General features: G+C 45.9%; 2 protein-coding genes and 4 long non-coding RNA genes across 11 annotated transcripts in view; 4 read left to right on the top strand and 2 right to left on the bottom strand.

Annotated features, from left to right (window-relative positions):
• The window catches only part of LOC148663104 (uncharacterized), a 5838-nt gene extending 3686 nt beyond the window's left edge, over window positions 1–2152 (bottom strand). The window contains exon 1 of the long non-coding RNA XR_015936412.1: window positions 1841–2152. This is a non-coding gene — a long non-coding RNA (uncharacterized LOC148663104). The remainder of the gene's footprint in view (window positions 1–1840) is intronic.
• The window catches only part of LOC148663103 (uncharacterized), a 14379-nt gene extending 6593 nt beyond the window's left edge, over window positions 1–7786 (top strand). Inside the window, exons 3-4 of the long non-coding RNA XR_015936415.1 lie at window positions 5547–5608; window positions 7202–7786. This is a non-coding gene — a long non-coding RNA (uncharacterized LOC148663103). The remainder of the gene's footprint in view (window positions 1–5546; window positions 5609–7201) is intronic.
• A 9526-nt stretch (window positions 7787–17312) lies between these two features.
• LOC148663105 (uncharacterized) lies at window positions 17313–24438 on the top strand. 2 transcript variants are annotated; one of them, XR_015936411.1, is made up of 6 exons: window positions 17313–17509; window positions 18171–18276; window positions 21002–21376; window positions 22051–22218; window positions 22652–22936; window positions 23663–24438. XR_015936411.1 is itself a non-coding variant. In XM_088631353.1 (5 exons), exons 2-5 carry the CDS (start codon window positions 18234–18236, stop codon window positions 22672–22674), a joined length of 609 nt encoding a protein of 202 aa, XP_088487479.1. In that variant the 5' UTR covers window positions 17313–17509; window positions 18171–18233; the 3' UTR covers window positions 22675–23244. The 2 variants fall into 2 exon arrangements, 1 of the variants encoding a protein (XP_088487479.1); XM_088631353.1 differs by lacking the exon at window positions 23663–24438 and having other exon boundaries at window positions 22652–23244.
• Window positions 24439–29250: 4812 nt separating this feature from the next.
• On the bottom strand, window positions 29251–33654 carry LOC148663106 (uncharacterized). 2 transcript variants are annotated; one of them, XR_015936418.1, is made up of 4 exons: window positions 33455–33654; window positions 31736–31797; window positions 30364–30500; window positions 29251–29832 (listed from the first exon to the last, which is right to left on the bottom strand). It is a non-coding gene; the product is annotated as an uncharacterized LOC148663106 (long non-coding RNA). The 2 variants fall into 2 exon arrangements; XR_015936417.1 differs by lacking the exon at window positions 30364–30500.
• A 2182-nt stretch (window positions 33655–35836) lies between these two features.
• On the top strand, window positions 35837–41775 carry LOC148663107 (uncharacterized). The gene is made up of 3 exons (XR_015936416.1): window positions 35837–36206; window positions 40480–40764; window positions 41082–41775. It is a non-coding gene; the product is annotated as an uncharacterized LOC148663107 (long non-coding RNA).
• Window positions 41776–45559: 3784 nt separating this feature from the next.
• On the top strand, window positions 45560–50704 carry LOC148663108 (uncharacterized). 4 transcript variants are annotated; one of them, XM_088631355.1, is made up of 7 exons: window positions 45560–46010; window positions 46768–46986; window positions 47248–47386; window positions 48662–48988; window positions 49203–49481; window positions 49572–49859; window positions 50055–50704. In XM_088631355.1, exons 3-7 carry the CDS (start codon window positions 47335–47337, stop codon window positions 50375–50377), a joined length of 1269 nt encoding a protein of 422 aa, XP_088487481.1. In that variant the 5' UTR covers window positions 45560–46010; window positions 46768–46986; window positions 47248–47334; the 3' UTR covers window positions 50378–50704. The 4 variants fall into 4 exon arrangements, with proteins under 4 accessions (XP_088487481.1, XP_088487484.1, XP_088487483.1 ...); XM_088631358.1 differs by having other exon boundaries at window positions 48776–48988; XM_088631357.1 differs by having other exon boundaries at window positions 46768–46910.
• Window positions 50705–59320: the final 8616 nt, after the last annotated feature.

The raw sequence follows: 59320 nt of genomic DNA on the forward strand, positions 1-59320 counted from the left end.
CATCTTTTCACAGACCCCAGCTTGCTCTCCATGAGACACACAGACAGGGAGAGAGAACCTGGGGGTCAGAGCCCAGGGTCAGCTATTTATACAGCGTCCCTGGAGCCGTTGGGGTTCAGGGCCTTGCTCAGGGGCCCAAAGGAGTAGGATTCCTCTGCCAGCCGCGGGATTTGAACCAGCAACCTTCTACCCGCAGATCCTGAGCCACAGAGCCTCCGCACCGCCCTATTATTCGCTAAGGACCTCACATTTCCCATAATGATCGAAGGAAGACAGGACTTAAATCTCCTTCTCTTCGCGTCGCACCGGGCCCTGCAGCCTCGGCGTTTCCTCCTCAGCTCCTCTGGGACTGATGGCTTCTCCCCGGTTAGTAGAGCCGGACTGTGTTGGGGATGAGCCTTGACCCCATGGAGGTGGTGGCTGAGAGGAGAATGCTGACCAAGCTCACAGCCATCATGAACAACACCTCTCATCCGCTTCATGGGACTGTTACTGGGCAGCGGAGCACATTTAGCAATAGACTGCTCCAGCAACGGTGTTCAAGGGAACGTTTCCACAGGTCTTTCCTCCCGGCGGCTGTCAGGGTGTATGACGCTGCCCTAGGCTAGGACTGTTAGTCCTTCATTTGCTCCTCTATGGACAGCATGTTTACTCCATTGTACTTTTTGGACAATCAGTCTGTGTAAACCTATGCACATTTTGCACAGATTTTATTGTTTTTACAGTAACTATGATCAGCACATTTTCCACACACACCTATGTATTTATTTTTAATTATTTTGTTTATCTTTTGTTTTATAACTATTCTGATGTCTGTTTTGCTTGTCTTGGGCTGGACTGCTGTAACACATCAATTTCCCTACGGGATTAATAAAGTATTATCTATCTGTTCCTGCAGCCACATCTCAGTTAAACACACGATACTCCATGCTCTACACTCCCTCCGCCTCCTCACCAGTGCTCCCAGCGCGTCACGTGTGTAAACACTTACTCTGCAGCTATCTGCATTACAACCGGAAGCAAACAGTGGTCCGAGTAACAGCCAAAAAGTAGTATCTCGACTCCCTAGTATCCATCTTGTTGTGTGATCGAAAATCGACCCGCCGGCAAAGAAAAGAAAGAAAAACCAACCGAAAGAAAAGAAAAGACGACAAACAAGACACAGAGGTGCTGTAACAGGCAGGATGCCACCAGCACGCCTCCATCTCGAAAGAAATAAAAAAAATACTCTTCGGATTATGGTCATCTTCCTTAGATAAAAGGACCGTTAACCTGCTGCTTGTCACTTCATGTGAGCTGCTTGCAACAATCGTTGTCCGTCTTGTTAATAAAACCATTCTACCATCTTGTGCGTCTTGGGCTGGATAGTAACACGCCACACACACCCAGGGATCATAAAATCGGCGATCGGCCTCACAAAACGTCGATCGCTCTATAATGCTCCGAGCTCTTACATCTATTATTAAGTGACCTTATTTTTTTAACTTTAATTTTGTGACTTGATCACATAATTTACTTCATTACGTCTGGCGGTTAAATGTTTGTTTTTTTTCCTCTTGTACCCGTTTCTGATCCTCTGGTTGTATTTGTAAATTATTTATAATTTAATTGTTTAATATTTAAAAATAAAGGATACAAGCACCACCTTACAAGTAAACGTTGCTCTGTTCGTCATAAAATCATGCCGTCGACCTGGACTCCCGTGTTATACGCAAGAACAACGGAAGAGATATCTCGGAAGCCACTGCAGCGTTCATCCCTCTTTTTGCAACATTTCGGAGTGCAAGTGCCTGGGGCCTACGCACCCTGACCAAATCCAAGAAAAGGAAAGGTGACCTACCTGCCCCGAGGGGACGGAGTTTCTCCAATGTTAAAACATCACAAGATGTGTAAAGGCCGTTATGAAGGGCCCCAGAAACACTCAGACGAGTGAGAGACACCATGGCAGGCTGATTTGTGCAGCTCCCGAACTCTTTGCATCTCTGCGGCTTGGCATCTGTTCCTGAGCCCCGTCGATCGTTTCCCTTTCTTCATATTCTCTCTTTTTTTCCACTCACTCCGCTGTGAAGCAGTTCCTTCTTGGGTGTTTTCTAGAAACCCAGTGAGGAGTCGGGGAACCTCCCCCGTCTCCACTGCGCAGGCGCTGCAGCCCCACTGCATGCCAACAGGGCGAGTCCGCTCTTCTATTTTTACAATATGTTTCTATACGCTAGAGCAGAGGTTCCCAGCCTATTACAGCCATAAAAACTTACGCGGCCAACACAAGGACCAGCCCGTCCTCACCGTTTTGAAACGGGCTAGCTCTATACCTCACCAGTAACCTAGAGAGAAAAGCTGCAAGCAGAGGTCTGGCTCAACATTAAGCTACTGTATTCGGTCTTTAGTGCCACCAGCGCAGAAACTCAAGTTTCACAAAGATATGTTGTCGGAAACGGCATCAAAAATGTCACTGCTTTGTCTGAAAGACCAGGATACTCCGAAGTAACATGAAGCCAAAACTTGGTTAAGCATTTCTTTGAAAAAATCAATTTTAAAGCACTGTCACAGGATAGACTGTCTTCCTTTGTGCTCAAACTTGCGAGGGGCACTTCGCATAAACTCACAAAAGGATTTTCAATCCAGCTAAACCGAACATCTGGAGCCGGGAAGTAGTCGCGCAGTTGGGTCCTCAAACTTTGCAGGTGCTCTGTAAATAACTCTGTGATAGAGGCTGGTAGCTGCATTTGTTCTTTTGTAAGAAAATCTGACACATTTTCACACGAGTCGTAGTTTGACCGGTCGACACGTTTGGCCCGCATTTCCAGTTTCTTTATTGTGGCTTCTATTTTACTTCGGACGTGACAAATCGTCACTGCTTTACCTTGAAGACCAAGGATGAGTCCATTTAAGTGACTGAAAATCTCCGCAAGATAAGCCAATTTAGCGAGCCGCTCGAAATCATTGAAACGATTTGAGAGCTCAAATTCTGAGTCGGATAAAAGAAATTCTTACTTCATCACGCAACTCAAAAAGCCGAGTAAGCACCTTGCCCCGAGAAAGCCATCGAACCTCGGTGTGCAAAAGAAGCTGAACATGATCACTACCCATTTCTTCACATAGCACTCGAAGTAAGTGTGACTGTACAGGCCTGCTCTTTATGAAGTTGACTATTTTAACTGCCTCATCCAAAACACTCTTAAGATCTGCTGACATTATTTTGGCAGCCAACGCTTCTAGTGACTGGAGACAAAAAAAGGAGACAGAATTTTAAAATAGAAATAGACACTTGACAGCCAGAAGAATTCCCAATTGTAAAAGCTAAAACATGATACTTTTTACGTACATATTTCCATCATATGTCTCCCCTTTTGATTCTTTAAATTTCTAATAGAATTTAAATTAAAAAAAGGAATTCAACTTTAAAAGCATGAATAGAGGGGGCAGTATTAGACCATTGACCTCTGTGGAAAATACCATTTTGCAAATCTATCCCAAACAGTTTTGTTTATCTGCAGTTAAGAAAGAAAGGTAACAAAGATTCATTCTCATTATTACAAAATACAGATAACACACAATTGGGCCACTAGCCAGATTTTGTTATCATACCAAATCGGAATAAATATGCTTTTATTTTGATACCCTCTATCTTTATGATTCCAAATACAATATGTATATGGTGAAAAGTTATGCTTATATATTAAAACCAAATACAATAGAACTTGTTTAAGAAAGTTAGATAATTTAAGAGGAATTCTACTAATGTCAAAGTGACATTTTAACAAAAATTCCATATCACGTTTATATGGAAAAACCAACTTGGGAGGGAAATTCCATATACTCATTTTTTTTTTCTAGTACAATTTCTAATCTCCGTGAGCAGAGAGAGAGAGCGAGTTCAAGGTTACTAAATGTTCGTGTTGGGGCTTGTCTGGATTCATCCAATCACAACGGCGGAGGTGTAGGGCTTCTCTGTATTTATCCAATCACAATGCGGCGGAGGTCGAAGTCCTGCCCACAGACTGTAGCTAGTGCGCGTAGTTAGCTTCTTCAAACCTGCCGCGAGCTTTGCTTCTCTCTGTCGGGGACTGATCCACCGGCACCTCGCTGCTGTCAGACAACATGATAGAAACTAGCGTGGAAGTTGAGTGCATCTTGGAGGAGTTGGATGTCTGACCAAAAACTTCCTTTAGTTTGGGTTGTGGGCTTCAGACAGGATGAATAGTTACTTTCTTCCTTGCGGCTTCAGGCAGCCCGTGCACGGAGGTTTAAAACTGGTGAAAAGTAGCGCGGTGACATTTAAAGCAACAGAGCAGAAGTAATGAGTAAGATAGAGCCGGTGTTGAGCGCTGGAGACCTGCAGCCGGGCGGGGAGGTGAGGCAAAGCGACACCTGTCGTTCTGTAGTTTATACTGACACGGAAAAGTGGACCAGTGGAGTCATTTGCCAGATTTGTCAATGACAGAGTGTAGATATTTTACCAACCAGTCTCCTTACTTTGACAAATACGACGGTCTCTGTTTTAGACTCCAGTTTGTGGCGTCTGAATTCAACGTTCTGCTGTTAAAATACGATAAACTCGTTGCATTCTTAGGGAGAGATGAGAATTCATTAAAGGCGTCGCTCCTGGAAATCTCACAACATGGTGGTCACAGAACGGTTTTACATCGCGACGTGTTTGATAAAATAAGCTTTAAGAATGAAATAATGCATAGATTCCTTCATAACCGAATCTCCAGGTGTGTTGCAGCAGAGCACAGATTTACAGAGAATTCAGACGGGATGGCTGTGTGGTCAGGCTCTGAGTGGGGATCTCTTATTTTCTGAGAAATCAAGAATATGCATTTGGAGGGTCTCCAGGGGGTTTCTTGGAATGGCACAGGACCTGAGTACTGCATCTGGTAGCGGGGGACACCTGTGTTACACCTAGATTACCAGGCTACATTAAAGAGGAACTGCAGTCCCAGGTTCTCAGACCGGTTATTAAATCTCTGACAAAATAAATTAATTGTAGGTATAGAAACATTGTACAAATTTCAAAATACGGCACAGAATCGTGAATTTTGTGAAAGTACTGTAGGTCGCTATGTTCTGGCAAACCCCTGGTCTCGCCATGGGCACGACTGAGAATCCCAACAAATTGTGATGCGGCCCTTCCTGCTCACTAGTCCCTGTGATGACAGATGTACGGATGTACGAGCGAATACGTCCAGGTTGTGCAGCAGACGTTTCACATAGAATTGTTCCAGCATGATCTGCAGGCTGAATTAAGAATGAAACATATTGGTGGGCAAATCCATTTGGAAGTCAAGAGCAGGATTTCTACTGGATTAAAAGAGACAGATCCACAAGCCTGAGTGGACAGTGTCACAGGGCCGCTCCACCTCACTGGCAGTTGTGTTTCCCTCGATTCATTCTGAATCACAGAACACTGCGGCGATTCAGTGTAAGTCAGGAAATTAGAGGTTTTATATGTTCCTGTTTTACATCAGCAAACAGTATCTTTCTAACCCTGATATATAAAAAAACATGGTAGTTCCCTCTTTAAGGTCCCTTGTCTCTTTCCCCAGGGTGAATCTTACGATGCGACTTCCTGTGTTGGTTTTCTTTCTTTTGCTTGCACTGACAGAGGGTGAGTATCAATTTCCATTCACAAATTTATATTTCCTGTTGATTTTCACTCTCAACAATTCACAAATCCCCTCTTGGCACACCTGACCTGTACTGACCAGAGGAGCCCCAGATCACAGAATCTCACACTGGACACCTCTGATCTCTCCCTCTCACACTGTCCCTGCACGCTGACCAAACCTCTGATCTCTCCCTCTCACACTGTCCCTGCACGCTGGACACACCTCCGATCTCTCCCTCTCACACTGTCCCTGCACGCTGGACACAACTCCGATCTCTCCCTCTCACACTGTCCCTGCACGCTGGACACAACTCCGATCTCTCCCTCTCACATTGTCCCTGCACGCTGGACACACCTCTGATCTCTCCCTCTCACACTGTCCCTGCACGCTGGACATGCCTCTGATCTCTCCCTCTCACACTGTCCCTGCACGATGGACACACCTCTGATCTCTCACTCAGACTGGGCACTCTTTATTTTCCATAATCTCTTACAAAATAAGAATTGAACCTGTGAAAATATACATTTAATATTTAATAAGGTTTGGGGATAAATTCAGAATAATTTGTGTGTGAGAGGTGTATTTTTCAGCAGTGTATCGGTTTTAAAGTTTTTTTTTCTAAAAAATATTTATCCAGTTGGATTTGTGCTGCAGATAAAAATGTTTAGGGGATATCTGCATGTTTTAAAACCCTAAATGGTGTTGTGTAGAAGTTAATAGGATAGTAAATGAAATCACACATCTCATTTCTCATGATATTAAATAAGTGACCATTAATATGACAATTATTAACTAAGAACTCCTTGAGAATCGGCTAATCAAACTTCACATTTGTTTTTGGTTGGTGAATATAAGTTTTTACAAAGATTTATCAGTATTCTTATTCTTATTGAAATAAATGAAATAATGTTGTTGACTATTGCCAGATACACTGGAGGTGTGTTTGGGTTTGCCTTGATCTACACTGTTTCATCTTCTGAAAGAGACTGAGCAGCAAAAACTGAAAATTGACACAAGTGCCTAGTCCAGCTTATCATAGATGCAACCGCTTCTGATATCCAGGGTTAGAAGAGATGGTAGTTCCCCAACATGGAGCAATATTATTGCACATACAGTACAATGAAATGCACAGTATTAATATAGGAGGTGACATTGGTCACAAATTAACTATTGTGTTTAAACTGAATAACTTTCTCGTATAAATGAGTTAATTTTTTTTCCTCTGTGGCGCCAATAAGCTTCCATAGGAAACAAGACCCTGAATGAATTAATCCTAGTTTCATTCAATAATTTTTCCAGTCGGTTAGAAATGGAGGTGAACAGTGTACCAGTTTCCCCTGATCTGTCTGATCACACTCTTTTAAACTGGAGTAAAAATGTGTTGTCTCACATGTGTCTCACTGTGTAAGCTTTGCCTGGAGTCTCTGGTGTTTAGCATGATCACACCCTTTTAAATTGGAGTCAAAAGGCATAGTTTCTCGTGAATAGTGTACAGGAGTGTCTCGCTGTGTTTCCTATGATCACACTCTTTCAAACTGGATTGAAAGACCTTTGTCTCTCGTTGATGTTGCTCCGTCCTCATTGTCTCCCAGCATCGTCTGCAGATGCGGATGTGTCTGTGAGAGTCGGCGACGAGGTCACTCTCCACTGTGATGGGACCCCTGCATCCGGAATCCCCCCAGAGCAGCTCCTTTTCTTCTGGAAAGCGGATGGGCGCTATGTCAGAGCACAACCTCAATAAATTACATTCAACTGAACTAATTTTTATTTATTAAATGTAAAAAAATATATCTCAGGGCAGATTTCTATCGAAACACAATATGATCGTTTACATTATATTTTTGGAAGAATGGGACTCTTCATAAGCAGCTAGAGATGTTTTTTTTTTTTTGTCCTTCAGAGATCCTGGGAGGCAAGAGCCTACCAACCATGAAGCTCTGAGTAAATGAACACAAGATTGGACTGGAATCGGGGTTAAAAATAAGACTCTTGGATCAATTAGCTACAAACTGCCAAGCGGCCCATATTCCTGATCTAATTTGTATCCATTCTTGTAGCACTAAGAACAATTGTTGATAAGGATCGCGAAAATATCCGGACCTCCGATGTTTTTATGGAACATTATTAGTCAAATGTGCACAATTTGTACTTGAGAGTAAATAATTTCCCTCTTGAAAGTGTCTCATGCTGTATATGCCTTTATCCTGACTTTTTCCATTCCCGACTGTTATTTTTTAATGAATTTGTGTTTTGAAAAAAGTTGTATCTTTCTGGGCTGCACATATAAAAACGTCTTTGCGATAGAAAATGCAGTAATTGGGAAAACTAGTCTGCTTTTGCACCTGTGGCGCGCTCTTGTGGTTTAATGCGAAAGGTTTCCTAGACTGAGCTTGATCTTATTTATTTCGCGAAGAGCGGCTGTGTATTAACACTGTAAACAGTGACTCAGGGCAGAATTCCGGGATAGTGTCATTGGAGTTATTCTCCTAAACCCGCTCGTTCACCTGAGTCAGTCCCGCAAGCCGCTTCGTAACGTCAGTCCGGTCTGAAACCCGCAGAAGCTCATTATCTGAGCCGTCACGGCCGTAATAGGACCCAGTTCGGCACAGGCTGTCTGGAGAGACCGGTTCCGTCTGGGTCTCGGCGGTACCAGTCAGTCGTCACTGGACTGGTAATGGGTTTTGCATGATTCTCTGGGCTCCTCATTGCGTTTTTAACGCCTGATAACTAGGTCTCGATCTAGGTTGGACAGCATATTATCTACATGTGAACATTTGTAGGAGCAGAGCTCAACTCCTCTCTGGCTGCTGGAGAACTGACGTCACAAGAGCAGCGCTCTGAGGGGTGTGTGGCTGCGGGGGGCTGACCGACTCTCCTATTGGTCCATTTCTTTTATTTAAATAGGGGCGGTTACCCGTCCTGTGTGGGTGAAGTGACTGAGCCATCCAATAAGAAAAGCGGGTATAATTAGCCACGCGAGTTCGTCCAATCAGAACGCCTCGTTCGCGAAACCGAGTCCCTCCTCCTGTGCCGCGGGTCAGTGGCCTCTCTCCTGTCAGGTGTCGGAGGACGGCAGTCGCCGGTAGCAAGCGGCGCTGGGCAGCACGGAGAAAACTTCCGACAACAGAAGACACGAGGGTTGTGACCGCAGGAGAGATTTAGGATGAAAACGATAAAGAGGAGCGGGGCGGTGTGAGTTGCACCAAGCTCAAGCAAGACGGCGCTGGACATGGGTCTGTCGTTGCTCAAGGCGAACACACACGTCGATTTGAGTTAGTCTGCCCCCCCGATATTCAGCCACATAACCGCTGCAGAATAAAAGAAGAGATATAAGAGAGATATTTAATACAAGTGACCGCTGACAGTTGGATAGGAGACCAAGAAGACATTGGGGCTCATTGGGAAGAGCTCTTGACTTGTAGCCCGGGAGCTGTGGGTTCCAGTCCTTGGTAATAGAGGAGGTTTATTTTCCATTCTTACTTGACATTCACACATGAGTCAATAAAGGTCGGGTGCTTTGTTTGCTGTCCTATAGAGTAGTGCATAGGGAGGGATCTATACTCTTAGCTGATGCATCAGGGGTTCAAACGCTGGGAGTTATGTGAGCTTTGCTTTCAAGCTCAGGTGTACTACCACGTTGATCAATAAAGCGATAGGTGATCAGGGTGCATGGCCCTATAGAGTAATGCCTAAGGTTCTGGACCTATGGCTGGATTGTTCTGGGTTTGAATCATGGGTGGATTTTGGTTTATGTTTAATGTGTCCTGACATGAACACACTGATAAATAAAAAGAGGGGACTGGGATGCACGTGGCCCTATAGTGTTGTGGTTAAAACTCCATGCTGCTAGCTAAAAGGGTGGAGGTTTGAATACCACGTGTTTCTTTTCACTTTAATTCTCTCAGACATCAACACACTGATAAATAAAATGATTGGGGGTAGTAGCTGTGCAGCCCTTTAAGATAGTGGTTACGGCCCCAAGCTCAGGGAAGGGTGGTTGTGGGTTGAAATCCTGTCTGTGACTCCTGCTTTAGTTCCATTTTAATCATTACTTAAATTTCTTGTGGCTGTGTGACTCTATAGAAGAGTCTCTAGGCTTATGACTTGTGGGTTTGAATCCTATTGGGGCCTTAATGATTCTTTCCAATTCCATTCGAGTGGGTTGATGGTTGTCTGGCCCTGTGGTGTGGTGGTGAAGAGTGTGAGGCTGCTTTCAAGGGTTGTGGGTTCAAGTCCTGCTTTGCACCCCTGGTTTCCTTTTCAGTTATAGTCTCACAGAGAAGGACACATTGATAAGGAAAGAGATTGGGGATGGGACAGTGTGGTGCTATAGAGGGTTGGTAAAGGCTGTGGGTCTGTAACTCTGGGAGTGTGGGTTCAAATCCTGCCTCAAGCCAGGTGTTTATTTTTAATTACATTCTTTATAAGAATAACACACTGATAAGGAAAGAGAGTGGGTCTATGTCTGGGTGCCTTTGTAGAGTAGAGGCTAAGACTGAGCTTATGGCTGATTGGTTGTGGGTTCAAACCCTCTCTGAGACCTGTGGTCTGTTTTCAGTTTAAGTCTTCCTGAAATGTCAACACACTGATAAGTGTGAAGAGAGTGGCGCTGTGAGTGTGTGCCTCCATAGTGTGAAGGTTGAGGCTATGGGCTCACAGTCTGGTGGTTGTGGGTTACAATCTTGCTGAAACAGGTCTGCTTGTAGTTTAGTCCTTCTTGACAGAAAGGTGTTGATAAGTCAGGGGAACTATAAGGGTAGGTGGGGGGATCAATAGAAGAGAAGGTAAAAGACTGTTCTCCCAGGTTCAAGACCAGGCTGGGTGCTGAGCTCAGGAGTGAGCAGTGACAGTGGCAGGGGCAGGTAACTGGGTAAGGAGGAGAGAGAGAGCAGAGTAACTGGATGAGCCCAGGGTGAGGGGTTCTGGGGTTTACCTTCTACTGAAAATTTTCAAAAACTATCAACATATTCAGTAGAATGTGAACCCAAGAGCCCCTCACCCTGGGCTAATCTAGATACTCTGCTCTGTCCCTGCTACCCACTCACTCTCTCCTCCTTACAACCAGTCAGCCACAAGCCCAGACTCCTAACCTCTGGGCCTAAAAGCTCAACCCCTATCTGTTTACTTAGCAATGTGTTACTGTTGCTAAGAATTATACTGACAAACAACATGCAATTATTGCCAGGATTTGAGCCCACACCCACTCAGCCACAAGTCCAGAGTCCTAGCCCCTACTCAACAAAGACATACACTCACAGACCCATTCTCTTTACTTATCAACGTGTTACTCTTATTAAGAGTGTAATTGAAAAGAAACCCCTGGTCCTGAGGCAGGATTTGAACCCACACTCCCAGAGTTACAAGCCCACAGCCTTTACTAACTAAAGGGCCAAACCAGGTCATCTCCAATCTCTTTCCTTATCAATGTGCCCCTCTCTGGGAGACTGTAACTGAAAATGACACTTGGAGGTGTATTTGAACCCACAACCTGACAAACATGAGCGCAAAGCCTTCACCCCTACTCTACAGAAATTGAAAGTCAGAAATTGAAAAGAAAGCTCCCTTTCTAACCAGGATTTGAGCCCACACCTTAACACCTATGAGCACAGAGCATTAAACTCCAAACCACAGCACCATGTTCCCCTGACCTCAGTGTCATTATTTATGAAGGTTCTGATATTTAAGTAAGAATTAAAGTGAAGATCAGGGCTTAAATTGGATTTGAACCCACCACCCACTCCCAAATCTAGGGATGTAACCACTATGCTACAAGCCTGCCCACATACAAGAGATCAATCTCTTTATTTATCAATGTGTTGATGTCAGTAAGAATGAACTTGAAAACAGACAGGCTGCAGCATGCAAGACCAGAACCCCATATCTTAATCTCTCCTCTACAGACCCACCCTGACATAGACCCCCCTTTTGTTTATGTATGAACATGTCTTAACCCCCAACCCTATAGGCCCATATCACCACAGCACTAAACTCTTTACTTATCAATGTGTTACTATTAGTAAGAATTTGCTTGAAATGAAATCACAGGTCTCAGGTAGGATTTGAGGCTGCAACCACACATCTAGGAGATGCACAGTCTAAACCTATACTCTATAAAGGCACACACACAGAAAGTCTAATCTCTTTATTTATCAACCTTTTAATATCAGCAGGACTTGACAACAAACCTGCAGACTCAGGCAGGACTTGAACCCCCCACCAGCTGGGTGCAAGGCTCAAACCTACACCACCCATGCCACAAACCCCATCTCTTCACTTACCAATCCGTTTCTGTCAGTAAGAATAAACCAGAATCTTCCGATGACGTGTCTATCGGCTTAACTTCTACTCTACAGGATCACACATGCACACACACACCTACCATCCCCATCTATCTATCGACGTGGAGATTTCAGTCAGCATTCAATTGAGGAAAAAAATAGATACTGCTATCACTCAGAATCGGAGTCCACAGAGTGAGCACACCTCTGGCTAATGAAGATGAGAGAGAGAGAGAGAGAGAGAGATCAGGCAGGAGCAGCTCAGTATTTAGAGATATGGAGAAGATAGGTGATTAAACCACTCATGTGGCTGCACACTAACTCAGCCCCTCGGTAGTCCAGCGAAGCAAAAAGCAGAGGATGGGACAGCAGAGGACATTGGTGCCCTGCGAAGCTTCTGTCAGAGTCAGGGAGACAGACACACACACAGGTGGGGCTGGACAACACAGGATGTTAAAGCTGCCCGTTCCCCACCCCCGCCAAACTTTGTGTAAAGAAGCGCCTTCTCTGTCCTGTCCTGACTGGAGGATCTTATCCAGCTGTGTCTTGACGGGCACCAGGCGATCCTCTTTAACACCCCGGCTGGGCAGCTTGTTCCCCACCCCCACCACCCTTTGTGTAAAGTAGCGCCACTCGTTCTCCTTTCCAAAACGCACACCCTCTGAGCGTCCACTCCTGCCCCCTGATCCCCGTTTCACTGCTGTTTCTGGAGAACGACTAGCGAATCTCCATCATGGGGCAGTGTACACACACACACAAACCCGTTTCATGTACATGACCAGATCTTAATATTCGTCTAATTTCCCCCCCACGTATTCCTCTGCTGCAGGCGGCGAGGAATGCAACAACCTCGGTCTTTCTATGACGGCAACTTCCTGTTCACAGATGCCCCGGTACAGTGCAGAAATGTGCGTTCATACACAAGGGTACCTGCTGCAAAAAACAAAACCACGCAATGTTCCACTTGCACGCCATAGTCCACACCTTGGTGAGAATGCCACATATGATTTTACTCAAAAAGACATCGCTGCTCTGGGACCACATAGGATACATTTCTGTGCTGAAAAGAAGGGATAAGTAACTGGATCTCTTTATTCTCAAACAGAGGAGAATGGGGGGAATGTGATACAATTTTCTAAATCCTTAAAGGTCACTGGCCACGTCAGTCCAGCTGTATTCTTCAGATTGAATACTGAATCATGGACAAGAGGGCACAAAGGAAGTGCATTTCAGACAGAGAGCAGGTGGTGCTACTTTGCACAAAGGAAGGTGGAGGTGGGGAACAAGCTGCCCAGCCCCGTGGTTGAAGCCGATACCCTGGCTTCTCTCCAGACACAGATGGGACAGGAGGCACATCTTTACACAGAGGGTGGTGGGGGTGTGGAACAAGCTGCCCAGCCCTGTGGTTGAAGCCCATACCCGGGCTTCTCTCAAGACACAGCTGGATGAGCCCCTGGAACAAATCAACCACTCACGACCCAACAAGACAGACAGGAGTGATTTGTTGTTTGAGGTTCAGTCCTATTGTATTTCCGCGTGATAAGCGTGAAAGCAGGGGCGGTTTTGTTTTGGTACACGTCCAAACTACCCGTTTTCATCCACAGATGAACACAGATAAACACGTGCTCCTTTTTCATATGACATCTTGCACCGGCTCAAAAGTAACAAGAGGTAACGATTCTCTGGGGGGGAACTGATTTTTTTTTCCGACGTCAAAAAGTAAGAAACAGGAAGGAGTCCACAACAAGCGAGAACAATTACTGCAGACCCCCCGGAACGGCGCTTTAAAAACCGCAGAGTAGCATCCTGACTGCTTAGACCATGACAAAGCTCTTCTGCAGAGCGAAAGTCACCTACAGGCGGGTATTCTTTTTTGTTTTAAACAGAACTAAAGCCCGTCTTTCCTGCAGCCGAGCCTGTCGCGACATGGGGTGTTTCATTTCACATGGAAGGAACGCGTAGAATCAATAGAAAATGCAGGAATCTTAGTAGTAGCACGTAATTGTGTTAAAAATAATCCCCCCCCTTTCCACCTAGCCCCAGAGCCCAGCGCAATAAACGGCTCGTGTTCAGATCCTTCTTTTTGGTTTTGCATTAAAAAAAGAAAGAAAACAGGTTCGCCGCTAGCGGCCCTCACTCTTACTCTGACATGCTCTCGACTTCCAGTCAGCTCTCTGGTAAAGAAGAGGCATTTCCGGTGGGTGTGTGTGTGTGCAGCGGCGGGCATGAGGGGGGATACCGTGCTGACCTGCAGCTCTGCGGGTTTGTGCAAGGGCGGATTATATTGTAGAGGGTCCGGTGTGCCGTGTTCTGTTGGGGGGTAGTTCAGGTCGTCTCAGGAAAAACAAATATCGACTGCCGAAGCTGGGATTCTCCCTCATGCCTTTTAGGTTTGTCGTCCGCATTTTGCTGAAAAGACACAAACAGAAATAAAATGACTTATTTTTTTGGGTGTGGGGAGATTAAGACCCCCCTTTCACTTCGAGTTAACGTCTCTTTAAGTCTATACACAGAAGCGGGACCAAGCCAAACCACAAGCAGTGTGCCATGCAGCACGTCTTTACACAAAGGCTTGTGGGGGTGGGGAACAGGCTGCTCAGCCATGTTGTTAAAGCCAATACCCTGGCTTCTCTCCAGACACAGGTGGATGAGCTCCTCCAGTCAGGACAGGAGTTGCTTCTGTACACAAAGGGTGGTGGGGGTGTGGAACAAGCTGCTCAGCCATGTTGTTAAAGCCAGTACCCTGGTTTCTCTCAGGGCACAGCTGGGCGAGATCCTCCAGTCAGGACACGAGGCACTTCTGTACAAAAAGGGGGGTGGGAGGGGGGAACAAGCCGCTGAGCCATGTTTTTAAAGCCGATACCCTGGCTTCTCTCCAGACACAGCTGGGCGAGATCCTGACCTTAACAGGGCAGACACAAAATGAAAAAAACGTTGCCTACCCCCTCTGTGGAAGATGTAGAAGACGCAGACCGAGGAGAGGAGGGCAGACAGGATCAGCAGGCAGGGGAGCTGCAAGCCTGCCCTTCGCTCTGCACCGCTGCCTCTGAGCAAGAAAAACAGTAATATATGACCCAGCTTCATCTTCATTAGCCGTCGCAATTCATCTTTTAAATAGCATCATTTTATTAACCCTTTACAATTTCTCGCATTAGGAAATTATCTCTTTAACATACCCCAGCTAGCTCTCCATGATACATAGACACACGGACAGGGAGAGGAGCTTGGGGTCAGAGCACAGGGTCAGCCATTGTACAGTGCCCCTGGAGCAGTTGGGGTTAAGGGTCTTGCTCAGGGGCCCAACAGAGTAGGATTCCTCCACTGGCCATGGGATTTGAACCAGCAACCTTCCAGTCACAGACGCAGATCCTCAGCCACAGAGACACCGCTCAGCCCGAATGAAATGTCTGTCCTCTTTTTTTTTTTAAACGAGCACAGATCCGCATTGGACATCGAAAACCTTCGGTCACTCAAGGTAAAAAGATCAATGACACCAGCGTCTGCGGTGCTAATAGGAAATAAAAAAAACATCGACTGTCGAGCGCAGGCATAGACGGTGGGCCTGTCTTCCCAATCAGAGACATCGACACCAGAGGGCCGCAGTGGAAACTACAGAGAAGAGTGTTGAAAACCGCAAACTCGAGGCTCTCCTTTACACAAAGGGTGGTGGGGGTGTGGAACAAGCTGCTCACACAGTTTGTTAAAGCCAATACCCTGGCTTCTCTCCAGACACAGCTCGGTGAGCTCCTTCTAGTTAGGACAGGAGGCGCTTCTTTACACAGAGGGTTGTAGCCTGGCTCCTCTCCCGATGCGAAACCGCCCCTTGTCTCTGTCGGCGCAGTAGTAGAGGCCCTGGTCTGCCGGGGTGACCCGCTCGATGGTCAGGCTGGCGGCGCGGTCGGCCGAGGCGCTCGGCGCCAGCGCGTACCGCGGGTCCCGCCTCTCGACGTAGTGGAAGCCCTGGCGGTCGGGCCTCCTGCTGGCCGACACGGCCAGGGCCAGCGCGTCGCGCCGCTGGAAGAACCACAGCGTCTCGTAGCGCGGCTCCAGGTCGCAGGGCAGGGCGGCGGCGGCGGCCCCGCCCGTACAGGGGACCCGTGTGGGCACCGCGGGCCCCCCGTCTCCGCCGCCTCTGGCCTCTCGGAACGCGTCGCCTACAGCCGGGAGATGGGAGGAAGAGCTGAGGTCATGATTTTGGCGAAATAACTTCCTCCACAAGAGTCAAGGGTCCCAGCACTGCTCCCTCTGTTCATGCTTTTTAGGTAGGATTCCTTTATTTAAAAAAAATCGACCCTGTTAGAAATGTAAAGGATCAAAAGGCAGGGCCTACGATGTAAGATAGGTGAAAAAAACTTTTTTTTTTCTTTTAAAGAGTCACTAAAGGAGTTTTTAAAAAAAAATTATTGAACTTTTACTGAATATCACCTCACATGAACCTATGAAGCATTCAATTAAATCCGGTGTTAACACCGGTGTCCTGGCCAAATTCCCCCCCCCTGGTCTTTATCCATCATGGCCTCCTAATAACCCCCGTCTCTGAACTGGCTTCATCACTCTGCTCTCCTGAGAGCTGCTGTGTGGGGAGAGGACTGGAGCATCATCCAGGTGGGGCTGCACACTGGTGGGGGTGGAGGGGATCCCCATGACCTGTGAAGAGCTCTGAGTGGAGTGTTCAGAAAATCGCTACAGATGTGTAAGGATTATTGATTATTGATTATTGACTATTCTTGTTGTTATTTCAATACAAAACAAAATAGAAAAAGTATGTCAAAAAGTATAAGCGCACACAGAAAACAACAACACACAACACAATACGCCACCAGAGGTTGTTATTATTATAACAAATCCGAAAACCATAAGTTACAATGCTCTTTTTCGTTTGCCTAATGTTTATTTTTTGATGGGGTTGAAATAATATTGCATTTCTACCCACATGAAAGGACGGAGTAGCGGTGCACTATTTCGTTGTGTGAACGCGACATGTATCCACACGGGAGAAACAAATATAACATATAAATATAAACTACATAAACAAATCCTCTTTCTTTCCCACATTACGAAGTCTGCTCGCGAGTTATAACGTGATATCAAGCTCCTTAAATCGAACACATTCACCTGCTTGAAGGTAAAGGTTTGCAAAACAGCGTTTGTAAATGTTTCTGTTTTCGGTTCCACGGCCGAAAAGCTGTGTCTCTCTACTCTTTTCAATAATAATTGCTTACACTTATATAGCTCTTTCTGGACACTCCACTCAAAGCGCAGGTAATGGGGTCTCTCCTCCACCACCACCAATGTGCAGCCCCACCTGGATGATGCGACGGCAGCCATAGTGCGCTAGAACGCTCCCCACACAGCAGCGATCAGTGGGGAGGAGAGCAGAGTAATGAAGCCAATTCATAGATTAAGCGCACGAACGGTTAACAAGGCAGCTCGGCGACCAACGCACGTCGTTTCCTCTGTCTGGACCGCAGAGGAAACCGCAGTCTTTTTTGTAAAGAGGCGCGACTGAGCGTAAGTCAGGTTACAAAAGAATATCGACGCCTCGGAACACAGTCATTGAACGGCCTGGAGATACGCTTCGTGAAGCTGAAAGCGCTCTGGCGCAGTGAACCCCTCAATACCGTGAGTACTCCCGAATCAAACCGTGACCTACCTCATACGTGCTGGAGGTTCACCATATATGCGAGTCCCATCGGCAAAGAAACGACCCCGGGGACTGGTAAATCGGCCATGTTTAACGATAACGACTGCGAAAGAGCGGTACTGGTGGTGGTGGAGGGGAGTCCCTGTCATTACCTGTAAAGCGCTTTGAGTGGAGTGTCCAGAAAAGCGCTATATAAGTGTAAGCAATTATTATTATTATTATTATTATTATTATTATTATTATTATTATTATTATTATTACTTAAGCAATAACCTGGATGACCAACTGTTCATTCCCTACCAGTGCTTTTAAAAGGGCAGATGGTCGACAAGGTCCAACGCCCGACTGTGGAAGATGAGTTCAGATCTTCCCCTTTCAGAATCTGTCAGAAAGGCGTCTCGAGTTTCTTTTATTTTTTAACTTTTTATTGTAACTGCAGCCCTGAAAGTCCGTCCCGGCTGCGCCCAGCGCTTCATAGGAATGATTTCTTCGCGGGTGTGTATGAATTTGGGTTGACGGACCTCGGATCGTTTTCTTTGCCATTTACTGTTTTTCATCAAAATAAAACAAAACTGCACCCAGCACGGTGATTCTGGGCTTTGAACCGCTGGGTCTAACTCGCTCACTGCGTGTGTTTAGGCCGCTCCGCGCTGGACACACACATCCCGCCGCAAGCCGTGTTCGTGGGACCCCCCAGCAGGGATGGAGGTGCTGAAGACGGGGGTCGCCGTGCTGTGGCTGCTCTGTGAGTTTGACGCCGTCTCCCGTGTCCCCCCTGGCGAGCTCGGACACCCAGTTCCACCGGGGGTCAGAGTTCGAGCTGGCCCGCCTAGCCGCGAGGGAAAAGAAAAGACTAAAATAATCATAATAATAATCGATACCGCTGCGCTGATCAGTCCGCTCCCAGTCGCTCGGGTGGGGAAAGCGAATAAGCCCAACAAAGAGAGAACGAACACGTTTCTGCACTTTGTTTTTTCACACCTTTTTTTTAACAATCGAGAGACTTTCTGTCCGTAAGAATTCCATTGCACCAGTACAGGTACCAGGTTACCTGTGGCCAGAAAGTGCCAGTTCCAGTTCACGAGGCGTGACGAGGAGCTGGGACTCGCTGCACTCCGGAACTCTGGTTGACGACGCGACGGACGGCGCTTGGCCCCGTGGCGAGGCAGGGGGTGGAAATGTGAGGGCACGCAGGGGCGCGGAGCTGCGTGTTGTAACACGCGGTAAGAGCAGCAGGAGAGCGGGTCAGGAAGGGGGTGGGCGCGTCATTTCCAAGAAGCAGATCGGCTTTTCCGTCACCGCTGCCGGAGCCCCTGGCCGCCGAGCGCACCGAGCGCCGCTTGTCGATAGATCACTGCAGGGACTTTTCGTGTTTGAACGTCGGGCTTCAAGTGTTGACACTTTTCAGAAGAGATTTTCCGGAGTGGTCGGCTCGCACCGGCGCGGGAAGATAATGCGCTTACGCGTCGACACGCTTTCATTGGCGGCCCGCCTGGGAGAGCGGGGTCGAGTCGCAGACGGAGACGGTGTGGCGTGTCACCAGGGGGTGTTACGGCCGCCACCCGTTTTCACTTCTCCGAGTGGTCGAGTACTGGGCGGCGATCCTTCTGTGTGGAGTCTGTAGTTGAGTCGAACCTGAAGTAGGCTCCACGGTCGAAACGTTGTGTTTTCTTTCTTCTCTTTTCAGCAGGGAATATAAACCTGTTACGTGATAATAGATAGATACTTTATTGATCCCGTGAGCGAAATTGCACTGCGACAGCAGCACTGTCAACACAGCGACAGTGCAACGAAATGATACAACAATACAACAACACAATCCAATCAGTCTTGTCAGTGAGAAGTGCACTAAGAAGAGTCGCTCACAAGTCCAGAATATACAAAGAACAAACCAGAACAGTACACAAAAAAGTTGTATTGCACGTTATAAATATATTGCACAAGTCCCTGGCATCTGTTGCACAAAAAAACAGTTGTAAACGGGGAAAAAAAAGAAAAGAAAAGAAAAAACAGATGTAAGAATAGAGTTTACTGTTTAATCCAAAAACTAAACCAGGCGGTGCCATAGGCATCATCGTGTATTTTTACCAGCGTGCGAATGTGTTCGCACCAGCGACCTGTTCAACCCTCCGGCCCCGTTAACGAGCTCGACCTCGGGATCCAGCGCCGACCCCTGTCGTCCTTTTCCTCGTTCACGGATTGCATCTCCTCAAACCTGGCCAGCTTTCTGGATGAATGCGTGAGCAAGGTGACGTCTGTGCGCTCTGTTCGGCTGGACAAGAGCACCGGCGCTGTCTGTGTATACTGTATATACATACAAAGTTCAAGCAAGGAGCTGCGTCCGAGGAAGAAGTAGAGGTTGATTCCTGTGCTGAAAAGAGAAGAGACACACAGCTTTTCGGTCGTGGAGCCGAAAACAGAAACATTTACAACGCTGTTTTGCAAACCTTTACCTTCAAGCAGGTAAATGTGTTTGATTTAAGGAGTTTGATATCACGTAATACCTCGCAATACTTCGTAATGTGGGAAAGAAAGAGGATTTGTTTATATAGTTTATATTTATATGTTATATTTGTTTCTCCCGTGTGGATACATGTCGCGTTCACACAACGAAATAGTGCACCGCTACTCCGTCCTTTCATGTGGATGAGGTGGAAATGCAATATTATTTAAACCCCATTAAAAAACAAACATTAGGCAAACGAAAAACAACATTGTAACTTATGGTTTTCGGATTTGTAATAATAATAACAACCTCTGGTGGCGTATTGTGTTGTTGTTTTGTGTGTGCGCTTCTACTTTTTGACATACTTTTTCTGTTTTGTTTTGTATTGAAATGACAACAAGAATAGTCAATAATCCTTACACGTCTGTAGCGCTTTTCTGAACACTCCACTCAGAGCTCTTCACAGGTCATGGGGATCCCCTCCACCCCCACCAGTGTACAGCCCCACCTGGATGATGCTCCAGTCCTCTCCCCACACAGCAGCTCTCAAGAGAGCAAAGTGATGAAGCCAGTTCAGAGACGGGGGTTATTAGGAGGCCATGATGGATAAAGACCGGGGGGGGATTTGGCCAGGACACCGGTGTTAACACCGGATTTAATTGAATGCTTCATAGGTTCATGTGAGGTGATATCCAGTAAAAGTTTTAATTTTTTTTTTAAAAAAAACTCCTTTTGCGACTCTTTAAAAAAAAGTTTTTTTTTATTTTAACACCAGAAATACAAAAAAAAAGGAGACAGTTCGCAACGATAAAAGCTGAAAATCAGTTTTTTTCACCTATCTTACATCGTAGGCCCTGCCTTTTGATCCTTTACATTTCTAAGAGGGTCATTTTTTTTTTAAATAAAGGAATCCTACCTAAAAAGCATGAATAGAGGGAGCAGTGCTGGGACCCTTGACTCTTGTGGAGGAAGTTATTTCGCCAAAATCGTGACCTCAGACCTCCCTCCCATCTCCCGGCTGTAGGCGACGCGTTCCGAGAGGCCAGAGGCGGCGGAGACGGGGGGCCCGCGGTGCCCACACGGGTCCCCTGTACGGGCGGGGCCGCCGCCGCCGCCCTGCCCTGCGACCTGGAGCCGCGCTACGAGACGCTGTGGTTCTTCCAGCGGCGCGACGCGCTGGCCCTGGCCGTGTCGGCCAGCAGGAGGCCCGACCGCCAGGGCTTCCACTACGTCGAGAGGCGGGACCCGCGGTACGCGCTGGCGCCGAGCGCCTCGGCCGACCGCGCCGCCAGCCTGACCATCGAGCGGGTCACCCCGGCAGACCAGGGCCTCTACTACTGCGCCGACAGAGACAAGGGGCGGTTTCGCATCGGGAGAGGAGCCAGGCTCGTCTGCGTGGGTGAGAAAAGCTCTTATTTATCGAAAGGGGGGACAGCGTTGCGTGGTGGAGAGGGTGCTGAGAGCCTGCTGAGGTTTGCTCCATGCTCCTACAATCCTCTGTGTAAAGAAGCGCCTCCTGTCCTAACTAGAAGGAGCTCACCCAGCTGTGTCTGGAGAGAAGCCAGAGTATCGGCTTCAACCGCATGGACTGGGCAACTTGTTCCACACCCCCACCCCCCTCTGTTTAAAGAAGAGCCTCCTGTGCTGACTGGAGGAGCTCATCCAGCTGTGCCTGGAGAGAAGCCGGGGTTTCGGTTTCAACCACATGGACTGGGAAGCTTGTTCCCCACCCCCACCACCCTTCGTGTAAAGGAGAGCCTCGGGTTAGCGGTTTTCAACACTCTTCTCTGTAGTTTCCACTGCAGCCCTCTGGTGTCGATGTCTCTGATTGGGAAGACAGGCCCACCGTCTATGCCTGCGCCCGACAGTCGATGTTTTTTTTTATTTCCTATTAGTACCGCAGACGCTGGCGTCATTGATCTTTTTAGCTTGAGCGACCGAAGGTTTTCGATTTCCAACGCGGATTTGTGCGCGTTTTTTTTTAAAAAGAGGACAGACATTTCATTTAAAAGACGAGTTGAGACGGCTAATGAAGACGAAGCCAGGTCATATTTTACTGTTTTCCTTGCTCAGAGGCAGCGGCGCCGAGCGAAGGGCGAGGAGAAGCCGGCAACGCGACCCGACCCGGCGCCCCGCTTCCCCCGGGCCTGCAGCTTCCCTGCCTGCTGATCCTGCTGACGGCTCCTCCTCTGTCTGCCCTCCTCTCCTCAGTCTGCGTCTTCTGCGTCTTCCTCAGAGGGGGTGGGCAACGTTTTTTTCGTTTTGTGTCTGCCCCATTCAGGTGACGCCCTGCGGATTATCAGCCAATGGGGGGCTTCAGTAGGTCAGGATCTTGCCCAGCTGTGCCCTAAAAACAACATGGCTGAGCAGCTTGTTCCACACCCCCACCACTCTTTATGTACAGACAGGTCTTCTGTCCTGACTGGAAGAGCTCATCCAGCTGTGTCTGGAGAGAAGCCAAGGTGTCGGCTTCAAACACATGGCTGGGCAGCCTGTTCCCCACCCCCACCACCCTTTGTGTAAAGACGTGCTGCATGGCACACTGCTTGTGGTTTGGCTTGGTCCCGCTTCTGTGTATAGACTTAAAGAGACGTTAACTCGAAGTGAAAGGGAGGTCTTAATCTCCCCACACCGAAAAAAATAAGTCATTTTATTTCTGTTTGTGTCTTTTCAGCAAAATGCGGACGACAAACCTAAAAGGCATGAGGGAGAATCCCAGCTTCGGCAGTCGATATTTGTTTTTCCTGAGACGACCCGAACTACCCCCCAACGCCCCCGATCACCGGACAGAACTCGGCACACCGGACCCTCTACGATATAATCCGCCCTGGCACAAACCCCCAGAGCTGCGGGTCAGCATGATATCCCCCCATGCCTGCTGGCTGACTGACACACACACACACACACCCACCGGAAATGCCTCTTCTTTACCAGCGAGCTGACTGGAAGTCGAGAGCATGTAAGAGAAAGGGCTGGCGACTAACCTGTTTTCTTTCTTTTTTTAATGCAAAACCAAAAAGAAGGATCTGAACACGAGCCGTTTATTGCGCTGGCCTCTGCGGCTGGGTGGAAAAGGGTGGGGCGGTGGGGTTATTATTTTTAACACAATTACGTGCTACTTCTAAGATTCCTGTATTTTCTATTGATTCTACGCGCTCCTTCCGTGTGAAATGAAGCACCCCATGTCGCGACAGGCTCGGCTGCAGGAGAGACGGGCTTTAGTTCTGTTTAAAACAAACAAAAAAATAAATACCCGCCTGTAGGTGACTTTCGCTCTGCGGAAGAGCTTTGTCGTGGTCTAAGCAGTCAGGAAGTCAGGATGCTACTCTGCGGTTTTTAAGGCGCTGTTCCAGGGAGTCTGCAGTTATTGTTCTCGCTTGTTGTGGGCTCCTTCCTTTTTCTTACTTTTTGACGTAGGGAAAAAAAAAAACAATTCCCGGTGGCAAGATGTCATATGAAAAAAAGGAGCACGTGTTTATCTGTGTTCATCTGTGGCTGAAAACGGGTAGTTCGGACGTGTACCAAAACAAAACCGCCCCTGCTTTAACGCTTATCACGCGAAAATGCAATAGGACTGAACCTCCAATTAAAACGTGAAAAATAAGCATGACCGATGACTGTAAAAAAAATGGGTTTTCTTGTGCGCAGAAAACAAACAACAAATCACTCCTGTCTGTCTTGTTAGGTCATGAGTGGTTAATTGGGTCCAGGGGCTCTCCCAGCTGTGTCTTGAGAGAGGCTTCAACCACAGGGCTGGGCAGCTTGTTCCACACCCCCACCACCCTCTGTGTAAAGAAGCGCCTCCTGTCCTGACTGGAGGAGCTCATCTTAAGCCAGGGTATGGGCTTCAGCCACAGGGCTGGGCAGCTTGTTCCACACCCCCACCACGCTCTGTGTAAAGATGTGCCCCCTGTCCTGACTGGAGGGTCTCATCCAACTGTGTCTGAAGAGAAGCCAGGGTATCGGCTTCAACCACAGGGCTGGGGAGCTTGTTCCCCACCTCCACCTCCCTTTGTGCAAAGTAGCGTCGCATGCTCTCTGTCTGAAATGCACTTCCTTTGTGCCCTCTTGTCCATGATTCAGTATTCAATCTGAAGAAGCCAGCTGGACTGACGTAGCCAGTGACCTTTAAGGATTTGGAAAATTTGTATCGCATTCCTCCCATTCTCCTCTGTTTGAGAATAAAGAGATCCAGTTACTCATCCCTTCTTTTCAGGACAGAAATGTATCCTATGTGGTCCCAGAGCAGCGATGTCTTTTTGAGTAAAATCATATGTGGCATTCTCACCAAGGTGTGGACTATGGCGGCGTGCAAGTGGAACATTGCGTGGTTTTGTTTCTTGCAGCAGGTACCCTTGTGTATGATCGCACATTTCTGCACTGTACCGGGGCATCTGTGAACAGGAAGTTGCCGTCATAGAAAGACAGAGGTTGCTGCGGTCTTCGCTGCCTGCAGCAGAGGAATACGTGGGGGGGGGGGGGGGGGGGGGAAATTAGACGAATATTAAGATCTGGTCATGTACATGAAACGGGTTTGTGTGTGTGTGTACACTGCCCCATGATGAAGATTCGCTAGTCGTTCTCCAGAAACAGCAGTGAAACGTGAATCAGGAGGCAGAAGTGGACACTCAGAGGGTGTGCGTTTTGGAAAGGAGAACGATTGGCGCTACTTTACACAAAGGGTGGCAGGAGTGGGTAACAAGCTGCCCAGCCAGGGTGTTGAAGAGAATCGCTTGGCGCCTCTCAAGACACAGCTGGATGAGATCCTCCAGTCAGGATGGGGGGGGGGGGCGCTTCTTTACACAAAGGGTGGCGGGGATGGGGAATGTGCAGCTTTGACATACTGTGTTGTCCAGCCCCACCTGTGTGTGTGTCTGTCTCCCTGACTCTGACAGAAGCTTCACAAGGCACTGATGTCCTCTGCTGTCCCCCTGGACTTAGGGGCTGAAAAAGTGTGAGGCCACATGGGTTGGTTTAATCACCTTTCTCCTCCACTTCTCTATATACTGAGCTGCTCCTGCCTGATCTCTCTCTCTCTCTCTCTCTACCTTAGATTCATCAGTTGGAGGTGTGATAGCAGTATCTATTTTTTTTTTCTCAATTGAATGCTAACTGAAATCTCCACATTGATAGATAGATAGATAGATAGATAGAGATGGTAAGTGTGTGTGTGCATGTGTGATCCTGTGGAATAGGAGTCAAGCCGATAGACACATCATCAGAAGATTCTGGTTCTGGAAGAATTAGCTGGTGGGGGGTTCATGTCCTGCCTGTGTCTGCAGGTCCTGCTGATATTAAAAGGTTGATAAATAAAAAGATTAGGCTTTCTGTGTGTGTGCCTTATAGAGTATAGGTTTAGACTGTGCATCTCCTAGATGTGTGGTTGCAGCCTCGAATCCTACCCGAGACCTGTGATTTAATTTCAAGCAAATTCTTACTAATAGTAACACATTAATAAGTAAAGAGTTCAGTGCTGTGGTAATATGGACCTCTAGGGTTGGGGGTTAAGACATGTTCATATATAAACAAAAGGGGGGTCTATGTCAGGGTGGGTCTGTAGAGGAGAGATTAAGATATGGGGTTCTGGTCTTGCATGCTGCAGCCTGTCTGTTTTCAAGTTCATTCTTAACGACATCAAAACATTGATAAATAAAGAGATTGATCCCCTGTGGGCGGGCAGGCTTGTAGCATAGTGGTTACATCCCTAAACTCAGAAGTAGGTGGCTGTGGGTTCAAATCCCATTAAAGCCCTGATCTTCACTTTAACTCTTACTTAAATATCAGAACCTTCATAAATAATGACACTGAGGTCAGGGGAATGTGGTGCTGTGGTTGGGAGTTTAATGCTCTGTACTCATAGGTGTTAAGGTGTGGGCTCAAATCCTGGTTAGGAAGGGAGCTTTCTTTTCAATTTCTGTAGAGTAGGGGTGAAGGCTTTGCGCTCATGTTTGGCAGGTTGTGGGTTCAAATACTCCTTCAGGTGTCATTTTCAGTTACAGTCTCCCAGAGAGGGGCACATTGATAAGGAAAGAGATTGGGAATGAGGTGGTTTGGCCCTATAGAGGGTTAGTAAAGGCTGTGGGCTTGTAATGCGGAGAGTGTGGGTTCAAATCCCACCTTAGACCAGCAGTTTCTTTTCAATTACACTGAATAAGAGTAACATGCTGATAAGTAAAGAGAATGGGTCTGTGAGTGTATGTCTTTGTAGAGTAGGGGCTAGGACTCTGGGCTTGTGATTGCGTGGGTGTGGGCTCAAATCCTGGCAATGATTGCATGTTGTTTGTCAGTATAATTCTTAGCAACAGTAACACACTGCTAAGTGAACAGATAGGGGTTGAGCTTTTAGGCCCAGAGGTTAAGAGTCTGGGCTTGTGGCTGACTGGTTGTAAGGAGGAGAGAGTGAACTAGATGAGCCCAGGGTGAGGGGCTCTGGGGTTTACCTTTTACTGAAAATTTTCAAAAACTATCAAAATTTTCAGTAGAAGGTGAACCCCAGAGCCCCTCACCCTGGGCTCATCAGTTACTCTGCTCTGTCCCTGGTACCTGCTCACTCTCTCCTCCTTACCCAGTTACCTGCCCCTGCCACTGTCACAGTTCACTCCTGAGCTCAGCACCCAGCCTGGTCTTGAACCTGTGAGAACAGTCTTTTACCCTCTCTTCTATTGATCCCCCCACCCACCCTTATAGTTCCCCTGACTTATCAACACCTTTCTGTCAAGAAGGACTAAACTACAAGCACACTTGTCTCAGCAGGATTGGAACCCACAACTACCAGACTGTGAGCCTCAACCTTCACACTATGGAAGCACACACTCACAGCTCCACTCTCTTCACACTTATCAGTGTGTTGACATTTCAGGAAGACTTAAACTGAAAACAGACCACAGGTCTCACAGAGGGTTTGAACCCACAACCAGTCAGCCACAAGCCCAGTCTTAGCCTCTACTCTACAAAGGCACCCAGACATAGACCCACTCTCTTTCCTTATCAATGTGTTATTCTTCTAAAGACTGTAATTGAAATGAAACACCTGGTTTGAAGCAGGATTTGAACCCACACTCCCAGAGTTACAGACCTATAGCCTTTACCAACCCTCTATAGGGCCAAACTGTCTCATCCCCAATCTCTTTCCTTATCAATGTGTCCCTCTCTGTGAGAATATAACTGAAAAGGAAACCAGGGGTGCAAAGCAGGACTTGAGCCCACAACCCTTGCAAGCAGCCTCACACGCTTCACCACCACACCACAGGGCCAGACAACCATCAACCCACTTGAATGGAATTGGAAAGAATCATTAAGGCCCCCACAGGATTCAAACCCACAAGTCATGAGCCTAGAGACTCTTCTATAGAGTCACACAGCCACAAGAAATTTAAGTAATGATTAAAATGAAACTAAAGCAGGAGACACAGACAGGATTTGAACCCACAACCATCCTTCCCTGATCTTAGGGCCGTAACCACTATCTTAAAGGGCTCCCCAGCTACTACCCCCAATCTCTTTATTTATCAGTGTGTTGATGTCTGAGAGAATTGAAGTGAAAAGGAACACGTGGTATTCAAACCTCCAACCTTTTAGCTAGCAGCATGGAGTTTTAACCACAACTCTATAGGGCCACGTGCATCCCAGTCCCCTCTTTTTATTTATCAGTGTGTTCATGTCAGGACACATTAAACTTAAACCAAAATCCACCGATGATTCGAACCCAGAACAATCCAGCCATAGGTCCAGAACCTTAGGCATTACTCTATAGGGCCATGCACCCTGATCACCTATCGCTTTATTGATCAACGTGTTAGTACACCTGAGCTTGAAAGCAAAGCTCACATAACTCCCAGCCTTTGAACCCCTGATGCATCAGCTAAGAGTGTAGATCCCTCCCTACACACTACTCTATAGGACAGCAAACAAAGCACCCGACCTTTATTGACTCATGTGTGAATGTCAAGTAAGAATGGAAAATAAACCTCCTCTATCACCAAGGACTGGAATCCACAGCTCCCGGGCTACAAGTCAAGAGCTCTTTCCAATAAGCCCCACTGTCTTCTTGGTCTCCTATCCAACTGTCAGCGGTCACTTGTATTAAATATCTCTCTTATATCTCTTCTTTTACTCTGCGGCGGTTATGTGGCTGAATATCGGGGGGTGTAATTCTAACATTAATAAAGGAATCCTTGATGGATCTGTCAGCCATCGACGACAGAATAACTCAAATCGTCGTCTTGCTTGAGCTCGGTGCGACTCACACCGCCCTGCTCCTCTTTATCGTTTTCATCCTAAATCTCTCCTGCGGTCACAACCCTCGTGTCTTCTGTTGTCGGAAGTTTTCTCCGTGCGGCCCGGCGCCGCTTGCTACCGGCGACTGGCGCCCTGCGAGACCTGACAGGAGAGAGGCCACAGACCCGCGGCACAGGAGGAGGGACTCGGTTTCGCGAACGAGGCGTTCTGATTGGACGAACTCGCGTGGCTAATTATACCCGCTGTTCCTATTGGATGGCTTAGTCATTTCACCCCCTCTATTAACCGCCCCTATTTCAATAAAAGAAAAGGACCAATAGGAGAGTCGGTCAGCCCCCCGCAGAGCGCTGCTCTTGTGACGTCAGTTCTCCAGCAGCCAGAGAGGAGTTGAGCTCTGCTCCTACAAATGTTCACATGCAGATAATTTGCTGTCCAACCTCGACGCGCCAGATTTAATAAAAAAAATATCATTCTAGATCGAGACCTAGTGATCAGGCGTTAAAAACGCAAGGAGCCCAGAGAATCATGCAAAACCCAGTACCAGTCCAGTGACGACTGACTGGTACCGCCGAGACCCAGACGGAACCGGTCTCTCCAGACAGCCTGTCCCGAACTGGGTCCTCTTACGGCCGTGACGGCTCAGAAAATGAGCTTCTGCGGGTTTCAGACCGGACTGACGTCACGAAGCGGCTTGCGGGACTGACTCAGGTGAACGAGCGGGTTTAGGAGAATAACTGCAATGACACTATCCCGGAATTCTGCCCTGAGTCACTGTTTACAGTGTTAATACACAGCCGCTCTTCGCGAAATAAATAAGATCTAACTCAGTCTAGGAAACTTTTCGCATTAAACCACAAGAGCGCGCCAAAGGTGCAAAAGCAGACTAGTTTTCCCGATTACTGCATTTTCTATAGCAAAGACGTTTTTATATGTGCAGCCCAGAAAGATACAACTTTTTTCAAAACACAAATTCATTAAAAAATAACAGTCGGGAATGGAAAAAGTCAGGATAAAGGCATATACAGCATGAGACACTTTCAAGAGTGAAATTATTTACTCTCAAGTACAAATTGTGCACATTTGACTAATAACGTTCCATAAAAACATCGGAGGTCCGGATATTTTCGCGATCCTTATCGACAATTGTTCTTAGTGCTACAAGAATGGATACAAATTAGATTAGGAATATGGGCCGCTTGGCAGTTTGTAGCTACTTGATCCAAGAGTCTTATTTTTAACCCCGATTCCAGTCCAATCTTGTGTTCATTTACTCAGAGCTTCATGGTAGGTAGGCTCATGCCTGCCAGGATCTCTGAAGGACAAAAAAAAAACATCTCTAGCTGCTTATGAAGAGTCCCATTCTTCCAAAAATATAATGTAAACGATCATATTGTGTTTCGATAGATATCTGCCCTGAGATATATTTTTTTACGTTTAATAAATAAAAATTAGTTCAATTGAATGTAATTTATTGAGGTTGTGCTCTGACATAGCGCCCATCCGCTTTCCAGATGAAAAGGAGCTGCTCTGGGGGGATTCCGGATGCAGGGGTCCCATCACAGTGGAGAGTGACCTCGTCGCCGACTCTCACCGACACATCCGCATTTGCAGACGATGCTGGGAGACAATCAGGAGGGAGCAACATCAACGAGAGACAAAGGCCCTTCAATCCAGTTTGAAAGAGTGTGATCATATGAAACACAGCGAGACACTCCTGTACACTATTCACAAGAAACTATGTCTTTTGACTCCAATTTAAAAGGGTGTGATCATGCTAAACACCAGAGACTCCAGGCAAAGCTTACACAGTGAGACACACATTTGAGACAACACATTTTTACTCCAGTTTAAAAGAGTGTGATCAGACAGATCAGGGGAAACTGGTACACTGTTCACCTCCATTTCTAACCGACTGGAAAAATTATTGAATGAAACTAGGATTAATTCATTCAGGGTCTTGTTTCCTATGGAAGCTTATTGGCGCCACAGAGGAAAAAAAATTAACTCATTTATACGAGAAAGTTATTCAGTTTAAACACAATAGTTAATTTGTGAACAATGTCACCTCCTATATTAATACTGTGTATTTCATTGTACTGTATGTGCAATAATATTGCTCCATGTTGGGGAACTACCATCTCTTCTTACCCTGGATATCAGAAGCAGTTGCATCTATGATAAGCTGGACTAGGCACTTGTGTCAATTTTCAGTTTTTGCTGCTCAGTCTCTTTCAGAAGATGAAACAGTGTAGATCAAGGCAAACCCAAACACACCTCCAGTGTATCTGGCAATAGTCAACAACATTATTTCATTTATTTCAATAAGAATAAGAATACTCATAAATCTTTGTAAAAACTTATATTCACCAACCAAAAACAAATGTGAAGTTTGATTAGCCGATTCTCAAGGAGTTCTTAGTTAATAATTGTCATATTAATGGTCATTTATTTAATATCATGAGAAATGAGATGTGTGATTTCATTTACTATCCTATTAACTTCTACACAACACCATTTAGGGTTTTAAAACATGCAGATATCCCCTAAACATTTTTATCTGCGGCACAAATCCAACTGGATAAATATTTTTTAGAAAAAAAAACTTTAAAACCGATACACTGCTGAAAAATACACCTCTCGCACACAAATTATTCTGAATTTATCCCCAAACCTTATTTAATATCAAATGTATATTTTCACTGTTTCAGTTCTTATTTTTTAAGAGATTATGGAAAATAAAGAGTGCCCAGTCTGAGTGAGAGATCAGAGGTGTGTCCAGCGTGCAGGGACAGTGTGAGAGGGAGAGATCAGAGGCATGTCCAGCGTGCAGGGACAGTGTGAGAGGGAGAGATCAGAGGTGTGTCCAGCATGCAGGGACAGTGTGAGAGGGAGAGATCAGAGGTGTGTCCAGCATGCAGGGACAGTGTGAGAGGGAGAGATCGGAGTTGTGTCCAGCGTGCAGGGACAGTGTGAGAGGGAGAGATCAGAGGTGTGTCCAGCATGCAGGGACAGTGTGAGTGGGAGAGATCGGAGTTGTGTCCAGCGTGCAGGGACAGTGTGAGAGGGAGAGATCGGAGTTGTGTCCAGCGTGCAGGGACAGTGTGAGAGGGAGAGATCGGAGTTGTTTCCAGCATGCAGGGACAGTGTGAGTGGGAGAGATCGGAGTTGTGTCCAGCGTGCAGGGACAGTGTGAGAGGGAGAGATCAGAGGTATGTCCAGCGTGCAGGGACAGTGTGAGAGGGAGAGATCAGAGGTGTGTCCAGCGTGCAGGGACAGTGTGAGAGGGAGAGATCGGAGGTGTGTCCAGCGTGCAGGGACAGTGTGAGAGGGAGAGATCGGAGGTTTGGTCAACGTGCAGGGACAGTGTGAGAGGGAGAGATCAGAGGTGTCCAGTGTGAGATTATGTGATCTGGGGCTCCTCTGGTCAGTACAGGTCAGGTGTGCCAAGAGGGAATTTGTGAATTGTTGAGAGTGAAAATCAACAGGAAATATAAATTTGTGAATGGAAATTGATACTCACCCTCTGTCAGTGCAAGCAAAAGAAAGAAAACCAACACAGGAAGTCGCATCGTAAGATTCACCCTGGGGAAAGAGACAAGGGACCTTAAAGAGGGAACTACCGTGTTTTTTTATACATCAGGGTTAGAAAGATACCGTTTGCTGATGTAAAACAGGAACATATAAAACCTCTAATTTCCTGACTTACACTGAATCTCCGCAGTGTTCTGTGATTCAGAATGAATCGAGGGAAACACAACTGCCAGTGAGGTGGAGCGGCCCTGTGACACTGTCCACTCAGGCTTGTGGATCTGTCTCTTTTAATCCAGTAGAAATCCTGCTCTTGACTTCCAAATGGATTTGCCCACCAATATGTTTAATTCTTAACTCAGCCTGCAGATCATGCTGGAACAATTCTGTGTGAAACGTCTGCTGCACAACCTGGACGTATTCGCTCGCACATCCGTACATCTGTCATCACAGGGACTAGTGAGCAGGAAGGGCCGCATCACAATTTGTTGGGATTCTCAGTCGTGCCCACGGCGAGACCAGGGGTTTGCCACAACATAGCGACTTACAGTACTTTCACAAAGTTCACGATTCTGTGCCGTATTTTGAAATTTGTACAATGTTTCTAAACCTGCAATTAATTTATTTTGTCAGAGATTTAATAACCGGTCTGAGAACCTGGGACTGCAGTTCCTCTTTAATGTAGCCTGGTAATCTAGGTGTAACACAGGTGTCCCCCGCTACCAGACGCAGTACTCAGGTCCTGTGCCATCCCAAGAAACCCCCTGGAGACCCTCCAAATGCATATTCTTGATTTCTCAGAAAATAAGAGATCCCCACTCGGAGCCTGACCACACAGCCATCCCGTCTGAATTCTCTGTAAATCTGTGCTCTGCTGCAACACACCTGGAGATTCGGTTATGAAGGAATCTATGCATTATTTCATTCTTAAAGCTTATTTTATCAAACACGTCGCGATGTTAAACCGTTCTGTGACCACCATGTTGTGAGATTTCCAGGAGCGACGCCTTTAATTAATTCTCATCTCTCCCTCAGAATGCAACGAGTTTATCGTATTTTAACAGCAGAACGTTGAATTCAGACGCCACAAACTGGAGTCTAAAACAGAGACCGTCGTATTTGTCAAAGTAAGAAGACTGGTTGGTAAAATATCTACACTCTGTCATTGACAAATCTGGCAAATGACTCCACTGGTCCATTTTTCCGTGTCAGTATAAACTACAGAACTACAGGTGTCGCTCTGCCTCACCTCCCCGCCCGGCTGCAGGTCTCCAGCGCTCAACACCGGCTCTATCTTACTAATTACTTCTGCTTTGTTGCTTTAAATGTCACCGCGCTACTTTTCACCAGTTTAAACCTCCGTGCACGGGCTGTCTGAAGCCGCAAGGAGGAAAGTAACTATTCATCCTGTCTGAAGCCCACAACCCAAACTAAAGGAAGTTTTTGGCCGGACATCCGACTCCTCCAAGATACACTCAACTTCCACGCTAGTTTCTATCATGTTGTCGAAGGAAAAAAAAATCACGAACGTAACTACGATGTATTTAAAAATTAAACTGGTAAAAGTTCGTTTTCTTTAAATTAAAAAGTAAAATATATTATTGTAATCGACACTATGTTTTATTTTTCAGTTCAATTCCATCTGATCACGTTCAGTCTCATCCCCTCCAAACCTCCAGTGAAGACGCCGGGACGGATCAATAATACTCACCTGTGTGACGAGAGAAACAGGAACTTTGCAACTGAACGAGTGAAATAGCAACGAGTTTAGACGATAAAGACGATGTATCTCACGCCTGACAGCAGCGAGGCTCGGTGCCGGTGGATCAGTCCCCGACAGAGAGAAGCAAATCTCGCGGCAGGTTTGAAGAAGCTAACTACGCGCACTAGCTACAGTCTGTGGGCAGGACTTCGACCTCCGCCGCATTGTGATCGGATAAATACAGAGAAGCCCTACACCTCCGCCGTATTGTGATTGGATACATCCAGACAAGCCCCAACACGAACATTTAGTAACCTTGAACTCGCTCTCTCTCTCTGCTCACGGAGATTAGAAATTGTACTAGAAAAAAAATGAGTATATGGAATTTCTCTCCCAAGTTGGTTTTTCCATATAAACGTGATATGGAATTTGTGTTAAAATGTCACTTTGACATTAATAGAATTCCTCTTAAATTATCTAACTTTCTTAAACAAGTTCTATTGTGTTTGGATTTAATATATAAGCATAACCTTTCACCATATACATATAGTATTTGGAATCATAAAGATAGAGGGTATCAAAATAAAAGCATATTTCTTACGACTTGGTATGATAACAAAATCTGGCTAGTGGCCCAATTGTGTGTTATCTGTATTTTGTAATAATGAGAAGGAATCTTTGTTACCTTTCTTTCTTAACTGCAGATATACAAAACTGTTTGGGATAGATTTGCAAAATGGTATTTTCCACAGAGGTCAATGGTCTAATACTGCCCCCTCTATTCATGCTTTTAAAGTTGAATTCCTTTTTTTAATTTAAATTCTATTAGAAATTTAAAGAATCAAAAGGGGAGACATATGATGGAAATATGTACGTAAAAAGTATCATGTTTTAGCTTTTACAATTGGGAATTCTTCTGGCTGTCAAGTGTCTATTTCTATTTTAAAATTCTGTCTCCTTTTTTTGTCTCCAGTCACTAGAAGCGTTGGCTGCCAAAATAATGTCAGCAGATCTTAAGAGTGTTTTGGATGAGGCAGTTAAAATAGTCAACTTCATAAAGAGCAGGCCTGTACAGTCACACTTACTTCGAGTGCTATGTGAAGAAATGGGTAGTGATCATGTTCAGCTTCTTTTGCACACCGAGGTTCGATGGCTTTCTCGGGCCAAGGTTCTTACTTGGCTTTTTGAGTTGCGTGATGAAGTAAGAATTTCTTTTATCCGACTCAGAATTTGAGCTCTCAAATCGTTTCAATGATTTCGAGCGGCTCGCTAAATTGGCTTATCTTGCGGAGATTTTCAGTCACTTAAATGGACTCATCCTTGGTCTTCAAGGTAAAGCAGTGACGATTTGTCACGTCCGAAGTAAAATAGAAGCCACAATAAAGAAACTGGAAATGCGGGCCAAACGTGTCGATCGGTCAAACTACGACTCGTGTGAAAATGTGTCAGATTTTCTTACAAAAGAACAAATGCAGCTACCAGCCTCTATCACAGAGTTAAGTACAGAGCACTTGCAAAGTTTGAGGACCCAACTGCGCGACTACTTCCCGGCTCCAGATGTTCGGTTTAGCTGGACTGAAAATCCTTTTGTGAGTTTATGCGAAGTGCCCCTCGCAAGTTTGAGCAAAAAGGAAGACAGTCTATCCTGTGACAGTGCTTTAAAATGGATTTTTTCACAGAAATTCTTAACCAAGTTTTGGCTTCATGTTACTTCGGAGTATCCTGGTCTTTCAGACAAAGCAGTGACATTTTTGATGCCGTTTCCGACAACATATCTTTGTGAAACTGGAGTTTCTGCGCTGGTGGCACTAAAGACCGAATACAGTAGCTTAATGTTGAGCCAGACCTCTGCTTGCAGCTTTTCTCTCTGGCGCCCGACCTCCACCATTTGGTATCTGTCAGAGAGCACCAGCCCCCTCACTGAGCTAGCCAAAAAGAAGGCGCTCTTGAGTAATTGTTCTGATTGTTATGGTGCATATTTTTCTCTCAACGTCGTCATATGTTCATTGGCACAAACCGGCTACCCCGCACTTCTGGAAAAAATGTTGTTTTGTTTTTGACAAGGCTAACGTTTCATCATACCATTATGAGATATCATCAAAAAAGAGCTGTACTGGTGCCTTAGTTTTTAAATATTTTTTAATGTTATTTATTTGTGAGGTGCTGACAGGACTCCTTCTGTAATCAATAAACGGTCTTTGTAAAGCCATGTTTGTAGCTTGTATATGCGTATTTTCTCTGATTACTGGTGTCGATTAGGCTACTGGTGAGGTTTAGAGCTAGCCCGTTTCAAAACGGTGAGGACGGGCTGGTCCTTGTGTTGGCCGCGTAAGTTTTTATGGCTGTAATAGGTTGGGAACCTCTGCTCTAGCGTATAGAAACGTATTGTAAAAATAGAAGAGCGGTCACGCCCTGTTGGCATGCAGTGGGGCTGCGGCGCCTGCGCAGTGGAGACGTGCGCCATTGCTGGTTGAGACGGGGGAGGTTCCCCGACTCCTCACTGGGTTTCTAGAAAACACCCAAGAAGGAACTGCTTCACAGAGGAGTGAGGGGAAAAAAGAGAGAATATGAAGAAAGGGAAACGATCGACGGGGCTCAGGAACAGATGCCAAGCCGCAGAGATGCAAAGAGTTCGGGAGCTGCACAAACCAGCCTGCCGGGGTGTCTCTCACTCGTCTGAGTGCTTCTGGGGCCCTTCATAACGGCCTTTACACATCTTGTGATGTTTTAACATTGGAGAAACTCCGTCCCCTCGGGGCAGGTAGGTCACCTTTCCTTTTCTTGGATTTGGTCAGGGTGCGTAGTCCCCAGGCACTTGCACTCCGAAATGTTGCAAAAAGAGGGATGAACGCTGCAGTGGCTTCCGAGATATCTCTTCCGTTGTTCTTGCGCATAACACGGGAGTCCTGGTCGACGGCATGATTTTATGACGAACAGAGCAACGTTTACTTGTAAGGTGGCGCTCGTATCCTTTTTTTATATTAAACAATTAAATTATAAATAATTTACAAATACAACCAGAGGATCAGAAACGGGTACAAGAGGAAAAAAAAACAAACATTTAACCGCCAGACGTAATGAAGTAAATTATGTGATCAAGTCACAAAATTAAAGTTAAAAAAATAAGGTTACTTAATAATAGATGTAAGAGCTCGGAGCATTATAGGGAGGGACCGATCAACGTTTTGTGAGGCCGATCGCCGATTTTATGATCCCTGGGTGTGTGTGGCGTGTTTCTATCCAGCCCAAGACGCACAAGATGGTAGAATGGTTTTATTAGCAAGACGGACAACGATTGTTGCAAGCAGCTCACATGAAGTGACAAGCAGCAGGTTAACGGTCCTTTTATCTAAGGAAGATGACCATAATCCGAAGAGTATTTTTTTTTATTTCTTTCGAGATGGAGGCGTGCTGGTGGCATCCTGCCTGTTACAGCACCTCTGTGTCTTTTTTGTCGTCTTTTCTTTTCTTTCGGTTGGTGTTAGTGTTTTTCTTTCTTTTCTTTGACGGCGGGTCGATTTGCGATCACACAACAAGATGGATACTAGGGAGTCGAGATACTACTTTTTGGCTGTTACTCGGACCACTGTTTGCTTCCGGTTGTAATGCAGATAGCTGCAGAGTAAGTGTTTACACACGTGACGCGCTGGGAGCACTGGTGAGGAGGCGGAGGGAGTGTAGAGCATGCAGTATCGTGTGTTTAACTGAGATGTGGCTGCAGGAACAGATAGATATATAATACTTTATTAATCCCGTAGGGAAATTGATGTGTTACAGCAGTCCAGCCCAAGACAAGCAAAACAGACATCAGAATAGTTATAAAACAAAAAACAAACAAAATAATTAAAAATAAATAAATACATAGGTGTGTGGAAAATGTGCTGATCATAGTCACTGTAAAAACAATAAAATAGGTGCAAAATGTGCATAGGTTTACACAGACTGATTGTCCAAAAAGTACAATGGAGTAAACATGCTGTCCATAGAGGAGCAAATGAAGGGCTAACAGTCCTAGCCAAGGGCAGCGTTATACACCCTGACAGCCGCCGGGAGGAAAGACCTGTGGAAACGTTCCCTTGAACACCGTTGCTGGAGCAGTCTATTGCTAAATGTGCTCCGCTGCCCAGTAACAGTCCCATGAAGCGGATGAGAGGTGTTGTTCATGATGGCTGTGAGCTTGGTCAGCATTCTCCTCTCAGCCACCACCTCCATGGGGTCAAGGCTCATCCCCAACACAGTCCGGCTCTACTAACCGGGGAGAAGCCATCAGTCCCAGAGGAGCTGAGGAGGAAACGCCGAGGCTGCAGGGCCCGGTGCGACGCGAAGAGAAGGAGATTTAAGTCCTATCTTCCTTCGATCATTATGGGAAATGTGAGGTCCTTAGCGAATAATAGGGCGGTGCGGTGGGTCTGTGGCTCAGGATCTGCGGGTAGAAGGTTGCTGGTTCAAATCCCACGGCTGGCAGAGGAATCCTACTCCTTTGGGCCCCTGAGCAAGGCCCTGAACCCCAACGGCTCCAGGGACGCTGTATAAATAGCTGACCCTGCGCTCTGACCCCCAGCTTCTCTCTCCCTGTCTGTGTGTCTCATGGAGAGCAAGCTGGGGTCTGTGAAAAGATGAATCCCTAATGCAAGAACTTGTATAGGGCTAATAAAGTGATCTTATCTTATAAGATGGACGCACTGGGAGCACTGGTGAGGAGGCGGTGGGAGTATAGGGAATGCAGTATCGTGTGTTTGACTGAGATGTGGCTGCAGGAACATACTGTATTCTGGACTCGAAGGCAGACAGAAACGCCACCGAGAGGAAAGGAGGGGGGTCTCGCGGTGCTTGTTCACAACACATGGTGTAATCCTGGACATATTCCTGTAGCCCGGACATTAAACTGATTTGCCATCGGACTGCATCCATACTATCTTATAATAAAGAATTTTCCCTTTAAAGTGCCCCTTTAAGATGGCAACGCCGGCTGAATGATTAGTACCACTAGAAATCCAAATGTCATCCCCCCATTGACTTTTCCAAAACTGAAAATCAGGCTGATCTTTTGGTGACAAGTAGTTTCTTGTAAAAAAAAATAAAAATAAAAGTCTGCTCTCTTCTTTTTTCAAAATGGAAAAATCGCCTTTCTTTTAACTATATTCCTAATACCTCTGGGGTTAATAGAGAAAATAGAAAAAGACACAAACAATATAGAAAAAACTCTGGGGGGGGGGAAAGCTACTGAACTGCGAGCTTCAAACCCTTAAAAGTGATTACAACACCACCGTGTTCAGCATTAACCGCGTTCATAACCGCTACAGGGAGATCTCTTGGGCTGGACAGTCACTGGCCACGGATCTCTTTCCCACAGCTGGTCCCTGGTGTGCCTGTCCTCGGCAGACAGATCCTCTGCAATCCTCAGGTCTTTGGCCTTCAGAGACTCGTTCTCTCTGGCCGCTCGCCACAGCATGTCCCTCGTCATCCTTCTGATGAATCCTATAATGATGGCTCTGGGCTTTGCAAGTCCACATGTTGGCTCTCCTGACGCGTTGGACTCTGTCAGTAGACGAAATCCTCCTCCTGGACTGGCAGCACTTTAGCAACGATGTCTTCATTTTGTTGCTCTGCACAGCTTTCAGTTACCTCTGTGTCGATGTCTTTTGCAACCTTTGTTATCGTGCCAAGAACGTTTACCTGCACGTCTTCCAGCGACAGGTCGCTTTTCCCCTCTCTTGGCTGCTAGAGTCCTTACAGGTGTGACGGGGGGAGACTCCAGTTCCAGCCCCACAATAATAGACCAGATCCCTAACAGACGCTGTTGAAGAAATGATAGTGGAAAAATCTGGAAAACATTACATTTGTCATTAGCATGTCCTGTGGGAAAATTCTTCATCAGAGGAGTAGGACGCAGTCTTGTGCAGATTCAGTGTTTATTGAGATTAATAAGGAAAGCAACATGTGCTGGGTCTGTCCTGCAGAACGGACACGCTCAATGCAAGGGGTACCGAGTTCTTATATACAGCACACAGAACCAGAAACAAAAGTCATATTTCATACTTTTAACATGTCAAATTGCATTTTGTTACATGTCCATGTAGGGGTGTAACCCTGGTGTCCTGGCCAAATTTCCCATTGGCCCTTACCAATCATGGCCTCCTAATAATTCCCATCTATGAACTGGCTTCATCACTCTGCTCTCCTCCCCACTGAGAGCTGGTGTGTGGTGAGCGGACTGGAGCATCATCCAGGTGTGGCTGCACAGTGGTGGTGGTAGTGGGATTCCCCATTACCTGTAAAGCGCTTTGAGTGGAGTGTCCAGAAAAGCACTATATAAGTGTAGGCAATTATTTTAATTATCATCATCATCATTATTATTATCCCTTTTAACACATGTAGCGGGGCATGTGTTGTTGCAGCCGTTGGTACAAGTCACTTTTGTATGCTCTAACGCATATGTTGAGATAGCCTTTGTTAGCAGATCTTGGGGATCTCACTCGGACTTCTGCAGTATGTTTCGGTAGTGATATTGCAGAGCTGGAAATGTGCAGTGTGAATATTGATCCTGCTTCAGCATGAATGGCAACATTTTGTTTGTAAAGGTTAACACGAAACTGTTTTATCTGTTTATAAACTGTTTTTATTTTGGGAGCTGGAGCCTGTTCTGTCAATCAGTGGGCATAAAGCAGGGTTCACCCTGGACAGAATACACACAGGACACACATACCCTGGACATGTCCATCACACAGGACACACATACCCTGGACAGGTCCATCACACAGGACACATACAGGACACTCACACCAGGGCCAATTTTCCCAGAAGCCAGTTAACCCACCAGCATGTCTTTGGACTGTGGGAGGAAACCCACATGAACATGCAAACCCCACAGAGACAGCACCCCAGGAACTTGCCCAAGGGCCTTAGTGCTGTGAGGCAGCGATGCTAAACACTGTGCCACAGTGCAACCCAATTTTTTTTTGTCATTCTAAAGAAATCTTTCAATCTCATCACCTGTTTCAGAAAGATTGAGTTGGATTGTTTTTTCTTCCCAGCTTACTCAGAAGTCCTCACCCTGCAGCCTGGAGCCTCTCTGTCTGTCCCTCTGTTCACCGGAGAGCCAGTGGAGGTGCTGTTTGACCCTGCAGGAGCTGGAGACTCGACCTGAGTGTGTTCTATCCAGAACAGCACAGCCAGCTGTGTCCCCCAGTACAGAGACAGAGTGTCGGTGTGGGACGGCTCTCTGAAACTGCGCTCCCTCACTCCAGCTGATCAGGGGAGCTACACAGTGAGGGACCTTCAGGGAAACACCATCAGCACTGTGACAGTCACTGTGGGAGGTAAGAGGTTTCCTGACAATTTCAGTTCTCTGTAACATTATAAAGGTGCACTGCTCTTGTCAAAATGGTATGTGTGGTAATGGAAAAATAAACTTGTTTCTGAATATTGCGTGAGTGTGAGTGTCCAGTGTGCAGGGACAGTGTGAGAGGGAGCGATCGGAGTTGTGTCCAACGTGCAGGGACAGTGTGAGAGGGAGAGAACAGAGGTGTGTCCAACATGCGGGGACAGTGTGAGATGGAGAGATCTGGGGCTTCCCCATGACCTTTAGATGATGATTGAAAATGGATAGATTAATACAATCTCTCTATTATTGCAGATCCTGATGGTGGAGGGAATTCTCCAATTCTTTTCCTCCAGCTGATCCCTCCCTTCCTGCTGCTCTTCTTAGCTCTGATCTCTGGGCTCCTGGGCTCCAGGAATCGCTGGTGGAAAGGAAGCACAACCTCTGGTGTCCAGGAACTGAACCGTCCAGTCTGAAGGCAGTGCTGTAGATCAGTATTTTACAGAGCAGTATCAGCTTTGCTGTCTTGCAGAGCTCTCTGTGTGGCTTTAAGAGCTGCAGCTGTTTTTCAAAATGTAGACAGACTTTATAAGCTTGATTTTGTACTACAAATTGAGCTGCTTTGATCTTCTATCCACAGATTCAAAGATTTTTCAAAAACTGGACTGGAATCTGGGTTCAAAATGAGATTGTTGAGTGAATTTGGTATGAAGTGCCAAACGGCCCACATTCCTTATTTGTAAGCGTTCTTGGAGCACAAAAAATACAAATGCTGATATCATGAAAACATGGACTTGGAATCTTTTTCTGGAAGTTTATTATTAGGTGGATGCATGCATGTATTTATTTGTGGTTTAAGTGCAGTTTGTATTCTAGAGCACAATAATTTCAAAGTACTCTTAAATTGTGTAGTTAACATGTTATATGTAGTGTTGTAAGTGCCTTTAATTGTCCCTTTTCTCTGTCTATTCTATAATTTATAAATAAACACTTAATGTAAGTACGAAAATGGTCTTTCTTACTGCAAAGACGTTATTTCTCAATTCGAAGTGCTAAATGGATATCTGGCCTGATTGTGGTCTTTAAACATGTAGCTCTGTCGCCCTCTTGTGGGTAATTTGGTGAACTGACGCTTCCCACGCCAAGTTTCGGCCGCTCTTGATTTGAGATGGCGAAGCTCGGCTGTGCGGTATCAATACTGTTAATAATAATAATAATAATAATAATAATAATAATTGCTTACACTTATATAGCGCTTTTCTGGACACTCCACTCAAAGCGCTTTACAGATCATGGGGACTCCCCTCCACCACCACCAATGTGCAGCATCCACCTGGATGATGCGACGGCAGCCATAGTGCGCCAGAACACTCACCACACATCAGCTCTCAGTGGGGAGGAGAGCAGAGTGATGAAGCCAATTCATATATGGGGATTATTAGGAGACCATGATTGGTAAGGGCCAATGGGAAATTTGGCCAGGACGCCGGGGTTACACCCCTACTCTTTTCGAGAAACGCCCTGGGATTTTTAATGATCACAGAGAGTCAGGACCTCGGTTTTATGTCTCATCCGAAGGACGGCGCTTGTTTACAGTATAGTGTCCCCATCACTATACTGGGGCATTAGGACCCACACGGACTGCAGGGTGAGCACACCCTACTGGCCCCACTAACACCTCTTCCAGCAGCAACTTTAGTTTTTCCGAGGTTTTAGCGGGGGCTGGCAGAAGCCGTTATTCTCCCGGTCGGGTTCCGCTCGCCGCTGCGTGACATCTGAGACCTGCCGAAGCTCATATTCTGAGCCGTACGACAGAGCTCCGTCACATGTGTAATTACCGAGTCGGTGTGTGTGAGGAGAAGGGGGGGGGGGGTCAGTGCGGTTACAAGCCACTGAGGATTATATTGACTCTCCTGGTGTCCGACGGCTGTTTGTTGTTTTTTTGCCGGCGTAAACAAACCCGTCAGCAGGCCCGATTTATTAAGTAAACTAATGAATTGATACAATGACCATATTACCGGAGCTGTGCTACTGTCCCGGGGCCTGCAGGCGTGTGAGGTGGGCCGGTTCGGTTCAGTTCAGATCGGCCCTGCTCAGCTGGGCCTGAGCTCCGGTGCTGTCTGATATGGGGGGGGGCTGTCTGGAGAGACCGGTTCCGTGTGAGTCTCGGCGGGCCAGGTCATCACTGGACTGGAGATGGGTTCGGCATGATTCTCTGGGCTCTTCATTGGGGTTAAAACGAGTGAGAACTGGATTTGGCAGCGATAGCGCGAGTGATGTGTGCCTAGACTTCGGCTCGCTTTCCTCCCTGGGATATTTCTCTCAATAGTCGATCTCAGACATCACCATCGCAGGACTACAGGCCCTGCGTTAATGAGTACCTGTAAGTGTGGTTCTGACGTCACCTTTCTCTCTCATTAGAACACGGGATCCGTGGTGTTGTGGTTCGTTCGCAATTTTAGTTGACTGTTACAATTAGTTGCCCCTTTCGTCCGACATCTTTTTTTTCTGCTAGGTCGTGTAACCAAAATGTCCTACAAATGCTTCGTCCCGAAGGAAATGATCACCGCCGAGCTACACTCCCGCATCAGTTGTACCGTTTTTACAGTCGATATGTACAATGCATTTTTTTATTAAAACGATGTTTCGTACATATTATGTATACAGATTTACTAATAAGCCTATTTTTGTTGCTGTTGTTATTCTGTAAAGCGCTTTGAGAGGCCGCCTTTAAAGGTGCTATATAAAATAAAGTGTTATTACTAATATTATTATATAACGCCAGTCATTTTAAAATGTGAGTTCTATGAGTGTTGTTCATTACCTTGACGCATCTCATTTGGGATCGGGTTATCTCCGGCTGATCGCTCGGTTTTTGCTCGTGTCGGGGTGGAGATGAGCCATCTTCTGCGGCTTCCAACAGGTCTCGGCGATACCGCTGTCCAACAGGTTGCAACCTGCTGGGGGACAGGTGACAGGTGCGTCACGATAGAACTCGGCGTTTCTGTTTTGCTGTGTTGTGTTTTCCTGCCGGCGTTTCGCACATCAGCAAACTGCCGGTTTGACCCCCTTCCGGGGGCCACTCTTTAACGCCTCAGTTCACCCGCTATCCCCCCACTTTTCTCAGCTCCAGAAATCGACCCCGAATCTGTAAAACCCCTCTGTCTCGGAGCTCGTCACTCACCCCCTTCTGCTGCTGCTGCTGATGATGACGATGGCGATGACGGCAGAAGAAGAGTTTCACCCGCTTTGAAGCCGGCCGGTCCGGACCCGCAACGACCCTCGGCTTAAGTTGTTCTCCGATACTCGCTTCGTTCACCTCCAGCTCGCCCCGAGAAAACTCGAACTTGTCCCTCAGCTGCAGTTGTCTGCGTGTTCCCCCGGCCTGACAGAGCAGGTGACGGAGACGCCCACTCTGCTGCCGGATCGCTGGAAGGCGTCTCAGGAGAGAGTTTCTGTTCGTTCTCGGCGCCGCCCTGAAATCTCCAGGATTTGCAATGTTGCTATTTTTAGTTTTTAGCCCTCGTGGGGGCGGTGACACATTTCCCCCCCGCTATTCTTAGTTCAAAGGACTCTGCTTTGGGGGAGTTTCTGTTTTTCTGTTGTTCTTTCGTTTCAAACGCGGTTGAACGTATTGAAACAAAGCGGGGCAGCATTTTTACACACCATGAATCATACCCAGTGTCTTCGGACGGTCGAAGACATTTAATGTCGTTCTCCCCCCTCCCCCTTCATACGAGGTTCAAGAAGTGTTCTCTGCCGGCGCTTGAGCTTGGGGTCGCTGTTTTGCCTCTCGTTTCTTTTTTCCAAGAGCGGACCGGAGAGACCAGTCAGACTCGAGGATGGGGCAGTATTTTAAAAAATGACAGAATGTGCGCCCGACCGGACAACGCGATACCCCGTGTGCCCACTCGCGTTAAACCCACGTCGCAGGTCAGAGGCGACGGCGTGACACGAGAATGACTTCGACACTGCTACTAAACGAGACTTTCAATCCCTTCGCTGACTTTTGCTTTTTGTGTTACTGGGTAGGTTGTTTGTGTCCTAAATGTGCCATTGCAATTAGGAGAAATAACGGACTAGTAGCTGGTTAATAATGTACCCGAGGTTCATAAGCACTGCAATGAACTTGCCCGCAGAAAGTTGTCTCCCAACTCCGCACTAAAAATTGTTCTGAACTTGCGAAGAAACCCCAAGTTTATATCTTCTAGAGGACGCTAAAATATTAGCCGTTGAAATGAGAAAACCCGCCCAAAAGAACTAACGCACTTAGCTCATGCAGGTGCATCAGGCTTACATTTATGTGTATTTATTTAGCTCGTGCACATAAATGCAGCCTGTCTTTAAAAAAACAAAATTAATAAATTACCGATGTATTCTCTTAACGCGTCTGAAGTATCTCCATATGATTTAAGTGTGGTTTGATCAAGGAAAAATACAGCGCCCACACGCAGTTGTCTTAAAAACCCAACATTATCACGTGCATTGGACATTAATAAATGTACATCGATAGTGGCCCGCAGATCAGTGAACCGGTCAGGATAATTCAGAGATTCCGAACCCCTGTTCAGTTTCCTGCTCGGTAGACGAGCGGTTTAATCCTCGGTACCGGATTCCTGCAGCAGGGTCTGCTCGTGGTTTATTAAGCTCACGGGTGGGAGAGACCCCTGGGCAGTAACGTAGGAACTTCAACTCAAGTTTAGCGCAGAACTGCAGGCCAAAACGCAACTTCTTAGCTACTGACAGGGGGGAGACTCGTGTGTTCGTCGTATCCCGCGTGTGGGTATTTCATTTTTCTGCAGATTACCTAACAGGATTCTGCCAGTTTATTTCACTCATTCATTTACGGGATCTGATTATTTTTAAAGCATGGCCTTAAACTATCCTGTAGTCGCTCGTTCTAAGAAAAGTCACGAAGACACTCTGAGGCGACGGCACATTCGCCACCCTGACCCGTGCAAATCAGGTTTCTGATTAGGCCCAAAGCCAACGGATTGCCATATGTATAATTCGTCACGGGTCTGCTATTTAAAAGAGTTTCGCAGGTATCCCCCCGGATATCGGTGTGGCAATGGGCGGAGTTATGGGTAGAAGCTAAAGCCTCGCTGTTCTGATCTTATTCTCACGTAGTAGGCGGTACTTGTATCGCTGTAATGTGCATATAAACTGTCGGAAACTCGGCAGACAAGCCGGGATGGCAGAATAGCTGATACGCGGTACAGAGCCGGCGGACTGGACGCGCAGGTGAGTGTGCGAGGACCTCAGACATCACTGCTGGGGGGCAAATAGCATATCAGCCGGGATGAGTCTGAAATCTCTCGGGCGAGCGTGTTGCTGCAGGACAGAGCTGTGTGCTGATCCCGGCACCTTCCTCAGCGCGGAGGTGCGACTGATCCTCAGGTGGGAAGAGCTCGATTTTAACCGCTGCGAGCTGCATCATTCCAGACAGAAGGGAGTGGATTTAGAAAGGAGGCGAGCAGCTCTCCTTTTTTCGATTGCTGTTAACCAAATGCTCAGTCCCCCTGCTAGTTTTAGATAGAAAATGCACACATGTATTTGGCGACTAGAAAGTGCGTGGTTGTTTTTTTTAGCCGTCTCGTCATTCGCTTAGAATCTTTTTGGACTAGTCCTTTTCTGTTTAAATACGCGTCTCTCTTTGGTTAAAAGTTTAAAACGCGTCGGGTTTTGTAAAGGGAAAGTGCTTCAAGTGGAGTAGAAATGCCGGAGTTTTCGTGTTTTGCGGATCTGCGGATGACCTACTGTACCTCGGCACAAATAAAAGGGTTTTGTTCTTCCTTGTTCTGACAGGAGGGTGTTAAAATAGGTTGATGAAGAGGGCTCGTGAACTCTATCAAGCCTAACGGAGCCCTTCACCTCCGATAGTCTTTTTCTGTCGACGTAACTCCGTTTTAAATCTCCGTTTTAAAGATACACGTGTGAGATTTTGTTTCACCTTCCAGCAGTCGAGGCCGAAGTGTTGTCTCTTTTCTTTTTTTTTCAGCGCGGAATAAACCTTTACCCATTCCCTCTCTTTATGACGTCCATGTAGCCGAGCGCTCGACTGGACCCCAAAACCACCAGGCGTGTGTTTGTGGGCCACCAGGCTCCAGATCCCCGGAAACACTCGGTTGCTGCTGAGAACAGGTTGAAATCCGTGAAGTCGCCCCCCGTCCTACACACGGTGAAACCCACCGCGCTCGTCGGCTCTGCGTGTGTGCCGGTTCGTGCCGTTGCAAGTTGCTCCCGAGCAGTTTCAGGTCGCTTTCCTTTTTTTCAGGAGACCCATGGCTCTGTGGCGTAGCTTCCTGCAAAATACACAAACTCAACTGATTTTTTTTGTCTTCTTTGCGGGTGGAACCAGCGTTGTAGTGTTTCATTGTTTATCTGAGATGTTACCTTCTGCCCAGTCACGATTTTTGTTTTTGCCTTGGGGGGGAATCCAAGCTGTTAATCTGTCTTTCCATTTGTCTCCCCCTTACAGACTAGCGTGGTCTTTGCAGCGACCGTTCAGTGTCGCTTCAGCTGCAGATTGGGAGAGTCGACTCTCGTCCGGGATCCTCCTGGCAGGATGGCGCTCCCGACAATCCCTGCTGCCTTTTTACTGGTGCTCTGGACCACGGGTGGGTGACGCTCCGGGCTTTCGATTCAAGTTCCCTTCAGATTCCAGCTGGAGTTCAGTTTCCTCCACCGTCGCGACACGATCCCGGAGGCGCCGGAACAGTTCTTACATTTAGCCGGCAGGTGTATCACCCTGCAGCTCCCAGCTGGCAGCCCCCACCACACTGAAACTCAGATAGTGTGAGCCTGGCCAGTACCTGGAGGGGAGACTCCTGGGAAAGCTGAGGTTGCTGCTGGGAGAGGTGTTAGTGGGGCCAGCAGGGGGTGCTCACCCTGTGGTCTGTGTGGGTCCTGATGCCCTGGTATAATGACTGGGACACTGGACTGTAAAAAAGTGCTGTCCTTTGGATGAGATGTAAAACCGAGGTCTGACTCTCTGTGGCCATTAACAATCCCAGGGCATTTCTCGGAAAGAGTAGGGGTGTAACCCTGGCGTCCTGGCCAAATTCCCCCCCTGGTCTTTACCCATCATGGCCTCCTAATAAACCCCATCTCTGAACTGGCTTCACCACTCTGCTCTCCTCCCCACTGAGAGCTGGTTTGTGGGGAGAGGACTGGTGCACTATGCCTGCCATTGCATCATCCAGGTGGGGGCTGGATGGGTGAGTGTCCAGTGTTTTGTTGATATGTTATTAAACCACTTAGGGCAGCTTAGTACATGGTTATCAAAGCAAAACATCCTGTTGAATCCAGTTCTCTGTGTACTTTCCATGTTTATTCCATTTGCTTTTAAAACAGTACAGTTTGTTTTTTAATGCGAAGCAGTTTCTTATTCTTTATTCTTTATAAATACGTGGCTCGAAGGCTGGTTTGATGTTTTTAAACATTCTCGAACTGCTTATTCAAACTGAGAATGAGAGACTCCCTTGTCTCTTTATTTGAACTATTTGAAACTTTATTTCAGTTTTCTTAAAAAAAAAGACAACTCACAGCTACCAAGTTTGGACCTGCCAATTAATGCTATTTTAACAGTGCAGTTGTGGTTCCATCGGCAGCTCTTGTGGTTACACTGTGAATAAGGAGACAATTATTTTGACTGGTCACAATAAAAGCCCAGAAATACCGGTATTCAAATGAGATGGCTAATTGAGATGGCTAATCACCGGAAGACACAGAAATTACACCATCCGTTAGTGTAACTCACCGTAAACGCGGGGGGTTTCAGTGTGCGTGTGTAACTTCTTGGAGCTGACAGCAGGTGGGGGGGAGGAGGGAGGTAGCATGTCTCCCCTTGGTGATCCCCAGGCCTGTCTGAAACCACGTCTGTTGTTTCCCAGAGTCCTGTGCTGGCCCTGTCACTGTGAGATTTTTGGACTCGGCTACACTGCCCTGCATCTCCAAGGATCCAGCCCCTGTGGACCAGCCTGCTGTAAAATGGGTGTTGTCTACAGGAAGACCTGTGCTGTATGTCGAAGGTGGAAGACCTCATTCTGGACCCGGGTTCGAGCACAGAGCCCAGATGTCCGGAGACAAGGCCAGACTGGGAAATTACTCCCTGACCATCGCTGCTGTGACGTTCTCCGACACGGGGCTGTATGAGTGCTATCGGGAAGCCGAGCGAGACCACCTGCAGTTCCTGGAGGACACTTATCTCACTGTCACAGGTAACAGCTCACGAGTCTCGGTTTTAACAGCGTCCAGCTGAGCCCACTGTGGGAGGTGTCTGATAATGTTCACATCTGGATAATCTTGTCCCCAGTTCTTACACTGTCCATCTTTATTAGACTCCAAGGCTGTTTTCAATGTTCTTTTCAAAGTCTGCAAACTAAAATAATCCAAACCCAGCTGACATTCTGATGTTCATCTCTCTGCTTTCAGCTCATGAAGAAAATGTCACCCATCAGTCTGGAGCCTCTCTGTCTCTCCCTCTCCATACTACTGGTCCAGTGGAGGTGCTGTTTGATCCTGCAGGATCTACCCAGTCTTCCAGAGTCTTACTTAGAAGCGCAGGGCCCCCTGACCCCGGGTATGAACATAGAGTGTCAGTGCAGAACAGCTCTCTGACACTGCGCTCCCTCACTCTAGCTGATCAGGGGAGCTACACAGTGAGGGACCTTCAGGGAAACACCATCAGCACTGTGACAGTCACTGTGGGAGGTGAGCAGATCTACAGTAGGGTCACTAGAGGGCTCTATATTCTTGATAGAGTGTGTTCTTATATCATCCTTTATCCTGATTGTCTTTCAGCTCAAAGAGTCACTGTCACCCTGCAGCCTGGAGCCTCTCTGTCTGTCCCTCTGCTCACTGGAGAGCCAGTGGAGGTGCTGTTTGATCCTGCAGGAGGTGGAAACTGGACCTCAGTGTGCTCTGTCCAGAACAGCACAGCCAGCTGTTTCCCCCAGTACAGAGACAGAGTGTTGGTAGAGAATCAGGAGTTGAGACTGCAGGACCTGAGGGCGTCTGATGAGGGGATCTATACAGTTTTGCTCTCACACATCCAGAAGGCCGTCAGCACTGTCTCTCTCACTGTGGAGGGTAAGACTAGACTGAGGTGCAGGAGAACTCAAATCTTGTACTTGTATTCTCGAGTGTAAAGAGTTTCTCCAGTTCTTGATCCTGTGGAGAGAGATCAGAGGTCTGCTGGTCAGTATCTCTATCGGAAGAGACTCCTCATGTCTTCTTGAAGGTGTGACGAGCTGTGTTTTGTCTCCTCTGTGTTTCATACATCAGACCCTCTTCGTCACAGGTCTGTCGGAGTGATCACTGGTGTCACTGGTGTTGGTGTTGCTGGAGTCATCCTGGCAATCCTGGGAGTATGGGTCGGGATGAGGAGATCAAGGACGACGATCATGAATGACGGGACCTATGAACTGACAAGGAGAGATGATGCCCCGAATGACAGCGTTTCAGCGATCAGTCCTCCAGCAGATCAACCAGAAACTGGTAGTCAGAATGGAGTCTGTCCTCAGGTCCCTGGTGTCCAGGTGACTGAGGAGACAGGAGACGGACACTCTGATCCTGTTGTCTCCAATGGACACAGACTGCAGGGGTGATGAGGAGAGTCAGGGCAGTATATTGGGGGTGTAGCAGCAATGCTTGTTAATAAGACAGAATTAAGTGTTGCTGTGCTTTCCCAACTGAGGCCTCATCTCTCCCTTCATCTCTGTGGTGCAGCCACAGAGAAACTATTCATGCAGGCTGATTTAAAGATGTTTTCTTTCATAAGGGACAGCTCCCAAAGGGAGATGCACTTAGCTAAGCCTGGCTATCATGATCAAAGGTCATCCATTGGCGCCTATCTGTCTAGGGAGTGCCAGATATACATCTGGACTGCATTCCTAGGTGTCAGGAGTAAGTGACTCATAACTCACCTTGATCAACCAATCAGGGACTGGTAGGGCCGAGTAACCCACGTTGGACTCTGATGCCCATGGAACTTTCAGCCAATGAACGAGCTGAAGTTCCTCCAGGTAAAAACAGGCAACACAGAGGGCCTGGGAGACTTCTGTGGACTTTCTGAAAGGGAATTCAAAGGTTTCATAAAGTGAACTTGGTTACAACTTCTACATTAGATACTCAAACAAGTACATAACTCTTAGGAATTAAATTGATATCAACTGGTTTGGATAACAATTGAATTCTCGAGCTGTAATGCATTGAAGTTGAATACTCATCCAATCTCTGGGGATTCAGATCTCCTGCGGGCACAAAGAAACAGTTGCAGGCTGTTGCTGTCCAATCCGCGCTCTCTGGCTCCGTGCCAGGCTGTGCTGTGCGGCTTGTGACGGTGCGCTGCTGATGCTCACTGACCGGCTAGTTAGTGTTGGCTTTAACTAGCAAAGTTTGTGCACAGGAGAAAAGATGACTGTGGGTCCCAGCAAGTTAGGAAGAGGACCGGTTCGTTCCTGATGAAGAGCTAGTTCTGAATAGTGATTCAGCTGTCCACAGTTCCGACCTGTTCACGAGGCCTGCTGCTGGTTACTCTCTGGCAACCTCCACTCTAGACTCTTAGAACAAAGGAAAGTTCTGGCACTCGGACACACTGGCCGTTCCGTGGTTGTCCGGGCTGAGTCTCAGGATGGTCAGGAGGCGCGCTGCGAGAATGTCCTGCCCTTGGGAGCCTTCTGCTCCTAGGGCGTCCTGCCCTGGAATTCTCCTTTGAATTGTTGAATCTGAATCTGAATCTTGTCTGAATCTTGTCTGAATCTCCCAGGCTCTCTGTGTTGCCTGTTTTACCTGGAGGAACTTCAGCTCATTGATTGGCTGAAAGTTCCATGGGCATCAGAGTCCCACGTGGGTTACTCGGCCCTACCAGTCCCTGATTGGTTGATCAAGGTGAGATATGAGTCACTTAGTCCTGACACTTAGGAATGCAATCCAGATGTCCAACTCACACTCCCTAGACAGATAGGCGCCAATGGATGACCATTGATCATGATAGCCAGGCTTAGCTAAGTGCATCCCCCTTTGGGAGCTGTCCTTATCAAAAGAAAACATCTTGCATGAATGGTTTCTCTGTGGCTGCACCACAGAGATGAACAGAGAAATGGGGCCTCATTTGGGAAGCTCAGAAACACTTAATTCTGCATTATTATTAAGCCTTGCCGCTACACCTTCATTGTGATTTGCTACAGATACAGCTTATTTAAAATTAGGACAAAACTAAAAAAAAACATGTGAAATAAAAATAATGTCAAATCTAAAATTTTCAGATGTTGTGATGAAGCTTTTGACTCATGAATAGTACCCCCCATCCCAGTGTATTGCATGTTTAATCATAAAAAATAAAAAAAGGTTTCACAACTCTAAGCAAGGTTGTATCAGGTGAGGGGGCCTACCTAGTGAGTAAAAACACTTGGTTATAGCATTGTGAATGTTGTGCTTGAAAAGCTATTGACTCGTGAATAGCCCTCCCCTATCCCCATGTACCACCTGACTAATGGTGCCATATTGAAAAAAATCATAATAATAAGGAATAGTTTCACAACCAAAAGCAAGGTTGTATAAGGTGAGGGGGGCTGTCTGGTGTGTAAAACACTTGGTTGTAGCATTGTGGGTGCTGTGCTTAAAAAGCTATCGAGTCATGAAGAAGACCCCACTGTCTTAGTGTATTGCATGTTTAATGGTGCCATATTAAAATAAATATATATAAAATGTTTCACAACCCAAAGCAAGGCTTGGGAAGGTCATAGGACCTCCTTAGTGTTTAAAACACTTAATTGCAGCATTGTGGGTGCTGTGGTTTAAATGCTATTGGTTTGTGAACAGCATACCCCATCCCAGCGCAGAGTGTCACATTAAATAAAAGCATGAAAAAATGAGATTCAGAACGCAAAGCTGTATCACTCTTCTGTGTAAAAAATCAGTTTGAACATCATGGGAGCTGTTTTAAATAAGCTGCTGAGTAAAGAATATTTTAAATTTTTCCGCTGTCAGCAGGATTGTGTATATAGTTGACCCTTACCTGAATTAAAACAAGACATAAAGAAAGGGTTTCAGAAATCAAGCAAAGCTTTATTCCCATGCTTACAGTCTGGGTAATTGGAGACTGCACTGTCCTGCTTCCTATAGTGATATATGGGTTTTTCACACAAAGCTGCATTGAGTAGTATTTCTCGCGTGGTGAACGTGTGTACACAGCGGTCCCCCGGGTTCCAGTTAGTGCGTAGTTACACATCGATGAAAAAACAGAAAAAAAATTATCTTTAATAAAAGATAATTAGCTCACTGATAGTTTGATGTAGAGGGTGTAAAAACTTTCACAAGTCGTGGTCTTTAAAATGCATTTTGTTTGAAGGCTTTCTGTGTTTCCATTGCTAAGATATGGACAAAAGAATATCCATGCGTCAAAAAAATGGCTTAAAAATGACATCGTGAAGGCTGTGAAAACAGTCACAATGTACTTTGTACACAAAGCAAGTGTTTTTGTAACCCTAGGAGGTTTAGTGAAAATGCTACAGGCGTGCCAAAATCGTTTTCGAACTTCAAGCTAACTTTACCCCAGTCAATGACAGTACCTACAGGCTATTGATAGGTTTGCTGGCACTGTGGGTTTGGTGTTCCTGACAATGTGCACTCTGGGAAATGGTCACAGACTGGCTTTCTTCTCGAAATGAAAATATTACTGTTTGTACCTCATGTTAACAGTTTTAACCATTAGAACACTCATATATATTCTGAATCAAGAACGAATGTGCCCTGGAATCTGTTGTACCGCTTCAAACTGAAAGACAGATATTTAGAGTCTCAGTAAAGACTTTTTACAGGAAGAGACGTCATGCTTCAGCTGCTCTGGCCTGCAAAGTGCGAAGGGGCTTCATTTGAAATACCAGATTATATTTCAAAATCCAAGGTATTTTTTTCTGTGTTAGAATGTATAATTTATTATAAATGTTTTTTTCACAGCCTGTTCTTCAGGAAAATGCAGCACACATGAAACAATATTCAAAGACTATAGGAACAGTAAAAAAGAAAGTGGTAAAATGGATGAAAAAAGATTTTGACGTCTCTTCCGCAACTGATGAATACTCCTGTGTGACGTTATTTGCGTGGATTCTGTTATTTTGCCACAGGCTGTGCGTCTCTGTTCTCGGCCACTGGCCAGGGTGCTAGTCTGTAAAAAGAGCAAGAGCACCTGTGTGGAGTGTTTACAACAGCAGCGGGAGCAGTACGGCTCATTGCTTGGAAGGATTTGGAGGTTGGAGCCACTCCTAAAGATGCAGAAGACGGAGACCATATGTTCCAGCAGTCAAACACTAGGGTGTCAGCCGTCTCCAAACAGACCTTCATCTCCTGAAAAGTGCCCCTCCCTGCCACACAGGTTGCTGTACCTAGTGCAATGCGTATCTCCATACAACCCTCCACCCCAAGCAGAGCACACCCCCTCAGGACACTCCATCCTGTCCTCTCTGCTCACCACCACTAATGAATTGGCTGTCCCCACTGTCTCTCTCCCCTCAGGAAGCACCATCTACAAAACAGAACTCACAGAAGCCAATGCCACGTACAGTCCTCCCAGATGTCCACCTTTTGCCCATCAGTCAAGGGAAGGAGGGGGGATTGAATGTGCAGTGTGTCGGCACAGAGGGGACAGCCAGAGCCGACCACTACGCCGCTCTTCTGTTTTGTAATTTTGTGACTGGGAGTGAATCACATCCGTAAATGTCGACTGGTCCAGAGGCAAAGGGGCCTTGCCTTGCATTCTCCGCGAACGCATAGACATGGTAAATTGGAGATTCTCAAAACTTACTTTGTGTGATTGGAAACTGATACATGATAGGATAAACAAAATGCTTCAAAGAAAGAGGTGCTCTTTTTCTCTGGTTTTAGTCTGTGCAGCAATAAAACAATCAGATTAAACAAGAGAGAGTGTGACGTTACTTTTCGTCAATGAAAAAATAGTCTTTTCATGTTTATTTAAGTGTCCTTCTTTCATTTGGATTGTATGAAACAACTCGGGAGTTATTGTTATGATTACTCTATTATTGAATCCTCAACTCGTTCACTTCTTGTTATTTTGGGAACAATTTGACATGTTGCTTTTAGCCGTCGATATTGTTGAATTCACTCAGTTTGTAATGTAGGGTGCTCTGAACAAGTTAAACTTTGATACAGGACAAATGTATTTCCCACAAGCTATACTGTAGTAGCTTTAAAAGTATACAATATCACACCGTATGCATGTGGCACGTCTTTGTTCAACTTAAGAAAAAACAGGACATTTGATTGCTGGTTGCGTTATGTTACAGGCCAACAATGACACCAGAAAACTGAAAGTTCCTTCCCCTCCCCCAGTAGAACTGTCTAATCTACATAAACACAGTGGGATGTAACACCTAGCCTAGACTTTGTGAGAGGTATGGAGCTGCGTTGCATTAAAATGGCTGCAATGGAATATACAGTAGTAGGCAAAAGTTAATTTCAAGCTGAAAAGAAGACTCAACATGTCCCCTCTATATATTTTCCATTTAGACCATCCACTGTAATTTATTATTAATATCTTCCATATCCCATTAAAATCAGAAAGTTCATGTGTAAATCCAGCTATTTTCTAATCGCTTTATCCAGGACAGGTAACAGTTTCACCAATACTATTTGGTAACTTTTTACGATTGTCAGACTTCAGAATGCTTCCACTGATGCTTATAGATTTGACATAATGCGCACTGTGTTAAAGCGCTATTGAGCACAGAACATCTTTACACTTGTGAAAAGATTTGCACGTGCAGTTTATTCTTATCTGTGTGAAAACAGGAAATATCGATGGAGTTTCAGAAAGTAAACAGAGGTATAGAACACCCTATCTCAGATGTTTAATAAATTCAAGTTTGTGAAAACAGTGACAAATCACCCCAAACAAAATACAATTTTAGAATACAAGCAGTTTGAAATGATTAGTTGTTATTAATAAATCACTTAACTTTGAACATGTTGTGATATTTAGAAATAACAACAAATCAATATAATTTACTATTTTAGTTTTTCAAATAAATGTTTTTGTTAAAGGAAAACTCATGCCAGGAGATGGGTTCAAACAAAGCTATAGCTGAAAAGGGCAGGCAAAATGTTTAAGTAATCATGGGTGAATGAGAAATTGATGCAGATGTTTAGAAAGAAAGTGGACTACAGTAATATTTTGAGCTTACAGCCTATCCAATGTTATTCATTATTAATCTTTTTAAATAATTTTTTTAATGTAAGAGGCAATACACAATTTGTGTCCTCTATAACACTTCAGTGTACTTTTTAATCAGTTTAATGTTTAACAATGTAATACAAAGCTTAAACTTATTAAATTGTATATACCATTTAGACTGTTAAATTCTGTAATTGACAAAAGATTGTCCCTCAGCATTGACAGGGATTCAAAACCAAGTGTTTTCTGGCAAGAGCCCAAATGCTGCACATGAGAGCTTTCATAGCTCCACCTGGTGGTTTTACAAGATATTCCACCCTACTTCGATACATCATGCGGTATCCTACAGTTCTTTGCGGAACGAGCACTGCGATTTACTGCAGCATACCTTGCACATTTTGAATGGTTAGATCTGTAGTTCTACTCAGTTTGGTGAATTCTTGATAAACCAAACTGGTGCCCTCCCTCTAACTCACCATTCCTCCCTTATGGTAGTGTATGCAGAGAAACCCATGTATATAAACCCATAGGGTCAAATGCAATGGACTTCCCGAATTAAAACACAGCCGCGTACTAAGTTAGTATGGTACATTCGCTCCAAGTTCAATTGCAGCAAAAAATATGTGGAACAAAGTTGGAGCTCAGCTCAACTTGTGCTTAATCCGGTTCCAAGGGCTCGGCCTTGTTGTACTAATTAGCCCGAACTGGAGAGGACTGTACATCAGAACACTTCTGATTAGTAGAATAATATGTAGGCCACATTAATATACAATTACTTTTCTGTTTCTCATTTATATTCAAACTAAATTTCCTGACAAATCAGTTAGTTTTTAATTTAAGAATTGCATTTAGGCGACAATTCACCTGATGAGGCTACATAGTTATTAATGAGATAGCCAATTATAATTAGTCATGAAACAAATGAGAACAGCAGCTGTGCATTTGAAATTAAACACTACTGTATTATTGCAGCATTAATTTTGTTTAACACTCCAGATGAATAAGCAGACATCATTACAGCTAAATCATTACAAAAGACACCGACTGATAACCAGTAAAGTTAAGTTTTATTTTTAACAGAACTGGAAATTAAACTTATAAAAATACTTGAGCAAAAAAAAAAACACAACAATTGTTCCTCTGACCTTCTAAGCATTTTTTTAAGGCAATACATTTCTTTAGCAGGGTGTGCCTTGTGCTTACTTTTCAGAACTTTGATTTTCTCTCTCTCCTGTGTCAGTTCAGATTAAGTTCTTTAATCAGTTCCAACGGAAAACCGTGCTCAGTACCATCGAGGTGTAAGAGGGTCAAGGATGAGCAGGAAACTTTGTTAATAAGGAGATGGACACCGCCCAACATGGGGTTTAAACCCACACTCCTGAGCTAAAGAGTCGCATGCTCTACTGACTGAGCTAGCCGGGCACCAGTGTTCGCAAAGACGGTTTTCCAAACTCATACATCAGAAAGACCACCGAAACTAAAATTATTCTGCAGCTAGGATCACACATTCTCCCTTCCCTTAACGACAGACTACTGTTCTTTTCAAATTTTCTCCATTCATTGGAAGTTTCATTTCATACCTCTCTGCACCAATTCTGACTTCACACCTCTTGATTGGCCTCTCTTTCTGTCCCCTGCTCCCGCCTCTCACTCCTCCTCCCTCCCAACCTTTGTTCTCCCGCTACTTTACCTTTGCCTACTGCCCTGTCTCTCTCACACCTGAAGAAGGCTCCACGGCCGAAACGTTGTGTTCTCTTTCTTCTTTTTTTTCAGCATGGAATAAACCTTTTACTTGTTCCTTTGCAGCCTACGCATGCTGGCGCAGCTACCCACCTGAACTAAGACAATTAAACTGTCTGGTGATATTGCTGCACGGGGCGCAAGATCACAATAGAACACGTTATTGTAAAAAATGTTAACATTCGTGAATGAGTTTTTTTTTAATTATACCAAATGTCCGTTAAATAATGAATGATGTTTTTCAGACCATAAACACTATTATATGAAAAAAAACATTTACTATATATCCATTTAACTTGTTTTTTTTAAAAAAACATTACAATACGGTAGATGAAAATTGTTGTTCAGCGCTCTTGTATTAAATATACTCTACCAGCCTTTTAACTCATGTGTCAGAAATAAAGTGTATAAAATTCGCTAAATCAAACAAAACACAAACGCTACGAAAAAGAAAAAAAATGTGTTTATCCTGCAATTTTATCTCGTTGAAACGTTTTTTTTTCTCTGTGGCACTAACGGGCTAACGGTTAGGATTCCTGGTTTCCTGATTACATAGAAATGTGTCTCTCTTGCCTTTCTATGTCCAAATGATCAGTTCAGTGTAGAAAAGAGCACCGTAAAACCCCGTCAGGCGTGCAAAACGTAAAAATGAAAGAGATCGCTTTGTTTCTGCCCGCTTTCTCACTGAAGCCCTTTGGTGTGTTAATAGAAGGTTATAACCGCTACACCGTGCGATGTGGGGAGGGGTGATTTACAAGCAGAGTTGACCTTTGAGAAAGGACTCGTCTCGGGAATATATTTCCACATTTTGAAGAGAATTTCTCCATTTCTGTAGCCTGATTTCCACTATTGCTAGAGAGCTGTAGAATCTGGATTAATTTATCCAGCTCTGGGAACAGTGTGTAGATGACAGGTTTGTGACTTTCTCATGAGCACGGTATATGAATCCATCAGATTAAAGACACTGTGAGCATTTGAATAAAATTAACGATAGTCTGTCCCAGCTCGCCGCGATGGTATAGTGGTCAGTACTTTGTGCTGTGACCGCAATACCCGCGCTTTGAATCCAGGTGACAGCAGCCCAAGACAAGAGAGTTTCCTTCGTCTATGTTATTTCAGTGAAGGGGGGCATGCGTGTACAGCGAGCGATCATCGAGTTGATGTGTTGCCCCATATAAGCAATGTGAACCAACACTGCTTTACAAAGGAGCACGGTCTGATTTTATAGTTGATAATCTGGAGACCAGACCGACCTCTTCTCTGACGAGAAGAAAAGGTCAGGAGCCGCAGTATTTAATGTAAATAAGAGATTTCATTTTTTTCTGTGGCGCAGCTAGTGCCAAACACTTAATCTCGGGGTTGTGAATTCGAGCTCCACGCTGGTAAGAAATCATATAGGTTATGATAAATTTACTTTTTTAAATAAAAAGTAATATTATAAAACTTTCTCGATACCAGTTTGCAGGTGACATGTTCTTTATAAAAATAATCTTTAGTATGGGATCAATAACCGCGCCGGAACAAATATCGGAAAGAATCGCCTGTCACTAAGGTATTTAAGTAAAGTAGAGATATAATCAGAAAACCTACATATAGGAAATGTTAGTTACTTTGTATGTGC

This window comes from Lepisosteus platostomus, chromosome 5, assembly GCF_059453375.1.
Source record: "Lepisosteus platostomus isolate fLepPlt1 chromosome 5, fLepPlt1.hap1, whole genome shotgun sequence".
Lineage (NCBI taxonomy): Eukaryota > Metazoa > Chordata > Actinopteri > Semionotiformes > Lepisosteidae > Lepisosteus > Lepisosteus platostomus.

Excerpts from the sequence above, each read along its gene's own strand:
- LOC148663105 (XM_088631353.1), top strand. The coding sequence starts at position 18,234 with ATGGAGGTGCTGAAGACGGGGGTCGCCGTGCTGTGGCTGCTCT. Across the intron at positions 18,277-21,001 it reads CGCCGTGCTGTGGCTGCTCT|GCGACGCGTTCCGAGAGGCC; the intron begins GTGAGTTTGACG and ends TCCCGGCTGTAG. Across the intron at positions 21,377-22,050 it reads AGCCAGGCTCGTCTGCGTGG|AGGCAGCGGCGCCGAGCGAA; the intron begins GTGAGAAAAGCT and ends TTCCTTGCTCAG.
- LOC148663108 (XM_088631355.1), top strand. The coding sequence starts at position 47,335 with ATGGCGCTCCCGACAATCCCTGCTGCCTTTTTACTGGTGCTCTGGACC. Across the intron at positions 48,989-49,202 it reads CACTTATCTCACTGTCACAG|CTCATGAAGAAAATGTCACC; the intron begins GTAACAGCTCAC and ends CTCTGCTTTCAG. Across the intron at positions 49,860-50,054 it reads TGTCTCTCTCACTGTGGAGG|ACCCTCTTCGTCACAGGTCT; the intron begins GTAAGACTAGAC and ends TTCATACATCAG.